Here is a 72,089-nt window from a genome sequence, read left to right as displayed (position 1 = left end):
AAGGCTTCGTTGGATTACATTTACGTAGGCTAGATTTTTTTTTACCAAATTGTCCTACTAATCCGTCGCCCTACTGAATCATACCGATTCTCTATCGAAATATTTCTACCGAATGAATACCACACCATATCGTATCGTACCGAAATATTTTTAGGGTAACGATACTCAATATTATTAAAATGCTATTATCCTACCTATCGAAATACTATTAATAAATAATAATAAATAAATTTTTATTTTAATATGTAATATTTTTTTATAAAAAATGAACATAGTATGTTACCTAACAACTATGAGATAAAATTAATTCTACTTTTTAGGTATGTCCAAAATATTTTGAATTGATTTCATTAATGATGATATAATTGAAGTTAAAGAGTTTTTTATGTTATAATATAATTTTATTTAAGAAATATTTTATGTTAGGTAAATTAAGAACATATATTTAGAACACTTAGAGCAACTCCAACGAAGGAATTAAATGGAGTATCAAATGATAAAACTACCATTTTGATACTTCTCAAAACACAAAAATCTAGTGTTTTCAATTTCATTTGATAATGCTAGTGCGAATACCGCTAGCATAAATTATTGAGAAGGTACTTAGACCGACATTTAATGGTAAGTTTGTGACTGTTATATGTATTTGTCATGTTTAAACTTATTGCTTAAGATGGATTGAAAATGCCTGAACATCAACTTCAACAATTCGAAAAATGATAAAGTATTTATGGAGAAATCCCTCGGTTAAAAAAAATGGTGTTTGTTTCGTAAAACGATTGGGAAACGTCCAAATTTGTTTTTCTCAAAAGGTATCTCAACCCGTTGGAATTCGACTTTTGAATCTTTCACATAAGCTTATGATTACAAAAAAATGTTATGCACTTTTTTTAATGATATTGGCTATTCTTCTTTCACACTTTTACCTAGTCAATGGGATGCTTGCCAAAAGATTTTTAACCTTTAACAAGTTTTTAATACTTCTACCGAAGAATTATCCGGTGTTTATTATCCGACTTCTAGTTTAGTACTTTTGCATTTTGTTAATGTTGCTAGTGCATTTAAGGATTCCTCGGATATTTTTGAATTGCATGGTTCAGTTAAAACTATACAAGAAAAGTGGAGAAATATTATTTCAAGATTCCCAAACTTTATTTAGTTGCCCTTATTTTATATTATAGAAGTAGAATTGAATTTGTTGAAACATTATTGGGTACGTACTATGGAGCATTAAGACCGAAGGATTATGATGTTGAGAACAATGTGACTTTGGTTGTGAATTCCATTCGAAAGGGTAAGCTTTCTTTGGTAAGATTATATAGTGAATACAACTTCAAATACGGAAGTACACTCTCAAATAGATCTACTCCTTCTAGTTATTCGAACTTTTCCTTGGCACAATGTTTATTAAGGAGCGCACAAAGCGCTCAAAGGCTACCGACTCAAGTTCCACTCCGGAACTTGAGATGTATTTCACATCATCTTTTGAGTGTTATATAGATCCCGCTCACTTGGGTTAACTACAATGGTGGTCGACCAAAACGACCAAATTCTCAATATTTGCACTAATCGCCAAGTACGTTCTATCTTCTCCGGTTAGTACCATTGTCGTCCATCAAGCCTTTAGTATGGGTAGCAACGTCTTGGATGAAAGAAGATCATTATTACATGCGGATAATTTGGAAGCTCAAGTACTTTTGGACGATCGGACAAGAGCCGAGTATCGCTTACAAGGAGAAAAGATGTTGGAAGACAATGACGAATTTGTAGATATCGATGCGTCTGATGGCGAAAGATAAGCAAGGTAAGTAAGAACTACGTGACTTTGATTCTTTTTGTTAAAAAAAGGATACGTAGGCCACTTAATTTCTATGTTTTAAAGTTTAACTTCAAACTTTAAAAATTAAGTGCAAGCCCTCTCAATTTCTTTTCTTTTCTTTCTTTTTTTTTTTTTAAAACTACAACTAATTCCTTCAAAAATTTAAAAGTACAAAATATTTTTTGAAGTATTTTTAAAAATTTGACTTCAAGAATAAGTATTTTTAGAGTGTCTACAATATTTTTTTTCAAAAGTTTTTGCAAGTGTTTTTTCAAATAAAAAAAAGTATAAAATATTATTTAGAACCGGTCGAACCGGAACTAGACCAGAACCGACAGTTTCCCAACCATGTAAAACCGCCTATTTAAGGAGGAACTGGAACCGGAACAGACGGTTTGGAATCAGAACCCGAATCGAACTGAATGGTGGCCATGTCTAATTATATGTATTTGTCTATAAAACTTTTTTATTTTTCTTATTCAATCACCATCTGCAAAATTAATTGCAGGAGAGATGGTTGCTATTAATTTAATGAAATAATGACATTTAATTTCAGCTTTAATTTTCGTGATGGGTCTTGAGTATATGCGAAATTTGTCAACTGAACATTTTACTAGTCTCTACTATTTAATCAATATAAAATCTACTAATGGTAACTGCTAACGAAACAATCTTCTCACGTAATAATCTATAAAAAAATGTTAAATATTTTATCATAAGCAAGATTAAATTATTATCTAGAAACTACAAAAGGCTAAGATGGTCATCTCTCATTTATGTGTAAATTATTAGATTACTTCTTTCAATTTACCAAGTTATGAATTCTAGTTTATTAGCCTAGAGTAGGACCGTAATTATTAAACATTCTTTTTTAAGGAATAACTATTAAACATTAAATTTCAAGCTCTAATAATAAACCAAAACGAATATGTATATATGTATACAACCACACAACACCAGTAAAATATATATAGGGCTATCATTGGTAGGGATATCAAAGTTTTTCATCATTACCGTGTACCAACAATAACTTATGCTAATGGAAATTTCATATCATTATTGTACCAAACAAATGCGATAAACTAGTTTTTGGTAGACTGTTGCTTTCTATTCGATGCCATGGTAGATGGTGATGATTTAGATAATATTGATCTCTAAAATATTAAATGATAAAGTCTTCTTTTTAGAAATTGTCTTTGGTGGTTGTTTTGGGGGTTGTGTAATGGCCCACAGGGAAAAAGAACAAATATAACATTGTAGTATTGTAAAGTTACTGATCCTTTAAAAAAAACATCTGATAGGGCCCAGTTTGTCAACCCAACCATTCGTAATGGGCCTAGGAGCGAGAAGAGCAGCCCGCAGAGAAATTGGGCCAGGGGGAACGAACGGCGTGATAACTAAGCCCAATTATCGAGCAAAGCTTAGCTCATAAATTAAGATATGGTTTTCTCTCCAAGGCGCTCAAACAGGGCCCAGTGGAATTGGACTTGGGCTAGAAAACAAGGCCCAAGCGAGTTAATGGGCGATCAAAGCCCTCGTGATTAAGGCCGGGATAATTGCAAGAAGGCGCGATTTCAGCATAAGAATAAGAGGGAGAAGCAATAAGATCTTCTATATAAGGCCCAAAATCAAGACCAAAGAGGAAGGACGGGAGTAATGGGCGTAATCTGCCCCCTTGATTACCGAGAAACAATTAGCTTATAAAACCCTTTGTAACCATCGTCCCAAGGGACAGGCAAGAAAAATATACTCAGAAATAAACAAAGAAAAAGAGAGAAAACAAATATTTTATTAGAATTTCTACCGAGGAATTTATAACTAAAGCCTTGGTGGAAAATTCTTGAGGGTACGAACTTTCGACACCTTCAACATCATCGATGGAATTATAAGTCAAAATGCACATTGTGGCTGTTTCTCGAGAATAAAATATCATCTTGTCATGATACATAATGAAGGTAGAATTTATGAGAAGAATTTGGTTAACTTTAGAAAAATATTTGTTAAATTCAATATAGAATGATGGTAAACAACATTTTTCTCTTCGCTGCCACAAGAACAATACAACAATACCACTGCAACCTCGTCCTACTTGGATGAAATTTTCTTCCATAATGTCGATTCAACCTTCCACTTTAATTTGAACCAAAATTATTCCTTGAATCAATGTATTTTTTCGGTTGAACCTACTACTTTGAGCATAAGTTCTTCCTTAAAAATAATAAATATAAAGAAGAAACATGACTATAGACAATTTGATACGATCCTAGCAAGCTCAAAGATGAAGAATTGGAAGAAGCGCAAGCGTACAAGTTTAAAGAGGCTATTCGAGTTGTAATTGGAGAAGAAAGGCTTGAATCAAATAGTTAAGATGTTCATCGTTTAGAATTGGAAGAAAAGGAAAATGGACGAATTTTGATTAATAAATTGAGATTATTCTCTCTCGTTCTTTAAGAACTTTTCGAACATATCGGAGGATTCCGTGCGCTCACCCTAACTTATCAATCAATCTTTCAAAATTAATTGTGGCGTCTTCACATACCAATGTTCAGTTTGATTCCTTTGTTTTTGGATGTTGCGATCCTGCTTCCGCATAAGGTATTTGGGTCTTGTAACAAGTTCTACAGAGTTCGTATCAGTTATGGTAATCAGAGCCAATATTCGAAACAGGTTTCGCCTATCCTTTATGTTTATCGTTGAGTTTGTCCTGTCCGTGTCTTTGTTGTTTGTTCCTGTTTTTTTTTTCGAATCTTTTAGTCTCTTTGTTTCTTATTTTTCCGTTTTGTTGTTTAGAGTCTAAAAAAAAAAAAAAACTCGAAATTTCCTTTGTTTTTTTTTCCCCTTGAAGCGTCTTAGATTCTAAGTTAGGTTTGGTCTACAGTCCTTCAAAAAAAATTAATTTTTTTAGAGTTCCTTCGAGCCCAAGTTATGGTTTCCTAGCGTAAAAAAAAATAATAAATAAGAAAGAAAAAAATACTTTGATCATGTCCGAGAAAGCCGGTTATAAAGGAAAAAGAGTTGAGCAGCGTAGGATGTCGGCAATGGAGAAATGCTTCCAACCCTTGTTCAAAGAACTTGAGGGACTCCACGATCGAATGAAAGGATATGAAGCCCAATTATATGAACTACACAAAGATCAAAATGTTCGAAGGCCATGCATACGACGTGATGTTCGCCAACGTGTTATACCTCACCGTGATAAAGAGGTTTATGATGATAGAAGTTTTGTTGTGATCTCTTGCACATCATGGAGGGAGAGTATGGGACGAGGGTCTGGATTGGATAGATCGAGGCGAGTATATTTTTGTCAAGAAAGATATGGCTTAGATCAAAATTTCAGCTCAATCAAGTTGACAATACCATCTTTCCAAGGTAAGAGTGATCCTGAGACGTACATTCAATGGTAAAGAAAAGTTGAGCAAACATTCGATTGTGATTACTATTCTGAAAAGAAGAAAGTGAAGCTCGTCGTCGAAGAGTTGATTGACTATGCAATTAGTTGGTGGGTACAATTTATCTTAACTAGGCGTCGTTGTGGCGAACCACCAATTGATGATTGGTGGTCCATGAAAGCAGTTATGAGAATGAGGTTGGTTCCTTCACATCACATTATTATAGGGAATTGAAGTGCAAAGCTTGAGGCAAGTTACGAAGTTAGAAGAAAGGAGTTCATCGAGTTGGAAATAACATAGGAGATCTTCAGAGAGCCAAACGGGAGAAACATTACAAAGTCCCAAAAGAGAGCAATTCAAGAACAAGCTTCAGTTCGAGATGATGAAACGAGACTACAAGGAATTGAAAAGAAAGTGTGATTCTTTATCACCACTTGAAAAGGAAGATACTCGTCAAGATATTGGGAATGAGAACACTCAAACAGATTGGGAAGTTATTGATGATTTAGTAAAGGAAGAAGTAACTGAGAATGTTGTCCGGATTCACATGAGATAGATTTTATTTATACTCCTTTTGATATTTGTCCGGATTCGTGGACGAATCCTTTGGGGAGTATGATACTATCCTAGTAAGCTCAAATATGAAGAATTGGAAGAAGAGCAAGCGTACGAGTTTGAAGAGGCTATTCGAAGAAAAGGAAAATGGACGAATTTTGATTAATAAATTTATATTATTCTTACTAGTTCTTTAAGTACATTTCAAACATATCGGAGGATTTCTTGCGTTCACCACGACTTATCCATCAATCTTTGATAGGATCCCAGCAAGCTCAAAGATGAAGAATTGGAAGAAGCACAAGCGTACGAGTTTGAAGAGGCTATTCGAGTTGTCCTTGGAGAAGAAAGGCTTGAATCAAATGCTTAAGATGTCCATGGTTAGGAATTGAAGTAAAGAAAAATGGACGAATTTTGATTATTAAATTGAGATTATTCTCTCTAGTTCTTTAAGAACTTTTCGAACATATCGGAGGATTCCGTGCGACCCTAACTTATCAAACAATCTTACACAATCGATTGTGGCGTCTTCACATACCAAGGTTCTTATCTCTTTATAGGCAATGGGTCGCAGTTCCATTCGTTTGATTCTTTAGTTTTTGGATGTTTTGATTAGGGGTGTAAACGAGCCGAGCTCGCCTCTTTTGGCTGGCTCGAGCTCGAGCTCGTCGAGCTCCTCTTTTTTTAGCTCGAGCTCGAGCTCGAGCTCGAGCCCATTATCTTTTTTTTTTTTTTTTTTTAATATTTTTTTAATTATTATTTTATTATTAAAAATTATTTAAAAAAATAAAAAATAAAAACTAAATTGTAATTATATATATTTTTAATATTTGTATTTATTTCTATAATATTTTACATTATTATACATTATTTAAATAAAAATAACATATAAAAAATAAAAAAAATTAAAAAATAATAATAAATCCGGCTCGCGAGCTCATGAACAACTGAAAACCGGCTCGAGCTCGGCTCGTCAGAAAACTCGAGCTTTTTACGAGCCGGCTCTTCGAGCTCACGAGTCGGCTCGGCTCGTTTACACCCCTAGTTTTGATCCTGCTTCCACATAAGGTATATGGGCCTCGTAACAGGGTCTACAGGGTTCGTATCAGTAATGATATGATCCAGCCATGCATCGAAGTTAAGAACGAGCCAAACAAAGTGCAATCTCACATTGTATGTGTTGATGAGATGGCGGTGATCGTGAAATTAACTGTTGGCTTGGCTCAACCTAACGATGATAAATATCGCACTTGGAGAGATGGCACATGAGACAAATTTTATTTATACTCCTTATGATATTTTTCTGGATTCGAGGACGAATCCTTATAAAGAGGGGGAGTATGATACGATCCATGCAATCTCAAAGAGGAAGTATTGGAAGAAGCGCAAGCGTACGAGTTAGAAGAGACTATTCGAGTTGTCCTTGGTGAAGAAATGCTTGAATCAGATGCTTAAGACGTCTATGGTTTAGAATTGGAAGAAAATGAAAAGGGAACAATTTTCATTTAAATATTGAGATTATTCTCTCTAGTTTTTTAAGAACTTTTTGAACATATCGGAGTATTCCGTGCATTTACCCTGACTTATCAATCAATCTTTCATAATTGATTGTGGCGTCTTCAGACTCCAAGGTTCTTGTCTCTTTATAGGCAACTGTTGGGCGAAAACCTACACGCAAGTGCACGTATCGTACAAGTAATATAGTGGACAATCAAGTCCGGATATCGAACCCACAGGGAATATTTAATTACCTAATGCTAGACGCTAAATTCTACCAATTATTTTCAAGCCCACCCTACACAGTCGAATTTTGAGAGAATTAACTAAATTAAACTAAATTAAAAAGCAAGCAAAAACAAGAAAGCAATTAAAACACGAAGATAATCAAAGTAGACAAGCCTAGGATTTTATTCTTCCCCCTATGTGATTATTACTCCCCCAATTCCTTCAATTATGCAAGTAATTAACCCGGATTATTAACCTGAGATGCTAAAATAATCATAACCCGCTTCCGTGTGTATTACGATTCTAATACTCTAGATTCAATTACTATATTCCTATGCAATTAATTCAGAACACAGCATTAAGCACAAATCTCAATAATGGCTACCTAAGAGATTAACTATATTCCTATGTTAATACCACAAAGGCTCTTCTACCACAGTTCTAATTATTAACCCGATCTTCCGATTCATGCGATTAACAATAACATAAAAGCACATAAGTTGATCAAGTTCATGCACTTAATAAAACAAGTAGAAGAAATAATCCGGAATTAAAACTTGCATAAAATCATAGAATTGGGTTCATAAATCCCACATAGGGTTCCAAATAAAATCCTAGAAAAAGAAAATTAGCTACTCATGATTAAAGGAAAAACACAAATAAAATAAGTCATAAACGATAAATCTATGCTTAGAGTCTTCGAATTCTTCGTCTTCGTTATTGCTTTGTTGCTCTCCAAATTGCGTAAAAAGATCCCTAATTGTGTGCTTGGATTGGTCTTATATAGGGTGAAGAACTTGGGGAAGAAGGCAGTTTTCTTGTGCAATTAAAATCCCTTTACTGCGCAACTTCGGATTCTCGGACGGGGGTCCCACGATTTGCACTAAAACTGGGACGGGGGTCTCAGCATTAAATCTTCAGAATTTTGATATTTTCACTTTTGACCCATATTTTCGCCAAAATTGCAGTTTTGACCCCATACTTTTCCAATTCTTCAATTTGTACCTAAAATACAATAAATCAACTTTTTAAGCACCAATTATCGTTAAAACACACCAAAAGCTCAAATAAAAAGATACGATAAAGTGTAAAAATATACACTTAACAGCAACGGGTCGCAGTTCCACTCATTTGATTCCTTTGTTTTTTGATGTTTCGATCCTTCTTCCGCATGAGGTATTTGGGACTCGTAACAAGTTCTACGGGGTTCGTATCAGTAATGATATGATCCAGCCATGCATCGAAGTTAAGGACGAGCTAAACAAAGTGCAATCTCACATTGTGCATGTTGATGGGATGACGGTGATCGTGAAATTGAATTTTGTCTTGGCTCAACCAAACTATGATCAAGATCGCACTTGGAGGGATGTCATTGAGTTTGAGACATGTGCCAGTTTGCTGCCAAAGAGAGAGATCGATCATGAGATAGATTTTATTTATACTCCTTTTGATATTTGTCCGGATTCGAAGACGAATCCTTTTAACGATGGGGAGTATGATAGGATCCTAGCAAGTTCAAATACGAAGAATTGGAAGAAGCGCAAGCGTACGGGTTTGAAGAGGCTATTCGAGTTTTCCTTGGAGAAGAAAGGCTTGAATCAAAATCTTAAGATGTCCATGGTTAGGAATTGGAAGAAAAGGACAATGGACGAATTTTTATTAATAAATTGAGATTATTCTTTCTAGTTCTGTAAGAAATTTTCGAACATATCGGAGTATTCCGCGCATTCAACCCGACTTATCAATCAATCTTTCACAATTGATTTTGGCGTCGTCACATACCAAGGTTCTTGTCTCATTTTAGGTAACGTATCGCGGTTCCACTTCTTTGATTCTTTTGTTTTTGGATATTTCAATCCTTCTTCCGCATGAGGTATTTGGGTCTCGTAACAAGTTCTACGGGGTTCGTATCAGTAATGATATGATCCAGCCATGCATCGAGTGCAATCTCATATTGTGCATGTTGATGAGATGACGGTGATCGTGAAATTGACTTTTGTGTTGGCTCAACCAAACGATGATCAAGATCGCACTTGGAGGGATGTCATTGAGTTTGAGACATGTACCAGTTTGCTGCCAAAGAGAGGGATCGATTTTATTTATACTCCTTTTGATATTTGTCCGGATTCAAAGACGAATCCTTTTAACGATGGGGAGTATGATAGGATCCTAGCAAGTTCGAACATGAAGAATTGGAAGAAGCGCAAGCGTACGAGTTTGAAGAGGCTATTCGAGTTGCCCTTGGAGAAGAAATGCTGAATCAAAAGCTTAAGATGTCCATGGTTTGAAATTGGAAGAAAAGGAAAAAGGACGAATTTTCATTAGTAAATTGAGATTATTCTCTCTAGTTCTTTAAGAACTTTTCGAACATATCGGAGTATTCTGTGCGTTCACCCTGACTTATCAATCAATCTTTGACAATTGATTTTGGTGTTGTCACATACCAAGGTTCTTGTCTCATTATAGGCAACGGGTCGCGGATCCAATCCTTTGATTCCTTTGTTTTTGGATGTTTCAATCATTCTTCCGCATGAGGTATTTGGATCTCGTAACAAGTTCTACGGGGTTCGTATCAGTAATGATATGATCCAGCCATGCATCGAAGTTAAGGACGAGCCAAACAAAGTGCAATCTCACATTGTGCATGTTGATGATATGACGGTGATCGTGAAATTGACTTTTGTCTTGGCTTAACCAAACGATGAACAAGATCGCACTTGGAAGGATGTCATTGAGTTTTAGACATGTGCTAGTTTGCTGCCAAAGAGAGAGATCGATCATAAGGTAGATTTTATTTATACTCCTTTTGATATTTGTCCGGATTCGAAGACGAATCCTTTTGACGATGGGGAGTATGATATGATCCTAGCAAGTTCAAAGTTGAAGAATTGGAAGAAGCGCAAGCGTACGATTTTGAAGAAGCTATTCGAGTTGTCCTTGGAGAAGGAAGGCTTGAATCAAATGCGTAAGATGTCCATGGTTAGGAATTGGAAGAAAAGGAAAATGGATGAATTTTGATTAATAAATTGAGATTATTCTCTTTAGTTCTTTAAGAACTTTTCAAACATATCGGAGCATTCTGTGCGTTCACCCCGACTTATCAATCAATCTTTCACAATTGATTGTAGCGTCTTCACATACTAAGGTTCTTGTCTTATTATAGGCAACGGGTCGCGGTTCCAGCCCTTTAATTCCTTTGCTTTTGGATGATTCGATCCTGCTTCCGTATAAGGTATTTGGGTATTGTAACAAGTTCTTCGGGGGTTTGTATCATAATTATAGTCAAATATAGTCAAATTCTACCATAGTAATATTCGACGATAGTCACATTTGACGGTAGTCATACTCGACCTAGTAAACTTATCGAAAACAATTCAAATGTTTTTTTTAAATTAATTTATAAAACATATTTAAAAAAATCGAAAGTAATTAATGCAGTCCAAATAATGTTAATGTTGATTAATTAAGTGAGGGTATTATTGAAATAAAAAAATTTATGAGTATCGCAATTGATGAATTTAGGGGTGGACTTAGTTCCATTTTTAGCGATTTTGAGGTGCTTATTGATGAAAAAAAAATCCTAAATATTACATATAATTTATAATTGAAATGCTAAATCCTGCTATAAAATTACTGAAGGGGAGGGGATGTACTACTCGTACCTAAACGATTTAATCTGATGCGTAGAAAAGATTTAGTAAAAAAATATAGTCGTTGATTTAAAGTACGAACTAGTACGATCCAATACGAACCTATGAATTTATAAATTAAAGTACGAACCCAGTAAAAATAGATCGTACACAGATCGTACTTCATGTAAAATTACTTTATTAAGCTTACATAATTAAATCAGAGAATTAAAAGAAGGATTGAGTGCAGTTTGCCCCTTACTTTAGTCGTTTTTGCGCTTTGCCCCCCAAATAAAAAAAAAATTGCAAGATCATACTTGAACTTATTAATTTGTTGCACCGACAACTAAAAAGTCTATTTTTTACCAAAAAAAAAGAGAAAAACTACCGAAATTGCACATGTGCGACTCACACGTGAGAATGGATGGAAAAATTCGCCAATTCACAAGGTTTTTAGTATAAAAAAAAAACGAGAAAAGAAGAAAAAAGATAATACATAAAAGAAAACAAAATTGGTCTGCATCCTCTCTCTCTCGGCAGCGGAACAGGGGAGGTTAACACCTTTCACAAATCAGAGACCACCCCCACCCTCTGCTCCGCCACTGCACCACCACAACAACCGCACACATGAATTCATTCCGCGCGCCCCTCCCCTCCACATCAATGACTCCATCGTCGATTTTGCGTTTAGAGTTGAAATGGTTGGTGGATGAGTCGAGCTCCTCGTAGGTGGACTCCGGCGGGAGTAAGATGATGGTGGGGTTTTCCTCTGCAGTTCATTAGGGTTTTCCTTCTTGACTGGAAAACAACGAAGGCTATTGAGAGAACAATGACAAATACAGAAACAAAAAAGTTATGGAGAAAATGGCGATCTTGTTTGGGCTGTGCTTTATGATTATTGATTGAGATGGGAAACAAATGAATGGTATTTTAGGGTCAGATGAATTGAACCCGTTTGATTTGTAAGATTTGCAGCTGGAGAAATAAGAGTCTTGGTCTTCATTCTTCTTCTCCGAAAAAGAATGTCGGCGACAGCGGCGGTAGAGGTGGGGTGCACAAGGGCAACAACATTCTGTCTGCTCGAAAGGCCCCACATCAAATTTAAGATGCTCAATCACGCCCCCTTCAAGAACTCGTGCTCTGTCAATTACTTTTGAGTTATGACTCAGGACTCTTTAATTTTCTCCCCCCTCTGTGCGTTGTGTGTGTGGAATGATATATAAGGTTGTGTCTGTGATTTCTATAATTGTGTTTTGCGTAGATTGTCACAAACCTCCCGTCCCCTGTTCGGCTGCCAAGAGGAAGAGAAGACGACGATGAAGAAGAAGATATTTTTTTTCTTTTTTCTAAAAACATTGTGGCGAATTTGCCCCTCCATTCCCACGTGTGGGTCGCACATGTGCTGCTCCGGAAATATTAATGTGTATTTTGTTAACGACAGTAAATAGGGGACCAGAAGTGATAAACGTACAAATTTGGGAGACCAAAACTGTAATTATTCCAATTGAAAAGGAAGAAGAAAAAAATATTTTGAGTGTTCAACAGTAAAAATTAGAGAAGACACAATATTGAAAATTAAGTTGTAAATATCTTAATTATTAATCATCCCTAATTGTTAGTTAGGTTTTAGTTATAGGGGTTTTTATGTAATTCACTTATAAGGCAGGTATGGTATTTTTTTATGAGGTTCATACAAATCATACGTGTCACATTTTTATTGGTTGATCTTCAATCGTTTGGATTCGAGTAGTACAACCCCTCTCGAACCCTAGATAACCCCATACTGAATGCTCACAACTTAGTAATTTTATCTTCCTAAAATTACAATCATTTCCCTTTCCTCATTCTTTTCCACCATTCGCTCATCTTTTACAATATCCCATACTTCAAAATTCTAAAACTTTCGAAATTATTTTTTTACTCAGAATCTTCATAAACTTGAAGGACAATCAGATTGATGTTCTATCTTTTGTTAATTTGTATCATTAATTTCATATATTGGATGAATTGTAATTGACTTGGTGTTTTTTTTTTTTGTAATTTATCGGGAAAAAACTGTGGAAATCGTGAACACCGACTCATGTAGGTGGCAGCCATGGTGACCGCAAGTGAAGGAGTGTGCACGCCCAATGGCCACCAGCTGGTGCTGGCATGCGTCCATGGCGGATGCGAGTGAAAGAAAGAAGACGACCATGCGGTGGACGCAAATGGGATTATCATGTTTGGACACGAGTTTGTAGATTCTTTAATTCAAATATAATAATTGTTTTTTTACATTTAATAAATGTTTAATAATATTTAATAATGTTTAAATTATGTAATTAATATTAATTAATAATTCTTTAAAACATTAATAAATGTTTAATAATTATTTGAAGCTAATTGTTTAATAAATATTAATAGTTGTCAATATATGTTTAATTTTTTTTAATAAATAAAATAGAACAAAAAATAATTTAAGAAAATGTTTGTATCTAAAGTAGGAGGCAGACACAACAAAGACCGAACGCGAATGCAGTTTATTGCGCGACCAACATGGACACGATGTGCGGTTCATTCGCTTCTAGGTTGTCCGCTGTGTACCAATTTCGTTCTCACCATGGCTGCCGTGATATTGAATTTTCGGCAAAAAAATTGAAATCTTACATCCAGTTGAAGAGTATCGTCGTTAGAAGATATTGAATTGATTATGTTATCATTATTACGTAACGAAAAACAAATTTTGACGATTTTTTAGTATTTTGAAACCCTAGATGGAAGTCAGAAAAAATATGGAGTAGAGAGAAAGTTTCATTTATTTATTTTTATTTATGTGCGGGATTTAGTAATTTTCAGGGCGGGATTTAACACCGCCAATATATAAATTCTACAAATTAAGTTACGTACTTTTAATAAAATAAAGGGTAAAATACAGTTTACACTCCTAATGTATACCATCTGTAACACTTATCCCCTAAAGTATCATTTGTAACACTTACCTCTCAAGCTCAATTCAACTTGTATTTTAAATCCTAATACTTTAAAAATTCATTTTTATTTAAAATAATAATTAAAAGAATAATTAAATTATACAACTAAATATATCTGTTGAAAAATGCAATATTTAAAAATTTAAAAATATTATCTTGTACTATTGGGTACATATTTAATAAATAACATCTATTTATTATTGGACCAATTAATTGAACATATTCATATCGATAAACTTTAAGAAATCAATACATAAATAATAGTAATCTTAAGTTTTAAATTTATTTTAGTTCCTTAAATTTTTAAAATATATTTTCATTTATTATTATACAGTATGATGATGCTAAAGATAGATCACCTTAGAGAGTTGAAGTAAGATGAGCTGGAAGAGCAGAGTGGATCACTGGCTCACGAGCTTGATGACCTTGAGATACCTGCGATCATAGAACACATGAACTAAGCCGGGGGTTGATCCGGCGGAAACCCCTCCGACGCTCAAGTTAGACGTGCTGATCATAGAAAATAGTCCAGAGAATACAGCTGTAGTATTGCTCAGTTAATAGGACGTACCTTAAGGAATGAGTTCAAACCTTTATTTATAGCTTAGTTGAGATTGTCGGGTCCAAACCTTACTTGAAGGTGATTTGGCATCGGTGATAATGGTCTTCGATATTGGGCTCGTGGCCCAGTATGTAAGGAAATTGTAGGCCCATCGGGTTGGCCCAATTAGGCATATCATTAAGCCCCCCACTCTCGAGTCGATGTGGGGGCCATGTTGAAATGGGTGACATATCGTGTCGAGAGTAAAAATTGTAGTAGTCGATGGTGTGCGAAAACGCGTTGGAGCGTGTGTTGGAGGGGCGTGAAGGCGTGTTGGCGCGTAGCGCGACCAAGTTGTCGCGATGTAAGTGACTTGAGTCGTCGGCGTTGTCCCACGATGATGTGGTAGCGCAGATCAAGTTATCTCCCCGTGGGAGTTGTCTCGTCGTGGGGTAATAGAGTTGATCGAGTTATCTCCTCGTGGGAGTTGTCTCGCGATAATGTAGTAGCACGGAGCTAGTATTCTCCTCGTGGGAGTTATTATTTATCGATATTGTCAATGTTTTGACGCGTTGCTTGTATGTGTTTACATATAGCCTTGTGCGTGATGTACTTGAGGAGGGGATCAGGCTCTCAAGATTTTTTTTTATGGGGATCGTGCCCCTTGTTAGACCTCGTGGGTTGTAAGTATATTTGGACCGTGGCCACGTTTTAATGAAGGACCCATCGAAAACAAGTAGATAAATTTTGAGTAATCAAGCTGGCCAGGCTATATAGATTCCCATAATATCTCTAAGTGTTTCTCGGGTTGTAATCGTGCTAACTTGAGCTTGCGATTATACAGTGAATTTCGGGCGAGTTGTCTCCTCGTGGGAGTTGTCTTGCAGCGAAGTTGTTGGAGCATTAGATGACGCGCGACTAAGGAGCGTGCGGATTGGGGTTGCTCTGAGCAAGTTGTCTCGCAGCGAGTCTTATTATCGAGCGAGGTGGCTGCACTTGTGAGTCGCATTGCAACGGGTTCGTAGTGCCGAGCGAGTTGTCTCCTCGTGGGAGTTCTCTCGCTGCGGGTTCGTAGAACCGAGGGAGTTGACTCCTCGTGGGATTTGCCTCGCAAGGGGTTGTAGGACTGAGCGAGTTGTCTCCTCGTGGGAGTTGTCTCGCTGCGTGTTGCAGGACCGAGCGAGTTGTCTTCTCTTGGGAGTTGTCTCGCTGCTGGTTGTAGGACCAAGCGAGTTGTCTCCTTGTGGGAATTGTCTCGCAAGGGTTGTTGGACGGAGCGAGTTCTCTCCTCGTGGAAGTTATCTCGATGTGGTTTCGTAGACCTGAGGAAGTTGGCTCCTCGTGGGAGTTGCCTCGCAACGGGTTATATGACCGAGCGAGTTATCTCCTAGTGGGAGTCTTGCAAGCTCTCCCCGCTCTCGATTCGATGTGGGAGCCAAGTCGAAAAAGATACCGAATCGTGTCGAGAGTAGATCGGTACTGTGGTGTACCATTAATTGTTGGCGTGGTGTGGAGAAATAATAATTTTTATTTATCCATTTGGGAGCGTGCGTGATTTGATGAGGCACGTTGGAGAGCTCGCGCAATTTGGTGGAGCGCGTTGAAATTATCGTGCGATTTGGTGAAGCGCGTCAAAATCTACGCGCAATTTGGTGGAGAGTGGTGAAAGTTCCGCGCGATTTGATGGGAGCGCGCGCTCCCACGTGGCCTTGGGAGGCGCGCGCGCGTGCATGGGAAGGCGCGCGCTGGTGCTGCCCCCCCCCCCCCCCCCCCCCCCAGGCGCGTGTGAGCACGCGCTTCCCTTTAATTAATATTTTTTTTGGCTGATGACACGCGCGCGCGTCAGGCACGTGTGCAACACGCGCAAGTGTTGTGCACGCGCGTGTCTTCTCCCCTTTTTTTTTTCTCTCTCTGATGACACGCGCGCGTCTGGCGCGTGTCTTCTCCATTTTTTTTTTATTTTTTATTTTTTTCTGAGCAAGGGCGCGCACGGCTTAGAGGAGGCGGGCGGTCGGCTTGGCTGCCCCCCCTTTTTTTTTTTTCTTTTTTCTTTTCTTTCTTTTCATCTTTTTCTTTTTTCTTCTTCTTCTTTTTCTTGTTTCTTTTTTCTTCATCTTCTTTTTTTTTCTTTTTTTTTTCTTTTTTTTTTCTTCTTCTCCCGTTTTTTTTAGTTTTTTTATTTTTAGGTGCTTGATGTTCACCCCTTTGGGGATGTTCTTTTTTTTTGAGTAGGGAGATTATACTCGTCTCTTGAGATGAGATGTTCACCCACTTGGGGTTGAAAGGTAAGGGTGATGCCCACCTTGGGATGGAGATGTTTTAGTTTTTGAGTAGGGAGATTATACTCGTCTCTTGAGATGGGATGTGCACCCACTTGGGGTTGAAAGGTAAGGGTGATGCCCACCTTGGGATGGGATAACCCCCTACTTTAGAATGAGGCGCTCGAGACCTATGGTCTAAGGTGGATGCGCACGGTTGTGCCATTGCTTCAGTGGCAACACGAGTTGAAACTTTCGCGGTCGTACGCTGAAGGTCCTTATCGTTTACCTGAACCGTTAGAGGAGTAAGTAGAATTTGATCTTGCTGAAGGTTCGGCGATCATACGCTGAAGGTCCTCTTCGGTTATCTGAACCGTTCGATGGGGGCGGAGGTAGGCCCCCATGGGGTCGATAACCCATGGCGAACGAAATTTTTTGGAGGCATTGTAAACCCCCAGGGAGTCGATAACCCTTGGCAAACGAAATATTTTGGGGGCAGATGTAAGCCCCCAGGGAGTCGATAACCCTTGGCGAACGAAATATTTTGTAGGCACTATAAACCCCTAGGGAGTCGATAACCCTTGGCGAGCGAAATATTTTGGGGGCACTGTAAACCCCCAGGGAGTCGATAACCCTTGGCGAGCGAAATGTTTTTGGGGGTACTTTAAACCCCCAGGGAGCCGATAACCCTTGCTAGCGTTGAAGGGCCTCCTCGGTTGTCTGAACCGATCAAGGGGCGGGAAGAAGCGAATCATGTTGAGGATCTAGTGGGACATCCGAGGAAGGTCTCGTGGTGGATCCCGAGCACGAGGAGGATGAAGTGACAAGCTAGAGCCTCCACGAGGTGGGAGGTCGTTAGCAGTGTCACACTCCCCTTGGGCAGATGTCTCAAGGCCATCATGTGCGCTACGTGATTATGTCTACCTTCCCACAGACGGCGCCAAAATGATGATGCTAAAGATAGATCACCTTAGAGAGTTGGAGTAAGATGAGCTGGAAGAGCAGAGTGGATCACTGGCTCACGAGCTTGATGACCTTGAGATACCTGCGATCATAGAACACATGAACTAAGCGGGGGGTTGATCCGGCGGAAACCCCTCCGACGCTCAAGTCAGACGTGCTGATCATAGAAAATAGTCCAGATAATACAATTATAGTATTGCTCAGTTAATAGGACGTACCTTAAGGAATGAGTTCAAACCTTTATTTATAGCTTAGTTGAAATTGTGTGATTAGGCTCGTGGCCCAGTATGTAAGGAAATTGTAGGCCCATTGGGTTGGCCCAATTATGCATATCACAGTATATATTATTTTTCAGTAATCTAATTTTAATTACTTTTTAATTTTTATGATCCAATAATTATTAGATTATTATATTTCTTATATTTTAATTTTAAAATATAAAATATTTAATATTGAGGGAATAAATGTTACAAATGATAAATTGTACGCAGGCTACTTCAGTAAAATAAATGTACGCCTTAATTTTATCCACCTAATTGCATTTTACAAACCCTTTAAATGCCAAATCTATAAACGTCAAATAAAAATAAAAAAATAATAAAAAAAGAAAAAGAAAAAACAATTAACAAAAAACCCCAAAACCCAACCCTAGGAATCACCTGCCGCCTCATCTCTCTCTCTCTTCCATTCTGCGCGTTTTGGTTTCTTCACCAAAACGACGCCGATTTCATAGAAGTTCCGACGCAACCCTAATCCTGCCATCTCCAAACAGTTCCTCTCTTTCTTGCCTAACTACAGGTAATCTTTCGCCGGATTTCGCCTCTGATTCTTCCGTCTTTCCATTTTATTTCTGTTTTTTCGTTGGGTTTTATGATTTCAGAATTTAATTTCAAATTTCTCCGATTTCTTACTTGTAATCATATGCCCAGACGAAGAACTTCTTTTCTTAGGGTTTGCTACTGATATTGATTGAGCTGCTTATGATTGAAATCGACATTATTTTTTTTTTGTCGCATTTGAATTAGTTATTTTGGGGCTGCTACATCGATGTTAATCAGTTTCTTCTTGAGTTGTTAGTTGCGAACTCTAAAGTATTATCATTTTGTTAAATGAATGTTGAGTATTGTTATTTTGATTTTTGTTACGTAATAAGGCGTAAAATTTCCGGAAAATTAGAAATTAGGGTTTCGAACGCCTCTTTTCGTTCACTGGTATTATAGGTACATGTCTTCCTAATACATTCATTTAGTTTTGTTACTTTTGTTTTGTGCCGATTATTTTAATAATTAAATAATTAAACATAAAGGTGTCCTGTTTCTTTCTTGAGAAATCTATATATTTGACTAAATGCATATGATCTTTGGTTAGATAATACTGGATATTAATTAATTTTTGGTGTAGTACAGGGCAAAGATGAGATTGGAGAAGTGCTGGTTCTGTTCTTCTACTGTATATCCGGGACACGGGATTCAGTTTGTTCGTAATGATGCAAAGGTGAGACCTTTTACTATTATCCTTTCTATTTTTTTATGTAATTTTTTCACAAAACTGTTTTTTCTTATTGCAATTTGTATACAGAGCATGTTTAGTTATACAGTTGCTCGTTAGATCAAGAATATCCGATTAGGTTTGGTTTTATGATGTGAAGGAACAAATATGATGTGTGTTTTTCATTTGAGACTGTTACATAAAGTTGAATCTTGCTTTCTAGTGAAGTTTCTTCGTATTTCGAAATGACAGAATTAGATTTTGTCATGCTTTTTGTTCAATCAAATGTTGATGTTTTCTAGTAAGATTTGCGTTTTTTTCGAATTGGTGGTTGTCAGTATAATAGAATACATGGAAACTTGGTGACAAACCCAGTGACAGTTAAACCTTTTCGAATTTTTTTTTTGATGGCTGCGTTTAGTATTTTCATTCATACTTGCATCGGCGTGATTCTTATTTCACAATTTGAATTTGCAGGTATTTAGATTTTGTCGATCAAAATGCCACAAAAACTTCAAGATGAAGAGGAATCCCCGTAAAGTGAAATGGACCAAGGCATACAGAAGGTTGCATGGAAAGGACATGACTCAGGTAAATACTATACAGTCGCCTTATCTCGATGCTTTCTCTCTCTTCTAAGTCGATGCAATCTAATCTTTTCCTCTTGTTTTTGCTTCAAAATGCTGTTTTAATATTTGAAGGATGCAACATTCGAGTTTGAGAGGAAGAGGAATAGGCCTGAGAGATACGACAGGAATGTGACGGAGAACACTCTCAAGGCCATTAAGAAGATCGATAAAGTCAGAGTTGACCGAGAGGCCAGACACCACAAGGAGAGGTGATTTTCTTAATCCTTTCTTTTTGTATATATTCTTTAATTGAATATCTATTTATTTAACATATGTATGTATATTAATGTATTTGTGTGTGTGAAAATGTACGAACAGGATGAAGGGAAAGAAGGAGCAGTTGAGGAAAGAGGGAGTGAGAGAACTGGATCAGAGTATTCACATGATCAAAGCACCTGCTGCTCTTCTAGAAGATCCTTCACTCACAATACCGAAACTCAAGGTCAAGGTTTCCCAAGACAAAGCAGAGGCCACTCGTATGGAAGAGTAATGCTTGCTTGCCCGAGTTTAAAACGATTTGTCGTGTATTCATCCAGTGTTGCCTTTTGTTTTTTTTTTTTTTTTTTTTTTTTGTAACTTGTACGACTCGGTGCCAAAATTTTGGTCAGGTTTTGTTCCTTCGATGAATATTTTAGTCTCGTTACTTATTTCTTTTAGGGCCCTTTTGGTTTCTATGATGGGATTGGACGGTTATATAAACTAAGTTGGATTACAATGTTTCTACTATTTAATAATTTTCAAATTCATGTTTGGTTTATGGAGTTGAAGATGTGGCCAATGAGATGGTGAGATCAATATATTGTTTGGTTTGGTTGATTCGAAGGAATATTGTCGAAATGACACAAATACCCATAGTTATATTAATATGGTTGTTCCGGAGTTGATGTTTTCGTTCAAATTGTGTATGATGCCCATATAACAATGATATTATCAAAAGCTTTCTTGTTTCGTTCGTGTAACCGTAACTATGCTCTTAACTGCCGTTAAGGATCCATATATATTGAACTCAAATGCTGGTTACTGTCGGATTTCTATTTTTTTTTTAAATCAATGGTCGTGATTGTTTGACCTTAGAAGATCAATGATCGAGATTAAGAATCAATTGTCAACCATCAAATTTTGAACGAACAGGCGGGTCGAGCCGTGTAATCATCAGTTTCCCGCTCAAATTTGTAATTAAAAAAAAATGTAATTTTCTTTCTAAATAAAACTAATAATATAAATGTGAACTGTGGAACCAGCAGGCTGGAATTGTTAACCGACATACTAGAACCTGCACAAACAGTGTGTTTAAAGGGTTGGTTAAGAGTTGGGATTATTCCAACCGGGCAACCGACTCGAGCCGAAACATGAACATGTCTAAATCTATGTATATCTGCCTTAAACATAATTTAAAAAGAAACGAATGGATAGTTACTGATGTCTAATTAAGTATTGTAACTCCTGACGTGCCAAAATATTTGTCGCTTTGGGTTGTTGCGCACGTCTTGGAAAAAAAGAAATGCATGAATGTTCACCCCTAATATGTACAATTTTTTTTGAGTTAATTGTGTTTCACATTTCAATGATATTTTTATATTCTGTAACATATAACTTAAATAACATTTAAAATTCAATTATTTTATAATGAGTATAAAGTTTGATGAAAATAATGGGAGATCAAAAACATTGTTTTAAACCATGGAAGATGCTCGGTTATAATTGATTGAATTTGATAGAGTTACACTGTCAAAAATAAGGCTTAATTCCACTTTGCACCCTTGAAATATACCATTTTGGCACTTTGCACCCTCGAAATAAATTAATAGCACTTTGCACCCTCGAAATACAATAAATCATGCATAATGCACCCCAAATAATTTTTTAAAGCTAAAAAATATATATTTAATATTTGTAGTGATATTTTTTTAGGATGCCAAATGTCAAATATTTTTTTTATTCATCAATCATTTTGAAACTATAAAGTTCAAAAATAAAAATACATTCCATCAACATATTTAAAAAATATATTGTTTTATCAAAATAAAATATTTTACGAAAAAAAATCATTCAGCTATTACGTTATCAAGTTATCTGAAAATTATTTTTTCTTCCAAATATTTTCACCTAATATTTTACAAACAGTGACATAAAAGATCCACAGTCGAATAATTTAGTGATAAAAGATTATTTTTATTTATTTTTCTTTTGAAAGATAATGTAGTTTTTTTAAATAATCCGGTGTAATTTTTATTTTTTCGCACTTTGTCCGCTCGAAATTAGGTTTGAGGTTCAAGAAAACAACAATTTTTTTTTTTGTACCCAAAAAAGAAAAACACCAATGAAAAATAAAATTGCCTTTATTATTCAATTGAGGGTGCATTGTGAATGATTTATTGTGCTTTGAGGGTGCAAAGTGCTATTATTATTTTTCGAGGGTGCAAAGTGCCAAAATGGTATATTTCAAGTGTGCAAAGTGGAATTAAGCCCAAAAATAATACAATATTAATAGGGTATGGTACATTATGAATAAGTTCATTATGAGATACTTATTCATAAATGGTTTCAGATTCTTCAGACAAAAAATTATTTTATAAAAAAAATTCATACATTATCCAGAGGTGTAAAAGACTAAAATACCCCCTCATATTTTAATATACTTCAACTTCATCATTTAATTCAATTTAACCTCAAATTTCACAAATTATTCAATTTTGACCCAAAAACCCAATTTTGAGTACAATTTCGCCCGTCGCCACCATTGACTGTCGTTGACTTTTTTTTTTCTCCTGCTTTTTCGCCGGTTTCCAGCGTTGACTTTTTCGATTTTTTTTTCTCTTTTTCTTCTTTCTGCCGCTGCTGACCGGATGTGGTCTCGCGGCGTTGATTATTACTTTTTTTTTGAATTTCTTTTTTCTTCAACATCTTTTTGCCCGTTTAAACGGTAATATTGTTGTGGTTGACAGTCATATTAACTATATTATTGTTTAACACAGTAATATTAACTATATTACCGTTTAACACAGTAATAGTAATTATACTACATTTTTACACAATAATATTGTCATATTACTCTCTAGCATACTAATATTAACACAAAAAAATTCACTATTATTGTGTAATAGAGTAATATTAGTATGTTGACCATTCAACAAAGGCAAATATAATAAAAAGCCAAAATAATTAATATTAATGTGGTTGACAGTAATATTACTTCATCCACAATAATATTACTAACGACAGTAATACTACCGTCAACCACATTATTATTATTATTGTGTTTATAGTAATATTACAATAGTAAACAGTAATATTATTACGTTAATCGTTGACAAATCAAACAAATCAAAAAAGCCAAAAAAAAAAAAAAAACTACATCATTGATGTGGTTGACAGTAATACTATTTTGTTTACAATAATTTTTCCGCCAACGACAGTAATATAATTACGTTGATATGTCAATAAATCAAACAAAATAAAAGAAAAGCCAAAAAAATAATAATATTGGTGTGGTTGAGAGCAATTGTACTGTCAACGACAGTACACTTACGTAAAAGTACTGTCAACGATAGTACAATTACATTAATGTACTGTCAATGACAGTATAATTACTGTCAGCGACGGTATAAGTACTGTTAATGACAGTACAATTACGATCAATATTCAACGACGGACGTAAGAAAAAAGGATAATTTTTTTAGGAAAAAAAAAATTAAAGGTCAACGCCGGCGACCGGCAAAAAAAGAAGACAAAAATAAAAAATAAAAAAATTCAATGGCGGAATCCGGCGGCAAAAAATAAATTCAGGAAAAAAAAAGTTTAAAAAAAGAAAAATTCAAAATTGGATTTTTGTGGTCAAAATTGATTAAATTGAAGTTAGATTAAGGTTACAATTAGGAATTGGGTTTAAAGGTTTGAGGGTAATTTTGTCATATACCTTAATTTTGCCTTATTTATAATACATATTAAAGGGATGAGATTATCGGCTAAACAAATATAACCCCTGAACCTAGAATAACAAAGATGGTTGGTTAGAGACTTATTCATAAAATCCCCATATTAATATTTGATTATCTTCTTTCTCTCTAAAAAAACAAACAAAATAGATGGTGAAAATTGTAAAATAGAGTACTAAGGCCATCTCCAACAATTGTTTATAAATTGGTTGTCTATATCTATAATTTAAGAGATGAACTGATACGATCCGCACAAGCTCCAAGACAAAGAATTGGAAGAAGAGAAAACGAGTGAGATTAATGGAGCCGTTCGTGTTGGGATTGAATAATAAAGGCTTGAATCAGACCTTTGAAGAGTTGATGGTTTGGAATTGGAAGAAAAGAAAGAGAAGAATTCGTTGGACAAGTCAAATTCCATGCATCCGAGATTCTCGCCTATTCTGGCAGAGTTTACCATTCGAGTTATAACTCTCGCATCTGAAGTCCATTTAAGCTGATTCAAAATGATTCGGAAAGATAACTGAAAGATCTACAACTTTCATGTTTTGAGCGAAGAGATATTCGAAGTGGAACAGTGTCGAAATTGAGCTTTACTTGCATGCACGTGCACAACCCAATGTCGCGAGTTAAGAAGGGTGATCAAGAAGCCGACTTGAAGATCAAGTTATCTAATTTATTTATGCACGTTTTTAATTTAGTATTGATTATGTTTTTATTATTTTAGAGTCTTTTATGGTTAGGATTTTCTTATTTACAAGTTATCTTATTATAGTTTAGGTAGGAGTCCTTTTCCTTGTGAAAAATGAGTCTTTTTAGACCTTATAAATAGGTTGCCAATTTGGCTTATTTGATAGGACGAATTTTGATGATTTAATTGAGAATATTCTCTTTGGTTCTTTAAGAACTCTTCGAACATATCGGTGGATTCCGTTTGTTCACCCCGACTTATCAATCGATCTTTCACAATCGATTGTGGCGTCTTCACATACCAAGGTTCTTGCCTCTTTATAGGCAACGGGTCGCGGTCCCACCCCTTTGATTCTTTGTTTTTGGATGTTTTCGATCTTGCTTCCGCATAAGGTATTAGGGTCTCGTAACAAGTTCTACGGGGTTCGTATCATGAACAGTGTCATGTAACACCACGTTTAACATCACACTCTAGTCTCCAACAACATTGTTTATATTTTACACAATTGTCATAACTTATTATTTTACAAGATTTTAGTTTTGAATTAATTTTAACAACTACATTTCAACACACATATTCAAACGAAGATATTTTAGTGACCATTTAAAAAATTATTTAAAATAACAATATTATTAATGAAAAATAATATTTGAATATTTCTTAATAAAAAACTAAATTAGAATATTTCTTGATGTATATCATATAGTACTTCAAGCGTTTTCTCATTTTCTCATTATTTTTCTGTAAATTCTCAAGCAAAAAGATGCAGAAAACCAGAAGCAGACAGGCAAAAAGGACAGGGTTAAGGAAAAAAAAAAAAAGGAAAAAATATAGAGACTCTCATCCACCAGCCATATTCTTCATTATTTGGAGATCGACGGTGAACTTATTGTTCGCAATAGAAGAGTGGTGGTAGAGAACTAGTTTTACCATCTTCCATGATGGGGTTAAATTATATGTAATTTATTTACCTCTTTAAATTCTTATAGATACAGTGTGGGTTTTTTTTTTTTTTTTTTTTAAATTCAGTTGAGGATGATTTTTGATGAAACCAAATACCACAATTGATGGAGTTGATTGATGGTAATTTGTTTACAGTGGTGCGGCGGTTGATAAATTAAATTGGTAGTTGATATTGACAGTTAGAGTTGAATTACTGCATATTTGGGGGTTCAAAGGTATGGATTGTGGAACTTTTATTATTCATTATTTTTACACAATTTGTTAAATTGTAATTTTGGTTTCTCAATTTCGAACACGCAAAGTTAAAATTGATTAAATTTCGCCTTTTTTCATTTCACTGTTTGAGATGTGATTTTGGGTTCAAATTGTGCAAAAAATGTAAATTATAGGTATACATCGTGGCGTTGGAGATGCCCTAACAATGTGAAATCAACTCAATTTTTTAATACAAAAGCATAAAAGTAGGTGAAATGATTATTTAAACCATGGAAGATGCTAGGATATGATTTGGTTGAATTTGATAGGCCTACACCGTCTATAATAATGTAATATTAATAATAGGTAAATTACAACCACCCTTGAGTTATGTCAATTTACAAAAAACTCTCCCTTGTTTGGATAATTACATCTATTCCTTAACTATAATGTTTTCTTACACCTCCACCCTTATGGTGTCAAATTCAACGTAATTATCTTGATTTCGTGGAATGTGCTCTAGTTTGTACTCGTTTTGTGTAAAATTATAGTTTTTGATGCACCACAATCTGATATACAAGCAAAAAAACACATATTATGATCATCTTGCTTCAAAATAGAGTTCGAATGAGATAAAAGGGGTAAAAAATTGATGATATTCTATATAATCTCGAAGATTCCACTAAATTTGAAACCGCAGGGGTGGACGTGTAAGAAGATTTATAGTTAAGGAGGGTGGTTGTAATTACCCAAACAGAAAGGGGTTTTCGTAATTTGACCATACCTCAGGGAGTGGTTATAATTTACCCTATTAATATTTGATTATCTTATGTTTTGATTTATGATTAACAAACCTTATATTAGGAAATTCCTTTCCTAGATTGTGTAAGTATAAATTAAAATTGTACTTATGGATGGTAGTCTCACCCGCCTCGATGGATCCATGCCCCCTACTTTGAAATTATCACGTATTACCCCCTTTGGAAAAATAAAGGGCGAGGATGGAGATTTTTTTTTTTTTTTTTTTATCGGGTATGGCCGTATGGGGATGGGGAAGGGTTTGTAGGTACCCCACCCATAGCCCAGCCTTGTATGATATTATGTATATATATTTATTATTTATTATATTAAAAGTATAAATAATAAAATAATTAAATATTACTGACCCTAAATAATTTATTGAGTTTTGTGATTTGAAGTTAAATTTGCACTTTGTTGGTATGTTATTGAACCAAGTCTTGAAATTATAAGTAAATAGATTGTATTTTTATTTAAAAATTATTCAAAGATTTTACGAGGCGGTTACCCGTGGGATTTTACGGGGCAGATATGGGGATACCAACTCATAAAATTCGGGGATATTTACAGGGATGTAGATTTTCAGAGGGTGGGGATGGATATTGCAAAATCCGCTCTATGACTATAATCGTCCCTTTTGTTTTTAGAACATCGTGTTCATCTAAAAGAAATCGCATAAGAGATAGCTCTGACGGAGCTGAGTATTTTGATTGTATCTCTCTCATTTGAGATCCGATTTCAGAGATTCAAGATGTTACAAATAGACAACAAAAATTCCTACAACTTTTGTGTTTTACACTTTCTCAAAATCAGGACATAATCAGGTCCGAATCGAACTCAAAGTTTGACCTCGTGAATTGTGCAAAAATTCGCCTACAACAAAAATAGAATTGTTAATTTTTCGTTAACTCAAAACAAGAATAAAATATTTAAAATCAACTCCTTGTTCTTCATATAGAACTGAGATGTTATCCTCTTTGGATTATCATTACTCGAAAACTAGAATAGAACAATCATACTGATAACGTGTTGATAAACTAATAAAGAGAGAACAAAACAAAAAAAAATTGAGATGGCAATATAGAAAGACATAAGTATATTATTCTCTTATCGGGCCAAAGGATGTGAGGCCAAAAAATTTCGCCTTTTGGTATAAAAAATACCACTCAAAGGACATGAGTTACAACTCCTTAACAATAGTGAATAATGGTCCTTAATGTTAGGCACAGTATTATAGAATTCATAACAATTTTATTTTTTTCGATAATTATCAAACTTCGTTAATGACATAATGCTTTACACTCTTTCCATAAAATTCATCTTGCACAACAAGACATGTCGTGTTACAGGGTGTAATCCAGATCAAACTTATCTTTCACGTGCAAATTCAATTAATAATTGCAGTTTGTTTCTATCTTAAAACATTATCGTTAAATGCATTTAGCACCCTTAAAGTATAAATGACTCTAACATTTATTCCTTAGAAGTAGCAAATGTAACACTTATTCCACCTGTTAATAAATTTAACAATAAAGTTTTTAATTTTAATGGCATTGTGATGCGATCTCTTGTGTATCATAAGATTTCTTTACTGAACGTAAGAAAACTCTTCTTTATTATTTCTCTTCATAATAAAACCCTAGCACAAGACGACTATTTAAAGATAATAAAACCCTAGAATCCTAATCTAACTAGAAAAGATAATTACCTAGACTAATAAAATACTTAATATATATCCTAAATATTAAACTCACGGCATATATATATATATATATATATATATATCATAAATATACTAATCTAATTAATTAATAATAAAATACTAACTAACTAATATTTAAACCATATATTAAATAATATATCGTATCAAACCACCGCTCTTGAAATGAACCTTGTCCTCAAGGTTCTGCCCAATAATCGTCTCTCTTTTCTGTGTTTCCATCTATGCTTGACGCCATCGAATTGCTTTCCGAGTGAATCCGAAAAACATGACGAACGATCAAGATCTTTACTACATTGTTTATGTTGATCGAACGAACTCTTAAAGGCTTTTGGAAAAATTCTCAATATTTTTCCTGATAAACAAGCCTCTTCAATCACCTTTTCAGATTCCGGTTCATTTACAATCACCAATTCTTGTTCGTATTTTTTGCTTTCAACATCATGGAATTCTTCTAATATCCATAGTGATTCTTCTTTCTCCTTCTTCGTTAGTTTCTCGTCTTCGTCCCAAATTATCTCAGTTGAATCCGATAATTCTTCTTTTGCAGCACTAACGAAAATTTGATCATCGTCGTCTTCATCTCCCTCTAGCGGTAGATTCGGCAGCGGCGGCGGTGGTGGTGGAGATGGCGGTGGTGGAGGTGGCTCTTCAAAAAAATCATCGTCGTCCTCTTCCTCTTCCTCCGGCGATAGGCTCGGCAGCGGTGACGGTGGTGGTGGCAGTGGCGGTGATGGGCGGCGGTCCTTTCGGCTTTTATGTTGGCGTTGACGCCGTCCTTGACTTTGTTCGAGCAATTTTTGGATACCAATCCGTAACTTCTCGACGGATTTTTCCAATCGCTCCAACCGTCTTCTCTCGGACGTCATAATTTCACAAAGTGTTGATGTAATCTCAACTTTGCTCCAGCGTAGCTTTGATATAATCTCTGCCTTGCTAACGAAGCGTTGGTGTTAATCGCAACTTCGCTCTGATACCAATTGATGCGATCTCTTGTGTATCATAAGATTTCTTTACTGAACGTAAGAAAACTCTTCTTTATTATTTCTCTTCATAATAAAACCCTAGCACAAGACGACTATTTAAAGATAATAAAACCCTAGAATCCTAATCTAACTAGAAAAGATAATTACCTAGACTAATAAAATACTTAATATATATCCTAAATATTAAACTCACGGCATATATATATATATATATCATAAATATACTAATCTAATTAATTAATAATAAAATACTAACTAACTAATATTTAAACCATATATTAAATAATATATCGTATCACATTGTATTTTTTATTCTCATGATTATTAAATAAATGGTGAACATGTCATTCATCATTTCAAAATTGTAACTTATGAAGAAAACAAATCTAAATTTTATTTTAATTTCAATTTTATTTTTACTTTCCCTTCATTGTTAGTGTATACTTTTGTCAGAAGAAAAAATGGCATGCCATTAAAGTTAAAATTTTATTATTGAATTTATCAACAAGGGGAGTAAGTCTTGCATTAAATACTTCAAAATGATACTTGAATAACATTATTTTTTGTTCAAATAATTTTTACACATTATCTATTAAAAAAAAAAAAGAAAAAAACCTCAAACCCGAAAAGAACATAGCAGAAAAAAAACAGAGAGAATCTCTCTGTATATCTCGAGACAGCTGCGTATTCTGAAAACACAACACACACATCAAAGACCAAACAATTGACTACCAAACAAAAACATTTTTTTTATTTTCTTTTGCAATAATGGAAATTCATTTAAAACGACCCATTAAATTCAAAACTCAGATCTCCAAAAAACAAAAAAACATCAACGATCACAACTCACAACCGTAGCCATTGTCTAATCAAAGTCAATATGTAAAAGCTTTTTTTTTTTTTTTTTGATAACCCCAAAGCTGAAATCTCTTTCTGTTTTCTGTTTTCTGATTCCACTGTTTCACTTTTATCGTCTTCTTTTTTTTCAAATTTTAGTTATAGTTTTGTTTTCATTTATGGGTTCTTTGAATCTTGGTTTTAAATTTGTACTACGTTAAAGAATTCAAAATTATGCTGTTTATGGTTTTCTTGTAAGAAATAAGTGAAAGGTGATTCCTTATTATTTTTTTGGGGGAAAAAAATGTTGTGTGCTTGTTCCGGAGAGCAGTTCAAAACTGAAGAGGCGGCGGCGCCGCCACATTCTCCGGCGGAATCACTGGCGACGAGGGATTTCTCAGTAAGTGGCCTTTCTTCCACCATTGATTGGGAATCCAAGCTCGAAGATGCTCAAGTTGATGAAGCCGAGTCCACCTTGAAGGAGGCCCTTTCTTTAAACTATGAGGTCTCTCTCTCTCTACTCTCTCTCTACTCTTTCTCTCTCTCTCTCTCTCTCTCTCTCTCTCTCTAGTTTATATAATTTCTAATTTCTAGTCAATATATTTGTTTAGGAAGCAAGAGCATTGTTGGGGAGGCTTGAGTACCAAAAGGGTAATTACGATGCTGCCCTTCAAGTTTTTCAAGGGATTGACATCAAACTGTTGTCTCCGAGAATGTCGAAAGCCATTGCCGAAGGAACTCGCCCCCGTAAATCACGGTCCAGGGGCAGAAATGTAAAACTCTCTGCTTCAATGTCACTTCATTCAGTCAGCCTACTTCTTGAAGCAATTCTGCTTAAATCCAAATCTTTAGCCGCGCTTGGTCGAATTAAAGGTATATTCCCCTCGATTCCATTTTCTTTTTATGAGCATATTAGTGTTTTCGTGCAATGTAGCATCTATTTTAACTTCGCTCTCGTGTTTATTTTTAATTGCTAAACAAATTTGTCTGTTATTTTATTTTAACGTAAACAATGAGCTCCAACGGGTCCGATCACGCGTTACGATTCTTAATTTATGTACGATATTTACTTTCATGCGTTGGAACATAACTCTAGTTATTTAATAAGGTAGATAATGATCCTTCTTATTGGAAGACGATTCTCGAGTTTTTGAATTCGAAATTTATCATTCAATACAACTTACATTTTTTTTTTCGTATCAAATATTGAGATTCCCATGAGATCGTATCGTTATGTTTGCCTTCGACATTCGGTCATGCGGGTTTTACGCTAATAAAAGAAATCAGAGTGTTTCTGTAAGTACCCTTGCATTATACTGAATTGCTGAAAAAATTATGGTGTTAGAAATATTACCAAAATACCCCTATGGTGCATTTTTTTAGCACACAACCCCCTAAACGGTGTTTTTTTTTGGGGGTCGTTTTCTAATAAAATCGAATTCAGGGGGAATTTCGCTAAACGTTGTTTCTGATTATGTATATTCTCTTTCTTGAAATTGCCACAGAATCTGCGAAAGAGTGCAAGCTAATACTGGACACAGTCGAATCAGCTCTGCCAAACGGCACGCACCAAAACATCAACCAAGACACCAAACTGCTCGAAACATTCCACACGGCACTTGAACTTCTCCCCACGCTATGGTTACACGCGGGTTACCTAGACGAATCCATCACAGCCTACCGACGAGCCCTCGTCAAACCTTGGAACTTGCACCCGCAAAGGCTCGCCAAACTTCAAAAGGACTTAGCCTCCACACTCCTCTACTCCGGCATCGGCATCGAAGAATCCATCCTCCTATTATTCGTACTCATGCACAAGATTCTGCATGGCGAAATTCCGTGGGACCCACAAGTTATGGATCATTTGACTTTCGCGCTCTCAATTTCCGGGCAGTTTGAGTACTTGGCGAATCACGTGGAGCAAGTTCGTCCGGGTGTGTATAATCGAGTCGAGAGATGGTACTTTCTTGCGCTTTGTTATAGTGCTGCGGGTGACGATCGGACGGCGCTCAACCTTCTAAAGAAAGTGTCGGGATTTTCGGAAAATAATAAAAAAACCCATTTGCCGTCGTTCTTGCTCGGAGCAAAATTATGCTCTCGAGATCCAAACGAATCTAAAGAAGGGATAAATTTCGCGCGTGGAGTAATTAATGCTTCGTCGGGCAAAAACGAGCACCATACGCTTAGCCAAGCCCATAAGTTTCTTGGATTGTGCTACGGTAACTTGGCGAGAATTTCGGTTTCGGATTTCGAGAGAGTTCGTTTACATAGAGAGTCGATTGACTCGTTGAACCGTACTTGTAAGGACCCGGAGATTATTTTTTGTTTAGGGATGGAAAATGCTGTGCAGAGGAATTTGACTTTGGCGTTTGACCGAGCAATGGCGTACTCGAAAACGAGCGGTGGGAGTTCGGTCAAGGGTTGGAAATTATTGGCTCTCGTTGCTTCGGCGGAGCAGAGATTGAAAGATGCCGAAGCTATAATTGATGTTGCATTGGATGAAACGGGAAATATCGACCAGCTCGAGCTTTTGAGGTTGAAAGCTATCGTTCAAATTGCTCAAGAGCAACCGAAGCGAGCCATCGAAACTTATAGGATTTTGCTGTCACTAGTTCAGGGAAACAGCAATGAGGTGTGTAATAATACTTTTTCGTCAAGTCACTTTTTATTTATTATTTATTTTTTCGTTTCTAATTGTTGAATTTTTTGTTATCTTCGAATCGGCAGGTAATAGTAGGTGAGAGAAGATTGGAGTTAGAAGCATGGTTAGATTTGGCCGGACTTTATTCGGAGCACGAGTTATGGGTCGATTCGGATATTTGCATTAAAAAAGCAAGGTCGATTCAATTTTACTCGCCTCGAAGTTGGCACACAACAGGTTTGATAAAGCCCTTTTTTCCATCCTCGTATTTTTGCAAATAATAATTGAGTTGTACTATGTATAGTAGTGGCGGAGAAAAATTTCCGATTCGTCCGATTCTGATTCGATTTTTTTTTTTTTCGGATTTTTGCTAGTTGTTTTCACCGATTTTTTTTTTTGGGATTGTAATTGGAATTTAATTGAGATTCTGATTTCTAATTTCCGATCCGATTTTAATTTCTAAAAATCCTTCCATAAATTCCGACCTTTTCCATAAACTACTCTTTTATAAGATTATAATTATGTATTTTATATTTTAGGTCAATAAAAAAATTCCGAAATTTTCTATTTTGCAACAAGTTTTTTCATTAATTTCCGAAATTTTGATTTCCGATTTTTGTTGGAACAGAATTGGAAGTAGTTTTTCACTTCGAAATAAAAAAAAAAATTAGGATATTTCTAAAAGTGCTAATTCCGATCTGATCCGTATCATTTGATAATAATATATCGGTTTGCAAAAACTGAATTTGTTGAAATGATTTGCAGGAAGACTATTTGAAGCCCAAGAGCAATATAAAGAAGCAATAGTCGCCTTCTCGGTTTCTTTATCGATAGATTCCGATTACGTGCCGAGTATAATTTCGACCGCGGAGACATTAATGAAGATGGGGAATAAAAAGTCGATTCCAATTGCAAAGAGCTTTTTGATGAACGCGGTTCGTTTGGAGCCGACGAATCACGACGCTTGGTTTAATTTAGGGAAGATTTATAAGATCGAAGGATTGTTAGAGCAAGCGGCGGATTCGTTTCAAGCTGCTCATGAGCTCAAGCTATCTGCTCCTGTTCAAAGCTTTCAATCGAGCTAAGTAAATAAATTAATAAAAAAACGAAGAAAAAAAACCATGTATTGATTCAACAAACTGGTTGTTAACTTTTCTGACATATTGAGAAATTTACCGTGCTCGATTTTTTTGTTAATCGACTTTGTACAGATGACTGTAATTTCTTTTTTGAATGAAAACATGCAAATGAAGGGAAAGGAATTTAGGTTATTGTAACCCTTTCACCTTCCCCTCCCTCCCTATTTTTTTAGTGTATGCAAATATTTATTCTTTTTTTTAAATAAGTAATGTAACCTATGATCATAAGTTAAGTAATTTTTATTCGAATCCTTCCCCTTATCTCCTTCATATACCTCCTGAGGTAATGTCAAATTATGTAAAACCAACTCAGATTTGGATAGTTACAACTACCCCTTAATTATAAATCTTCTTACACGTCCACTCTTATGGTGCCAAATTTAATGAAGGCTGCAGCTATATGCAATACTCATTCCACTTGTGCAAGACCAAATTAAAGAAAGATTTCAAAAGATTCTATTTTATTAAGATGGAATGACAAGTATGCCCATAAATTAAATTGGCTTTTTTTTCTCATGGAAGGCCAAATACAAATAATGAGAAAAAAACAAAAATCGACACCAAGGTGTCGAAAAACTATGCTACAAATCGACACTTAAGCGTCGAATTTCATAAGTAAAAATCGACATTGACATGTCGAATTTGTAGCACAAATTCAAATGTCGAATTTTATACCTCAAAATCGACATCTAAATGTCGAATTTTATACCTCAAATTCGACATCTAAATGTCGATTTTTACCTGTAAAATTCGACCTGTACATGTCGAATTCGTTTCCGCGGGATTTTTTTTGGAAAATCGATATTCTAGCTAAAAAAAACCCATAAATGCATACATTCTTGGGTTCTTCCATCGTAGAATCTTCTATTTTGATGTCTTATGACTCCATACTTGCCATCTTTGTAAGATTTGTTGAGTTTTGATGATTTTGAATTTCTAGGTTTTGTGGGTTAATGGAGGAGGAAGGAGAAAGGTCTTGTGAGTTTTGGAAGATGGAGAAGATGATAGTTGGTCTTGTGGTTTTGTGGTCTTGTGATAGGGTTTTTTGTGTTTTTGAATTTTTGGTCTTTCATATTTGAATTTTTTTATTTTTTTAATAAATAAGGGTATTATAGTATTTATACATTGAAAATTTTAATTTGGTCTTGCACAAGTGGAATTAGTCTTGCATATAGCCACAGCCTTTAATGAAATCTTCTAGATTGTGTGGAATATTTATCAGTTAACCTGTTTTACACCATTCGAGCTCCACATTTGGAAACAAGATAATCATAAAATGTGTCACTTGGCTTGTCATTTGAGAAATTGTAGTGCATAAAGAAACTGCATTTTTGCACAAAACGAGTACAAACTAGAGAACTTTTCACGGAATCTACAAGGTTTTGTTGAATTTGACATTATAAAAGTGGACGTGTAAGAAGATTCATAATTGATGAGTGATTGTAATTACCTAAACATGAATGAGTTTTTTTTAATTTGACCCTATCTCAGAGATGAACTTAATTACCCAAAAAATATGATGACATAAGCAACAAATGCAGCAGTTTTAAGGTCTGAGAAATTTTTTATGAGTTTTTTGGTCTAAGAGAATTTTAATGATTTATTATCGATTTTTTATATATATACTAGTAACTCACCCGTGCGATGCACGGAGATTAATTACAAATGAAATTAAATGAAGATAATTTATCTCTTGATCATGATGTAAAGTTGTAAGATATGAAGCGCAATTAAATATTACATAGATAAATATGCAACCCACAAAACCTAGAACTAATAACATCATTTATATCAAATGACACAAATATTTCCTGTAATGCAATCGACACGTGAATCTTATGTGGAGTACTAACTAACTTTAGTAATGAACTTGATAGCAGATAATTCAAGCAAAATAGCATGTAGGTTTATCATTAACCACGTCGAAACAGTGATGCCACTACTTAAACAAAAATTACAACTCTTGCACAATCGCTAACACTAACACTAATCGTAATCATAATCCTAATGCTAATGTAACCCTAATACTAATACTAATATAACACTAATAGCAACACTAAGTCTAAAACTATAATACTAAGACTAATATTAATACTAATATTAATATTAACATTAATACTAACACTAATACTAATACTAATACTAATACTAATACTGGTACTAATATTAATGATGCTAGTGTTAATGCCAATGTCAATGTCAACGCCAACGCCAAAGCCAACGCCGACGCGAACGCGAACACGAAACGCGGACACTAATGCTAACACTAACACTAATGCTAACACTAACACCAACACTAACACTAACACTAACACTAACACTAACAAACACTAATACTAACACCTATACGAATACTAACATTAATACCAATATCAATACCAATACCAATACCAATACCAATACCAATATCAATACCAATGCCAATACATATACCAATACCAATACTATACTAAAGGATTCCATGCCATATAGTAGTATATCTTCAAATTCATGTTTATAAATGTAAAAAAATATATAATTGTTTTTAAAATTTGGTAAATAGCACTTAACCAACCCCCTGTGGTTTCCCAGTTTTGCATTTCACATCATCTAGTATCAATTTAAGTATTTTACCCCCTTGTGGTTATCAAGGTGTAGCGGCCGTTTAAGAATCGGTTAAAACTAAAAGAGAGTGCATCTCACTCTCCCAAATTGAGTGCATTTCACTCGCCCAATCCCTAAACAGATAATTTTTTAAATTAAGGGACAAAATTGAAAACAATGTTGAAACTAAATGGTTAAATGGAAACTTTTTAAAACTTAATTAAAACCTTTTCTTTCTTTAGAAGATTCGCCGCACGCACACATACCCCCAACCTTTCACCTTATCCCCCGGCGACGCCAACACGTACATACACTCCCTCAATCTTTCTTCTTTCCTTCAGAAAATCCGTCGCACACCAACCTCCGCAAATCTCATTTGAGGGATGAATTTCTCCTTATCCTCTACAATTCAACTCTCCAAAGCCGAATCCCAGTTTGCAGGTTCAAGTTTGGAAAATGGAGAAAGAAAATGGTGATTAACATCCGACGACGTTAGCAATTGAAAGGAGAAGAAGCGAATGGAGGATTGTTGTGGAGATAAGACAGTGGAAGGAAAGAGGTAGTGGAGGATGTGAACGGAGAAGAAGGGAAGTGATTGTGAACGCCTGAACGGAGAAGATGATGATTAGGATTCGGGTTTTCAAGAAAGTCTGAAAATTTGTAGTTTAGCCCTATGGATTCGGGTTATTTATAATTAAATCATAGTGAATTTACATTTTTCCATAAAAGGAAAATATAAGAAGTTAGTCATGCTTTTGACCTACAAATTGTAGAAAAATAAAAGGGTACTTCAGGTATTTAATATTTTCCGTTAGTTAATTGGATGGCTGCTACAAATGGATAACCACAGGGTATTTAATTGCCTAAATTGATACCAGAGGGGGTGAAGTGCACAAAGGTGAAACCACAAAGTAGTTAAGTACTATTTACCATTAACAACACGAATTCAAGTAACACAAAATGGAAGGAAATAAAAAAAACATAAACTTTATCTCTTAATTCAGAGTTGTAACATATAAAATTCAATTAAATATTACAAAGAATAAAACGCGATAGGCACAAAACACGATATAAAGATTATGTGAAATCATTTAAAACATTTGGTATAATTGTATTTCGTGGAATCCAATTTACAACACCATGTCAATCTTCTGCAAAATAACTAACTTAACAACAAACACGGTAGCAGAGAAGTAACACAATAGATATTCAAATAATCTGTAAGTTTATCACCAACAACATTCAATTAGTGATGAACATTACTCAAACAACAGTACAACTTATAAATATTGCAAAAGGGACAAGACGTATGCGCCATTATTGATACCAATGCTGATACCAATACCGATACAAATACGGATACCAATATTGATACCAATATTGATACTAATATCGATACTAATACTGATACTAATTAATATCGATACTCATACTAATAATAATACTAATATTGATACAAATACTAATACTAATTTACTAATGATATACTAATACTAATACTTTTACTAATCGTAATCCTACAAATACTAATGATAATATTAATATTAATATTAATACTAATACTAATACCATGCCAATACTAATGTTAATAATGATACTAATATTAATGCTAATACTAATACTAATAGTATTACTAATTATAATAATATTAATATTGATACTGATATTCATCACTGATACTCGTACTAATAATTATACCGATATTAATACTAATACTAATACGAATACGAATACTAATATTAATGCTAATATTAATACTAATACTAATACTAATACTATAACTAATACTAATACTAAAAATAATATTAATACTTATACAAATAGTAATATGAATACCAATACTAATAGGGATACTAATACTAATAATAATACTGATAGAGATAGTGGTACTTATACTAATACTGATAGTGATACCAATACTCATACTGATATTGAAACTAATATTGATACCGGAACTGATACTGATACTAATAACGATACTCATACTAATACTGATATTGATAATAATACTAATAAAAATACTGATAGTGATACTAATACTGATAGTGATATTGATAGTAATACTGATACTGATACTTATACTGATACTGGTACTGATACTGATGTTAAAACTGATACCAATACCGATAGAGATACTGATACTGATACTGATACTAATACTGATAATAATAATGATAATGATAATGATAATGATAATGATAATGATAATGATAATGACAATGATAATGATAATGATAATGATACTGATAATATTAATATTAATATTAATATTAATATTAATACTAATAGTAATATTAATACTAATACTAATACTAATACTAATACTAATACTAATACTAATATTAATACTAATTATAATACAAATATTAATTCTAATATTAATACTAATATGTTAATATTGTTAGTGTTAATGCTAATTTACATGTACTAATGGTAATATTAATTTTTATGTCAATGCTAATCTGGATATTCTAATGCTAATTATAATTGTAATCGTAATAATATCCAAATCCTTATCCTATTCCTAATCCTATTCATAATATTAAGACATAGAAAAAACAATAATCTTGGATAAATTACAAAAAATCAATCAAAGATGATATGATGGAATCTTGGAATATTAAAGATTCCTTTATATTGGTGATTTGATATTTAATTTGAAATAATAATTAATAAATAGTTTGCATAATCCGTTTTAATATATAATAATATGATCCAAACTATAAAACGGATTATGCAAACTATTTATTAATTATTATTTCAAATTAAATATCAAATCACCAATATAAAGGAATCTTTAATATTCCAAGATTCCATCATATCATCTTTGATTGATTTAAAAATTGTGAATGTGTTATTTAAGAAGAATAAAGATTTCGTGTAAAGTCCCCCGAAAGATAACTATCAAAATAAAATATTAAATATCAAATAAATATTTGCAAACTTTTTTTTGATATTTTTTGGGTGGAGTTGCTCTAAATATGTACCTAATAATATATTTCGGTGTTACAGTGGAATATAGTATATAGTACATACGATCATTATACATTTTAAACATACCAATTGATATTCTTAATCTTTGGTATTAAATAAACCGAACAAACGAATTTAATACCAAAGATTTAGAATAACATTATATTGTTATGTTTTGAAAAATATATAAAATAGGTTTTTTTATTTGTTATCAATTGATTATACTTAACTTTTATTATTCGATTTATTAATATTATCATGGGGAAGTTTTTTTTTTTTTTTTTTTAATTAGTACATAATTAGAACTATCAAATAAATCATAAAAGTTATTGTCACCGGCATCTAATGAATAGAAAAGAAAAGTTCAAAAATTAGCATGAAATTCATTTTCAATATGGTAAAAAAATTTGTAGATTACTATTGTACACATCGCAGGAAAAAAAAAAAACCAGTGTCAATTGCCGCAACATACTAAATTCAAATATGTATATTTTTTTACAAAGATAATACTAATATATAATAATAAATTAGGAAAAAAGAAAAGACATATTCTTTCATCATGGTCTTATAAAATGTATAAAATCAAATGATTTAACCTACAATATTTTTTTAATACAAAAATTTATGTTACAACACAATCATGCAATTACAATAACTGACATTTAAAATTTTAAAATAAATAGGCAAGACGATAAGAAATGTAAATTTAAATTTCACAAATGACAACAGTAATAATGGTAAGTAAATCATGTCATGCCATGCACATAAATTTTTTTACCATATTGAAAAAGATTAGAAAACACCAAATGGGGATTTTAACTAACGCCTGGAATATTGCATGTGTTAAGTAGTGGTCTCGACATCTACACATCTACGTAAATGTGGCTTGCATTTGAAAAACAAAATGGTGAGAAAAGTAGGGCATATTTGTTACTTAAATGTGGTTTTTTTTTTTCTTTTTGAAACAAAATTTGTTTCTAAAATTATATGGATGGCATATTTTAGGTTTTGTAATGGGGAGTTTATTGCTTTGGAATATAAAAATAGATAATATCCATATATATGAACATTAAATTAAAAAGGGGTAATGGCAAATAGGCCCATGACAAGGGCACTTAATTAAAAAAGGGACATCCAACTTTTTTGTTTCTCAAATAAACCCACCCCATTCAAACTTATTTGCAAATAAGGAAAATCCCTTTATATATACCAAAATTACCCTCAATTCATTGAAACCCAATTCAACTCCAATTTCATGATTTACACCCCAATTTTGCCCAATTTCATCAATTAACCAATTTTAACCCTAATTTCAATTTTGACCCCAATTTTAACCCTAATTCTTATCAGTTCCACCCATTATGCTCTAACTTCTTAAATATTACACATTGACCCCGGATTTAAACAAATATATCACATTAACCCCCAAAACTTTTTTTTTTTAGAAAATAAATTTTTTTTCTGAAATATTTTTTTCCGGCCAGATTCCGGCGTTGACCGCCGGAGACCGCCGGTCTCCGGCGTTAACTTTTTTTTTTTTTTTTTTTTTTTTTTTTTTTTTTTGAATTTTCGTTTTCCCGAAATTTTTTCCGGCCGGTCAACGGCCGTTGACCGCCGGGTCTCCGGCGTTGACTTTTTTTTTTTTTTTTTTTTTAATAATTTTGTTTTTTCTTAAAAAAAATATTTTAATTAATTTTACTGTCTTGGCTGCTAAATTACTGTCTCCGGCAGCTATTTAACTGTCGGAGACTGAAATTTAACTGTTAATTGACTGTTTTTTTTTTCTTCAAAAATATTTTTAATTAATATTACTGTATTCGTTGCTAAATTACTGTCTCCAGCAGTTATTTAACTGTCGGAGACACTTATTTAACTGTTAATTGACTTTTTTATTCTTAAAAAAAATATTTTTAATTAATATTACTGTATTCGTTGCTAAATTACTGTCTCCAGCAGTTATTTAACTGTCGGAGACAGTAATTTAACTGTTAATTGACTTTTTTATTCTTAAAAAAAATATTTTTAATTAATATTACTGTATTCGTTGCTAAATTACTGTCTCCAGCAGTTATTTAACTGTCGGAGACAGTAATTTAACTGTTAATTGACTTTTTTATTCTTAAAAAAAATATTTTTAATTAATATTACTGTATTCGTTGCTAAATTACTGTCTCCAACAGTTATTTAACTGTCGGAGACAGTAATTTAACTGTTAATTGACTTTTCTTTTTTTTTTTTTAATTTTTTTCCTTACAAAAAAATTTGTTTTAATTAATATTACTGTCTTGGATGTTAAATTACTGTCTTCAACAGTAATTTAATTGTCTTAGACAATAATATTAATAATATTACTGTTCGAAAAAATAATATTCATAATATTACTGTCCCAAACAGTAATATTACTGTCTGAGACAGTAATTTAGTAGTCAAGACAGTAATATTAATTAAAATATTATTTTTCTAAGAAAAAACAATTCAAAAAAAAAAAAAAAAAAAAAGTCAACGCCGGAGACCGGCGGTCAACGGTGGTTGACCGACCGGAAAAATAATTCAGGAAAAAAAAAATTTCAAAAAAAAAAAAAAAAAAAAAAAAAAAAAAAAAAAGTCAACGCCGGAGACCGGCGGTCTCCGGCGGTCAACGCCGGAATCTGGCCGGAAAAAATATTTCAGAAAAAAAATTATTTTCTGAAAAAAAAAGTTTTGGGGGTAAATGTGATATATTTGTTTAAATCCGGGGTCAATGTGTAATATTAAGGAAGTTAGAGCATAATGGGTGGAATTGTTAAGAATTATATTATTGAGGGTATTTTAGACTAAAGACATGGGGATGGGCTTAATTGAGAGACTGTTTTTTTGTGGACTAAAATGCATTTAAGTCCCATGTGATGGGCCTTTTTGCCATTTGCCCAATTAAAAATTGCATAAATAAATATAAAATCAAAAGCACATCCTTGATTGGTGCAACTTCAAATAAATAGATACTATCCTTAAAATAAAATTAAAAAAATTAATTAGTGAAATAATGGGTAATAAATTAATAAATGATATTGGAAGAATAAAACAATATATATATATATATATATATATATATATATATATATATATATATATATATATATATATATATATATATATATATATATATATATATATATATATATATATATATATACATATATATTAAATTAAAAATTGTGTAATAAAATCAGAAGCACGTCTTTGATTGGTGTAAATAAATAGATAATATCCCTACAGTGAACAAAAATATATATATTTAATTAGTGAAATAATGGGTAATAAATTAATAGATAGATCATAACATGGGAAGAATAAAACAATAATTTTTTTTTTTTGAGAATATAGCATATTCTCCAAAACTTCAAGGCTTAATAGACAGATCATAACATGGAACCAAAAACCAACACCGATTTAATATAAGAACAAATGAACAATTGATATATAGTTCATATGCAAGTAAACATAAATTTAAGGATTACACGTAAACATAAATTTAAAACATCGTTCATAAAAATAAAGTGAGATAAAATAATTTAAAATTAATACAGAATACACTTATCGGAAATTAAATACATGTTAGGAATCAGATGTCAATGAATGTAATCGAAAATTGAAATTGAAAAAAAAATTCAGTAAAACAAATTACGATAATTATTACAAAAAATAAAAATAAAAATAAAAAACATTCAAGCAACAGAACGATGAAACAATATGTGACAAAAAGAAAAGAAGCACTCACTCATACATTTATTTGGAATAAAATAGAATAATGTGATGATTGATGATATTGTACCAGGTTATATAGTCCTATTTGCATGATGAAAAAAGAAACTATAAATTGAATATGGTAATGCTATCAATAACATTAAAAACAATATATATGGACACACTTTTTTAATTTGAAATTATTTGAAAATGACTAAGAATCCGGTGGAAAAAAGAAAAGAGAGAGGAATAAAATGGAACAAAAAATCCGGAAAATATTATAGTAAATAAAAGTCAATAGAGTTTATTAACTATACCAATATATATGGACATGATTGTTTGAAATCTTGGAACGTAATTTAAAATAAATTAAAATAAGAAATGGACATATGACTTCCTTATTCGTAAGATTTGAATGATCATTCTATAATTAATAAGAGCTGGATTAATGGTAATTAATACTACCTAATTTTATGTACATGACGTGGAATGTAAATGAAAGAAATTGATGACATATTTTTTGATATTTATTTCCACCAATCAAATTGACACATGGGATAAAATTGGGGACATGTCACATAATGAAATTGGGGACATGTCAATCAATTAGGTGTGAAATTAAACTTTTATATAATAATATAGATATTGAAAAGAATATTTTGAAATTTAAAATTGTAAGTTCAAAATTTGAAACCCGAAATTTTATAATTTCAAATTTCAAATGTAATTTAACTATTATTTCGGATTTCGAAATTTCAAATTAATAAAATATATTAAAATATAATAATGTATAAATAAAACAAATTATAAATTAATCCGGTATAATTTTTTTAACGTATAATAGAAATGCGCAATTTCAAATTATTATTAACAAAAAATATTGTATATTTATTAAAAGATACAATGTAAAAAAAATTTGTTAATAATTCGGTTTTATTGAATGGATATTCGAATCTTCCAAAATATAGAAAAAAAAAAGAAAAACTGTATTCCTTTATTTTAATATTAAAATAAATTCTTGAAAATTATTAGAATATTGGAAAAAAAAAATTGAGTATCCTTAATTTTTTCAATAAATATATTTTGAAATATTGAAAATATAAATTCAATATTTTTTTCGAATTGATAGAAATTTACATTTAAAAATAATATATATACATGTGGTAAATGTTTAAATGAGTGTACAAATGTTAAATAGGAAATAACTTAAATACATACCAAATTAAAAATGACAACTAATAAATTGAGTAATCCACCTCATCAATTTAATGACAACTAAGCAATTTTGATAAATGACATAGACATTTGCCACATGTTATTCATAGAGGGCATAGATCCTCTTTTTATATTATATATAGATAAATCTATTTTATATATTTAAGATTTCTTTATAAAAATAGATGAAAATTTAACTTCTAAATAAGTTGCTCAAAGTTGAAAACTTAATAATTAATTGAAAGTTGTACTTTTCATGTTTTCATATAAATTCTATTTATTAGGATATATTAAGTACAAAAAATAAACTAAAAACTAAAATTTATTTGCAAAGAGTGAAACTTCTACATTAGCTATTTGAAGTGATTTTCGAGATAATTGCAATCACCACCAACTTTTATAAATAAATAAATATCTAGCATATTTCAACTTTTATAAATAAATAAATATCTAGCATATTTCATCCAGCGTAGCATCTACAGAACCCTACAATCTGTCTCCAACACACTTGACATAAATAAATATGTTTTGAGACAATGAAATATTGCTTTCAGGAATCAGGGGTATTATAGATACTTCATATTTATGCATTTTTTCATCAAATATATATACACAAGTTACACACAGTGTCTCAACACAAAAGACACACACACACACAATTAGCCAAGAGATCAATAAACAAAGAAGAGAAGAAAAAAAAGGACAACTTATTAAGCTTTATCAACTTCTTTACACACAACCTTGTATTAAAGATGCTTATCGACTGGTCCCGCCATAGTTGTTCACGAAATCTGCAAAGATAAAATTTCGTACAGAAATTTATCATAACAACTGCATTTCAAGATACAAATATGAATTCAAAATAATGTTATGCATTCGCATTACACCACCAAGTATCAAGATTTGAAACGAAAATAACGGAAGTTCTATCAATTGTATAAATTAAAAAGAAAAGAAAAACAAATTCGGTGAGATTCAAATCAATGTTCTTTTTTTTGAAAAAACAAATGTATCTTCAATTACTATACTATTGAAACAAGGGTACATTACGGTCAACCCCCCTGAGGTAATGACAAATTACGAAAAAAAACCCTCATATTTTGGTAATTACAACAACCTGCCTCTCTCTGAGGCTCCTTACACGTCGACCCTTATGGTGTCAAATTTAACATAATCTTCTAGATTCCGTGGAATGTTCTCTAGTTTGTACGTGCGAAAATGCAGTTTTTGATCCACCATAATCTAATACTTAGAAGCCAAGAGACACATCTTGTTTCAAAATGTGGAGCTCGAATGAGGTAAAACGAGTACAAACTGGAGAATATTCCACTAAATTTGACACTGCAATGGTGAACGTTTAAGAAGATCCATAGTTGAGGGGTGGTTATAATTAGTTAATCAAGAGAAGTTTTTTCGTAATTTAACCTTACCTCAGGTACCCATTTTTTTTAACGTAAATTTAAGCTGTAAAACATAGAGCATATTATTTTTTTTAAAACATGCCCCAAATCTAAGTTAGAATCCCATCATTATGTGTTCTTTTTTCCATCTTTTTGTGAAAAACAAAATCTATCTTCAATTGCCGTACTATTGAAACAATGAACAAAAATCACAAACACAAGGAAGGTAGCACATATCACTAAAATGAAAAATGAAAATATTCGTACTTACATTGTGCGATCAAAGTCTAGCAAAGAAGAGTCAACCTCATCCCATCTGCCACTGCATTTACGAAAAAAAAAAAAAGAAAAAAAAAAAGAATCAAAATTGATAAATTCGTAGCATCGTTGCAGGGGTATTATTTTTCTATTAAGTGCAAACGAAATTATAGATAATCGAGCAAAAAGGAAATACAACCAAGTTTCAACAAATTGGACCATTGAATTTCACATAAATAAATAAAAGAAATCAATAAAAAATCAAGACGATGAAAAAGAATCATAATCAAGAACCTAATAATAGAAGGAAAATACCTTAAGAGCTGGTTCGCCTTTGTTGGTGTTAGCATTTTGTTTTGTGATAGCTGCTATCTGTGCTTTTGCAGCTCGCCCTGCTGCCGATTTGTCGAATTCCTCTTGTCTGCAATCACGGTTGCAAAAGTACAAATTAGTTTTATATTCAAGAATGACCTTCTTATCCTTCAAAAAAACACTTGAGGTTCGAACAAAAAGATTATTTTTTAGTAATTGATTCCTGGTCAAATATTCGGGTAAGAGTGCTCATATTTCCATTTGAAGCATGCAAGACCAAATGAACGTATTGTCTAATTGCAGTTTCTCTTGTGATAAAGAAGCCCAGAGAAAATAAAATTGGTAAATTAACGCAATAAGGCCACTTTTCCTACATCAAAACTAGCCAATTGGAAACTAGAAATTATATATTAACTTCACCCTTTCTTTCTTTAAGTGATCCGCACAATGCATGAAAGAGGCTATCTTAAAGTTTTTCGTTTCTGTATAATATATAGTGATTTAATTTTTTCCATTTCTTTCAGCAAAAAAAAAAAACGACAGCTCTTGTAAAATCCTTTCCTTTAGAAGATTATCCACACCAATACAAATATAGACATTTATCTTCTAATAAATGACACGGCTTCAGATTTTTTTCAGCTCCACAAAACAAGTTAAATCTTGAAACGCAATTACGAAAACTTTAAAATATTTGGGGCCAAAAGCTCAAACCTTTTATTCATAACTATATCTTCACCATCTTTTCTTTCAAACGAGACAAAAAAAAATGTAGCCTTCGAACTCCATTTAAGGTTCCTAAAGCACTAGTGCAAGAAAAGTTATATACCGATCTGGACTGTAGATTATAACATTTTTTTTCCCAGTTAAATAATTTCATCAATATCCGCATAGTCGAACTTCCAGTCCAGATCCATAAAACTAGAAACATTTACCTCAATCCCCATATAAATTCCTCGATATCTAGTTTCCACGAACCTACCCAACTCGTATTCTATCCTTATGCGTATAACATTGGACTTAAAAACAAACAAGACAAGAAGTTTGTAACATGTTTAAAAGTTGGGTAAATTGCACTTAACACCCCAACACTCATGTGGTTACAATTTTTTGCAGATGACCCCCTTCTGCTTGTAATATCAGCACATAACCTCCTTGTGGTTGATGGGGTAGCTTCCGTTAGTTTTTTCATCAAACTTAACCGCATGTGTCAAACGTCAAAACAATTCTTTTGCAGATGACCCCCTTGTGCATACATTTTCCCCTTCATTGTTGCAGATGACCCCCTTGAAGTTTGACAGTTAAGTTTTGACGGAAAAACTAAGGGAAGCTACCCTGTAAACCACAAGGGGTTATGTGCTGATATTACGAGCACAAAGAACTTATCTGCAAAAGCTTGTAACCACAGGGGTTTTAAGTGCTATTTACCCATAAAAGTTTGTGCTGGTTGAAAATTACAAGGAACGCATAAATTACTTTAGCTGTAAATGATATTTTTCGGAACAAGCACAAGCAGAAGGGCTAAAGCACAAAGGGGAAAACAAATCAAATATGAGCTCACATCATTTTGCTCTACCACTTTTATACTGAACTAACAATTATAACACCCAATCGTGAAGGAGAAACATACAAGTAAGGGTAAAGTACGGCCACCCCCTGAGGGTAAGGTCAAATTACGAAAAACCCCCCTCCTGTTTGGGTAATTACAACCACCCCTCGCAACTATGAATCTTCTTACACGTCCACCCTTGCGAAGTCAAATTTAGTGGAATCTTCTAGATTATGTGAAATAGTCTCCAGTTTCTACCCGTTTTATCCCATTTGAGCTCCACATATTGAAAATAAGATAACCATCTCTTATCTTATAAATATCAGATTGTGGTGCATCAGATCAGATTGTGGTGGATCATAAACAGTATTTTTCCACGAAACGAGTACAAGCTAAATAACATTCCACGGAATTTAGAAGATTATGTTGAATTTGACACCATAAGTGTGGACGTGTAAGAAGATTCATAGCTAGGGTGGTTGTAATTACTCAAATAAGAGGATTTTTTTCGTAATTTGACCTTACCTCGGGTAAATATGCCTCCCAAACAACAACACTGTTAAAGTGAACTAAATCACGCATACACAAACGAATCGTATTCAAATCAATCCATTCAGAATCAAAGCTGGGAAAACTGCAATTGACCCACTACGATTAATGAAAAAAATCCAATCTTGTTTTTTTGCCCAACAGGTAATAGAAATCGAAGATGAATGTATAAATAACTAGGAAATAAAAAAGGGGACCTTTTCTGGGCAGCTTCGGCGGCTCTAGCGCGGGCTTCTTCAGAGGACAAACGCTCCTCTTCACGGCGGCGCTGCTTACTTCCTCCATCGAAGCAAGCAAAGCAACCCATCTCACTAATTCTCCTCTCTTTGTTTGAGATTAATTTTATTTGGGGTTTCTCTTGTAGGGATTTGTTTGAGATTTATGAAGATGGGTAGAAATTGAATATTTAGAGGAACGATCAATTGAGTCTTCGTGTAAATAAATATGAACTATATTCTTTTCCTTTTTTCCAATTCAACCTCCAAACCGGTAAATGCCCATAAAGTTTGCTTTTTATGCAAAGTAGGTATATGCCACGTTTGGAAGCATTTTCGTACTTTTTTTAAATTTTATTTTGGGAAAACAAATTTAGGGTGCATTTTGCTATTAATTTTTTTTTTTAAATCTCACAATAAATTAATGTAGAGTGCAATGTTGATGTGATTTATACAATTTTAGGGTGAATTTTGCCGATTTTGAAATGCTAGGGGTGCAAATTGGCTAACATAGTCAATTCTGGGTGGGAAACGCAATTATTTTTAGAAAAGCTTAAAGAAGATCAACTAGTAAGGAGAAGGGCCCAAAAGATCTCGAAAGAAGTCAATTTGCGGAATGAAGGGAATTTAGCTTTTGATGGAAGTTCAAGAAGCACGAGAATAGTTATAAGTAACATAAAGAGGAGGTTTTAAGTGCTTTTAATCCTATTATTTCATTTCTAAACAGAGTATAGTAAAACTCGTCTGTCTTTTATTTTGAAATTTATTAACTATCGCAATGTTCGACTATCTTGTTACAAGTCACAATAACCATATTAATAAATTAATTTATATTATTAAAAAAAAAATTGTTAAATATATATGAAATGTTGTTCACTTGTTTGTAATAAACACTTTTCCATCCAAAGTACATTTTTAACCATGAAAAAGTAAAAAAATAATTACCTTCGCTATCTAAAAATCTTCTCCAAGCATTTCAATGGACACATATTTTCTCTCACATTTCGAGTTTGATGATGTAAAATTTATGTCAAAATGTTCGTTTTAACTTGTAGATTAAAATATGAAAATAATTGAAAAAACATCATATAAACGGTTTTAGATTGAAAAAAAAAAAAGCGTTGTGGTCGTTCCACTCATTGTAAGGCGTTGTAGAAGCATCTTTGGGGGCTTCACTACCTAAAATGAGGACCTTGCTCCGTGCTTCATAGCCCCATGCAAACAATGGGAAGTGAAGCCCAGAGTAAGTTCTTCGCTCTGGGTAGTGAAGCACGTAACAATATAACAATCTATTTTTTTGAATTTTAATGTGCCCCCAACGTGCTTTGTAGCTCAGAGTAAATATACTTACTTTGTGTTGCGCTTCAGTACTGGGTAGTGAAGCACGAAGTAGGTAAGTAAGTATGTTAACTCCGCGCTATGAAGCCTAAAGTCGGATAGCGGGGGGATGCAGTTTATGAATAAGACTTCGTACATGATACAGTCTGGCTTGGCGTATCGACGGGCGGGTGATTACGACCTCCAATAGTAGAACAGAGATGTATATACAGATCGATAGATGGATCTGTCACTTATAGAGATTGAGTTGTTACTTCTAGAGATGGAGCCGGTACATTCAAATTGTGTCATTTGCCCCTCAGCTATCCAACCACGATGTTGACTTTGTGCATCCTAATGTAGATGAATTATGATTCGCATCTTGTATAGTAAGACGCTATCATCCATCACGACCTTCTATACCCCATAACGCAAAAGATTACATGCAGTTCATTGAACCAGACTTTCGACTTGTTACGATATCGATATTCTTTCCTCATCCTTTATAGGCCATTCACGTTAAATATTGTCAGTCTTGTGGAAAGACTAATGTCTAATCTCATGACCAAGACTAACGGCCGAGTTCATCACCCACTCAACCAGTGTATCTTTACTATATATCAAATGCAGTTGAAATTCTGAAAAATTGAATGTAATCATGTAACTCGAATGTTTCATTATATTCATCAACGTTTATGTATACTTCCAGTTTTCAGATTAATATAGTTAGCAAAATATTACAACTAATGAATAAAAAATCATGCATGTGTCCGTGTGAATTTACGCGAACACATGCCATGTGTTTGCGTAAATACATACGACCTTAAAAAACAAAAAAAACAAAAAATTGCTTGTGTGAATTTACGTGACACGTGGCATGTGTTCGTGTGAAAATACACGAACACTTTGCATGTGTTTGTGTAAACACACACGAATGCACAAAAAAAAAAAATGTGTTTGTGTTAATTTAGGCGAACACACGGCATGTGTTCGCCTAAATTCACACAAACACATGAAGATTCGAGAAAAATCGAAAATGTTACCCCCGGGTTTATATTATTTGGATCCATTTAAGAAATTGTTGACTATCCATTTATTTTTTGAGTAAAATAAAAGGTCTATTCTATACTACACCAGGTGAAATATAGCGGGTCGATCTTTATTATTCTTGTACACACAAATGCACACATCCATATTGGTGTATGTAGATCTACGGTAAAAAAATCACCCAGTATAATCTTCTCCGAATGTAGCATAAAAATAACTGTACCATCATATGGTAAAATTTTAAGGGGTTTTTGTGAATAAGTCCCCAACCAATCATGTTTATTATTCTAGGTTGAGGGGCTATATCTCTTTCACCAATAAGCTCATACATTTAATATTTATTATAAATAAGGAAAACATTCATGTATATGTCAATATTACCCTCAACCATTTATACTCAATTTTTAATTGTAACCCCAATTTAATCAATTTTGTCCACAAAAATCCAATTTTGACCACAAAATTTCAATTTTGACTTTTTTTTAGCATACTTTAATATGCTCCAATTTCATCATTAACTTAATTTAATTTCAATTTGACCCCAAATTTCACAAATTATTCAATTTTGACCCAAAACGTTTTTTTTCAAAAAAAAAATTTTTGCCGCCGGATTCCGGCGTCAACACCAGTCTCCGGCTTTGACTTTTCAATTTTATTTTTCTTTCGGATTTTTTCCCCGGTTTCCGTCGTTGACTTTTTCTTTTTGCTTTTTTCTTTTTTCTTTTCTTTTCTTCCAGATTTTTTCGCCGGTTTCCGGCGGTCTCCGGCGTTGACTTTTTTTTAGTGTTTTTTAATTTTTTTTTTTTTTTTTTTTTTTACGTCTGCCGCTAAACGTTGACCGTAATTGTGCTGTCACTGACAGTAAATTAACGTAATTATATTGTCAATGACATTTAATTAACGTAATTGTACTGCCGTTGACAATACATTTATGTAATTGTGCTGCCGTTGACAGTAAATTAATGTAATATTATTATTTTTTATTTTTTGTTGTTTCTTTTATTTTGTTTGATTTGTTGACAAGTCAACGTAATTTTATTACTGTCGTTGACAGTAAAATAACTGTAAACACAATAATATTACTGTCAACAACATCAATATTATTATTTTTTTGGGTTTTTTGTTTTGTTTGAGTTATTCACGGAGTAACGTAATAATATTACTGTCAATTATTGTAATATTACTGTAAACACAATAATAATACTGTGGTTGACGCTAATATTACTGTTGTTATAGTTATATTGCTGTCAACCACATCAATATTATTATTTTGTTTGGATTTTTTGTTTTGGTTGAGTTATTCACGGAGTAACGTAATAATATTACTGTCTATTATTGTAATATTACTGTGGTTGACGGTAATATTATTGTTGTTATAGTGATATTACTGTCACTTATAGTAATATTAATTCTTTTGGTTTTTTTTATTATGTTTACATTTGTTGAACGGTCAACATAGTAATATTACTCTATTACACAATAATAATGAGTTTTGTTGTGTTAATATTACTGTGCTAGAGATTAATATAGCAATATTAATGTGTTAAACTGTAGTTTAGTTAATTTTACTGTGTTTAACAGTTAATATTACTGTCAATCACAGCAATATTGTTGTTTAAACGAAAAAAAAAGTTACAGAAAGAAATTTTTTTTTTTTTGAAAAGTCAACGCTGGAATCCGGCGGGAAAAAAAATTTGAATTTTTTTTTGTTGAAAAAAAAAAAGTTTTGGGTCATAATTAAATAATTTGTGAAATTTGGGGTCAAATTGAGGTTAAATAAAGTTAAGGATGAAATTGGAGCATATTGAAATATGATGGGTTATTTTAGTCATTTACAAAAATTGGACCATGTGTGGACTTATTGGTAATTGGTAAATGAGTTTTTTATCTGAATCTATTTATGAATAAGTATCGGCTTATTTGTAAAGACCCCAAATTTTAATTTTCGAGTGAATATTTTAATTACCATGACATAAGCCACAGTTGGTAGAATAATACAATTTTCACAATGAATATATTTTCGTTGTTAACGTGTAAATTACGCTACGTGGATAATATTCAGCCGCCAGAATATTAATTAGTTCATTCAATCACAGAATAAATCATTTTGGTAGGGACTCAATTTTTCAAAATTGGTATATATATATAATATATTCAAACATTGATGTCTAGCAATACAAATACATATATCACTGGATATTATCAAACATATAAGATATGCGTCAATTTGACCGTTGGGTATTATAATATATTCGTAGTACTAACTAACCCCAGTATATCACAAATCTTGAAAATAAAATAAAAATTAAAATTCAATCGTCAACTAATAATTAGCCACACATAGTGAAAATGTTGTTTAACACAAAAAAAGCAAAGCTAATTTCCGATCCACACAACCTTGGTTTGGTGACGGATTAATGGATATGTACATTAGTTATTACACACTTAATTTCATATTTAATGCCACACTAATCCACCATACAACTTGTCGATTATGGATTCATTATTTCAAATCCCATCCCCTAATTAACACGTTTCTTCACAAATTACAAAACAAAAAAAAAAAAAAAAAGAATATCTACATCGACACCGGGTTATAATCGAACACAAATTCACCGATTCAATAGTACTAAAATAAAAAAAATAAAAAAATAAAAAAGGATAAAAAAAAAATCAAAACTCAAGAACAACATCTTGATCAATCTTCACCACCTTCTATATACAAACGTGTTCTGTCGTCGTTGTTGTTGTTGTCGTCGTTGTTGTTGAATAATTTTTTATTTTATTTTATGGTCCATTTATGACACTTTTCGGAGAAGTCGGCTCCTCGCGGTGCACAACGATCTTCTTGTCACTTTGCCGCCTCACGTACTCCTTCTTCCTCTTCGGTTTCCTCTCACTAACCGGAAAAGACGAAAAACCCCCTCCGACAATACTCGGCAACATGTACCACCCGATCGACGTGCAAAGAATCGCGAAAGACCGTCCGTAAACCGCCAGAAACAACAAAATCAAAACCAAAATCACCGGAAAATAGAAAAACGGGTGCCTCATATTTTCCAACTTAAAACTCGCAGCACTGCATGATCGAAGACACCTCTTCTTCTTCGGCGGGGGAATATTCTCTTTCGATTCTTTCGATTCCTCCTTCGTAACCTCAGCTGATGAAATTGTTGCTGCCGACTTTGTAATATTATTATTATTACTATTTACCGGCTGCGGCTGTTGTTTGGGCAAACTTTTGGTGCTGCTAAATTTTTTGTCCTCGTGATTATTTTTCTCCTTGATTTTTACGACGATCGGCTTGACTTGATCGGAGTCGTTGGCGTAGACGAATCGGACGAAGGAGATTTCTTCGGAGCCCTTTTGAGTGTAGATCTTCTGCTTCTTGGTGTCGAGATCGGCTAAGAGCGCGTAGAATTTGTCGAGGCCTCTATCTGCATATGGATTCTTGTTTGTGTTGTCTTTGCATATGATCTTGCAGAAGCTCGTGCTTCTTTTCGATCTCTTCGGCGTGGGGCAAGGGCTGCCGTTGGATTCGTTTTCTTGATGATCTTCGTCTTGATTGCCGAAGCTTCCACTCCCACATATGAACATTTGATTAATATTGGAAAACAAATTTATATTTAAGTAATAATAACTAAATGAATTTTTTTTTGTGTGTGTGTGTGTTTTTGTTGTGTAGATAGATTGAATCTAAGAAAATTAGAGGCACATAGTGTAAGTCTATATATATATAGAGAGAGAGGGAGGAGAGAGAAAGAGGGGAGCACATTTGGGAGACTTGATCAAGAGAGAGAGAGAGATTGGTCAAGAAATGCATAAAGTCTTGGCTTAGTCTATAATTCCATGGAAGCTTCTACTAATTCGTACATAATATATAAATTATAGTAATACTAATAATAAGGGTAAATTTCACTTTCCCCATGAACTTTTGTTTGGTATCACTTCACCCCGTTCTACAATCGATTGCATTGATTTGCCCCCTGCACTTGAAAAATTGTCTATATGTGACACTCGCTATTAATTATTTGACATTTGACCTTAACACCGTTTGACTAGAGCTCTGAAATTACAAAAATGCTACATCTCCCAGTTTAAGTAATTATTAACAAAACAAAAAAAATAAAAATACAATAATAAAAAATTCAAGACAACGAAAAAACATAGTTCACGACGCCAGCCACAATTTTTTTTTTTTTTTTTTATAAAAATTATTTAAACTGAGAGGGATGGCTTTTTTGTAATTTTAACACTTAGGTCAAACGGTGTTAAGGTCAAATGTCCGAAAACTAACAGCTAGGGCCACATTGAGACGATTTTTTAAGTACAAGGGGGCAAATTGATGCAATCGAGAGTACATGGGGGTAAAGTGATACTGAGCCAAAGTACAAGGGGCGAAAAGTGAAATTTACCCTAATAATAATATTATATATTTTGGATTGTGGGGTTTGACTTCTTTGTGATTGAATAGTACTAGCGCCATTTTTGAAGTTTAAAGGGCATTTTGGTAAATTCACTTGGGATTTTTTTTTTATTTGATTTGAAATAGTCTCAAATCTAAAATATAGGAGGAGTAGGATTCAAGTATTCATAAGTATCCTATAAATAGATATATTTAAAAGTAATTAATCTAAGCACGATGTTACTACATGTCGAATCGATACGCCAGCTGCAGAGTGTGATTTTATTGAAAAGAAAAAAAAGGGGAATTCTCAACACGGTTTTTGTGTGGTAGACAAGTTAGCATGTTGAATTCTTTCTTCTTTTTTTTTTTTTTTTTGATTTATAATTTAATATCTTGAAATTTGACTGTAACCACCTTAATTATAAAATGAATTAGTTTTCTAATTATCTAATAATCAAAAGGTTACTCCATGTGCTTCAAATTAATTGTCACTCGTTTTTTTTTTTTTTGTTGAACCGTATTTGTCAATTTAGAATTTTAATGATGCATTAACTATTCTTTCTGAATTATGTCCAAAATTAGTGACAAACGTATTTTAGACGAACTTTATAAGTTTGGTTTCATAAAATTCATGCATATTTTTAGTTTTCTTAGTAATTGTGTACCAACCTAAAAAAAAGTTATTACGGAAAATGGATAGAGTATTTGTTTCCCCTTGTATTTACATTTTTTTTTCTCTTTTATCTATTTCAACTAGTTTCCACTAATTTTGTATCCATTTTTTTAGTACATTCTACTTGTTATTAGTGATGGATCCACACAACTTTTGTAAGGGGCCGATTTTTACAAAAATAATACATCTAATAATCGGTTATTATACTTTTTTTTTTGGGTTGCACCCAAATACTTTTCAGAGTTACTCACTATATATTGCTAAAATAAAATAAGTAGGGGTGGCGTGTGCACATGTGATAAACATGCGAGTTTTAACAAAATTCACTGTTGTCCCGTCAAACAACGATTCTTGATTTTACATAATCAAATTTATGGGTTTTTTAAGGGTTTAGGATAGACAGATCCATGGTGGGTTTATAATATAACTCAACTCGAAACCCGCTATAATATACGCAAAACTATTTAGAAATTAAAATAAATTAAATGACCAAGCATAAAATTTTAAATTGAAACCAACGTGAATAATATCAATGATAAATGTCAAGAGTAAATCAAAATTAATAGGTTATAACCATAAAGTCATTGAAAAATAACTAAATTCAATGCTTTATAAGACAAGATTTAAAATAAAAATAGACAACTATATAGAAAACGAGACGATGTCATCGTTATAGACATACGTTTTGACATGTAAGAGATACTTTAATTTATTCATGTATTATATTATCAATTTATTATACTACACAATTCAAACAAAAGGACTTCGTTTTGTATGGTGGGGTGGAACGGGTTTCGTAGGTACAAAAAATTTTTGAACCCGTCCTAGATCCAAACCTGCGGATATTCTTCTCCATTTCAAGACTCAATCCTATCGATGGACCTATTGGTCTGGTCCCAACAGAACGATTTTTACTGGGTTTGACAGATTCAATGTGTTGATGTTGATCCGACTTACTCACCCCTAAAATAAGTATATATTATAATTTTGAAATAAAAAATATGCATTATAGTAGTACTATTTTAAAATTGTCATAACAAATGGAAAAGAAAATCCAGAATTTCATAAAAGAATAAAAAAGAAAAAAAAAAACTGCAGTGCACTGTGGTGATATTAAAGATATTAATATTAAATAATATATTTCACTAACAGCTTAACATTTTAATTGAGATGATTATACAAACAGCACTTTCTGTATGTGAATATCTTGTAAGGTAATCTTAAAATTGAAAGTTAGTAAAATTTTCAATTCTATACAAACATATTTAGTTTGACATTATTATAGACAAAAACACTTCTTAAATTAATCTAGAAGAAGAATGACTTATAAACTATAGTAGATCTGTCGAAAACAAAATTTTATCCATTGAAATTAAAGATCCCATTTATTGTATTGTATTGGATCAAGTTGTGCCACCTATCAATTAATATTTTGTATTAGGGAGTAAGTACAATAAAGTAGTTGATTTTGATCTTGTTATAATTTTCTAACACGATTTTTCTGGATAAGGTTTTGTCTGTATATTTAGAACGACGTGTACCCCAAACTACTGAATCTTGATCCTCTGCATTAAAACTATTAATCTATTATTTACCTCGTCTAAAACAAGAAAAAAAAAATCAATAAAATAACTTGTGAAATTAGGGAGCTGGTGCCACGTTTAAGTTGCAAAATAAAATGATATGTATCACAAATTTGAAAATAATAACTAGTCAATTGAGATAGGGTGACTGAGTAGATGTGAGATATAATTCACAACCAATTTTCTAACATGCTAAAATATGTGGACAACTCCCTATTAAATCTCAAAATATAAAAAATAAAAAACAAAAATAAAAAGGATGGAATTAAGAAAACACTTGATAATACCTAACAATTAACGTTATATTTATCTCTACTTACTCGTTCGATTTATTTATTTACTAGAATATGTCGTATTTAACTAAGAGGGTGTTTGACTGTTTGGTAATTTTTTTTTTAAAGTATCTTAAAAATTCAACAAATAAAATATTGAAGAGCAAATAAATTTTTTTTCTTCTAAAATACTTCTATCTCACTTTTTTTATTTATTTAAGATCTTATAATTACTAAAAATAGATTATATAATCGTGTTCCAAATACTTTGAAAATTAATTCTAAAAATAAGATGTGACATCTTATCAACTTTTAAAACTGCATATCAAATGTAAGAGTTTATCAATTATTTAAAATAAATTTAGCCAAACAAATCATAAATCCACATTAGGCGTAGGATTTTCTTTATTTTTTTTCCGCATACTCGTACAATAGCTAAAGATCATCGCCCCCCTCGGCCTCTTAGTGTAGCGATAGAGGGTTGGAGCGCTAGTGTGCTTTAGGAGGGGAGGGGAGAACTCTACATGGATAATTGCAGTTTATTGTAATAGTAACATGTGCTATATCGAATTGTTAAAAGAATATTCATTGTTATTTTATTGACTAAAATTTCTTACAGTTCAATTTCCTTTAGCAATTAGAAATTTAGAATCCCTATTTACGGGTTGTGTGCTAAAAAAATTGAAGCATTAGGAAGATTTTTGTCAACAAAATAATATGAGTAGTTTTTTCAGCAATTCAATATAATATACGGTACTAATTGCAATAAACCTGGACAATTGACATTAGCACCACCTGCCCCGTTTTTGTTGTTTTGACCGTTGAACATGATGATAAACCGTATAACACAGTAATATTGAATTTTTTTCTTTTTTTGTTTACTGTATTGACCGATCAACATAGTTCTTTTAATTAAAAAAAAGGAAAAAGAAATGAGGGGGCGACGGGAATTGGGTCCAATTGGGGGCCAATATATAATATTTGATAAAATTGGAGTCTATATGAAATATTGGTTACATTAGATTCTGGTGCATGAAATTGGCGTAAATAAGATTTAAGGGGTATTTTAAACTTTAATGGGTTTGATTTTATTTTTAGTAAAAAAAAGGAAAAGGTTTTGAGTGGAAGAATTCGCAAATAAATAAGCTCCCATGTATTAGTAGTGAGTAAGTCAGATCAATCAACCCGTTGAACCCATCAAATTCGGTAAAAAATCATTCTGCTAGAATTGGAAGGATAGATCCATCAATAGGAGTGGGTCCTGAAATAGAGAAGATCCGCGGGTTTGGGTGTGAGACGAGTTCACATTTTTTTAATACCCATGAAACCCGCCCCGCCATACAAAAACGACGTCGTTTTGTTTTTATTATGTACTATAATAAATTAATCTTATATATAAAAGAAAGAAGCGCTGGACAACCCTAAAAAACCCTAATGGTATTTCTGTAATTAAATATTTTTAATATTTTTTTCCTCTCTACTAATTTCTAACTATAATTTTTAACAATTATTAAAATTGAAAACTAAATCCTGAAGAATCCTATCTAATGGTACTTTTGTAATTATTTATTTTTAATATTTTTTGTCTACTAATTTTTTAACTATGATTTTCAACAATTATCAATCTCCTATTTTTCATCAATATATCTCAAATCTTAAGAGATAAAAATAGAAATTCAATTCGTTAAATCTTAATCTATATAATGTTCTATAAAATATGAAAAAAACTACATCATTAAATTTTACTATGTTAGTATACTATATTTTCTTATTATGTATTAAATTGATTATTTTTTTCACATTTGAAATAATATCCCGTGCATCGCACGGGAAAAAAATGCTAGTAATATATAATACATGAATAAAGTATTTCTTACATGTCAACACTTGTATCTATAATGACGACGGTTTGTTTATATTATGTAGTATGATAAATTAATAATATATAATACATGAATAAAATATTTCTTACACGTCAAAATTAAATCTATAATGACGACATCGTCTCGTTTTTTCTATAATTATCTATTTTATTTTAAATCTTGTCTTATAAAGCTTTGAATTTAGTTACTTATATTAATGGATTTATGGTTAAAAGGTACGTATTAATTTCAATTTACTATTTACGTTGGCTTCAATTTAAGATTTTATGCTTAGTCATTCATTTTAATTTCTAAATAGTTTATTGTAAAACTTATAAATATTTATAAAAACTAATATGTTTAATTATGATGGATTTCAACCCGTGTAGATTGGGTCCTACTATAAACCCGTCATCGACCCGTCTATCCTAAACCCATCGAAAACCCACAAGTTTGGTTCCTTAAAATCAAGAACCGTTGATTGACGGGACGAGGGCGAGTTTTGCTAGAACCTGCGAGTTTATGACGGGCGTAACGGTGGGACCAAAAGTGTTTAAAATTGAACATTAGAAGTGAACTTTGTTCACTATAGAACAACAAAGACCAAAAGTGAAATCGGGCCAAATATAAGGGACCAAAAGTGTAATTCTCCCTACTATACTAGTATACTTATCACAAAATTAATTTTAATTTGGGAAGGAAGTGGTTACAGCTTACTCACAACAAGTGGTCCGTGGTTTACTAAATCCATTATGTAAAAGTCGGCTGGTGAATGCTACATTCTTGAATTTCCCTATGCTATCCACTCCTACTATATTTGCGCAAATATTAAGTGAAAAGTAATTTTCATATTAAAGATCTTTTCGAAAATAAAATAAAATAAGACCATTGTTTTTAGGGCTAAACACAAATTGCACCGCTCTACTATTAACATATACCCATGTAGATACGGCCACGGGTCGGGTTGGATCCGCCGGGTCTGGGTCCGACTTTTAGGGGATCCAAAATCGACCTGTGAGGAGGCGGGTCTGGGTTTGGGTCCAAACCGCTTTTTTAATTTTATTTTTTTTAATTATTTTAAAGAATTACAAGAAAGAAAAAAAATTGAATTTAAACATTAAACAATTTTAGAAAAATTGAAACGATTAAAACCTTGAGAAATTTGGTTAGTACTCTACTAAACCACTCGGGCGACCCAAGTTCAAGTTCCCAAACAATGTATTTTTTGTGATATTTCACATAAAAATTCAGTTGGACGGGTCATCGGGTTGGGTCTCCGGGTCCGGATCCTCGGGTCGACCCGCCGGATAGACATGTTGGGTCTCGGGTCCACAAAAACAAAACCCGAAACTGAGCCATAAAACTCGGGTTCAAGTCCGGGTTCACGGTGGTCGGGGCGGGTCCGGGTCCAACACGGCCCCTGGCCGGGACTATACCCATGTGCTAGTTACATTTTTTTTCCTTACATTTATATGATATGATATTATATATAGGCATTATTTGACTTTGTTACTTGGCCAAATTTTTGTACTTTATTGCATAGCACTCCGGTTGCATCGATAAGCAGTTCTAGAAAGATATAACGTAGTGGTTGGACGTAAAAAATGAAATGCACAAATTTTCAAAATTAGAACTACGGGAAGCATTTTGAATCGAGAATTTTTGGACTGAAAATAAAATTATAAGATTTCAGAAATTTAAAAATATTGTCAAGAATAAAAAAAAAAAAAAAAAAAGTTGGGTGAAATTTTTACCCTGGAACAAGTGCAAAATCTCATAAACTTAAAAGGAAATTACAAATAATTTTATATAAATATTTTTTTCAGAAAATTTAAATTTTTTAGGTTGTATAAAATTAGGGACGAAACATAAAAAAAAAATAATAGTAAATTGAGTTCAAAAGAGAAAGAAAGAGTATTCATTTACATTTTATACAGACCAAGAGGGTATTTTCGTTCCAAAATTGTTCAACATCTAGCGTAATGGTCTGTCAACTTTGAAAATGGACAAATTCTTTAATATGACTTGACGACACGGGCCAATTTATCACATTTTTATAGTACATGGGATGTATGCGAAACTAGTTATAATACATAAGGGGTGCAATTTTTATATGTCAATAATTACTAGTTTGCTCAATTCAAAAATTCTTGATCCATCAACAGTTGTACGTGAAATTTATTTTTCACCTCATTCGGCTTCTCGTTCAATTCTTTTCACTTCGTCGGACTTTTTGGGATGGGTGGTGTTCCAAGAACTTTTTATCTTCTTGCACATGACCGTGTCCTTTTAGTAGCGGTCTCTTCATGGCAATTATTCTGAGTTTACTTTGTTTTTTTTCTTTTGAAAATTGATGTTTTCCTTTTCTTTTATTTTTTTGCCATTATTTTTTGGTGGGAAATTAGCATTACTTGAGTTTCATAATAGTGTTTAATTTCAATAAATTTCGATCCTAGTATGTTAGTAGCCTGTCGCCCTGTAGCTTTATTATTTGAGTGTGATAAGAATTCGCATACATTTATATATGTTAATCATCCATCGTTTTGCAAATATATATATATATATATATATATATATATATATATATATATATATATATATATATATATATATATATATATATATTAATTGAGGTCATCTTTGGTAGTATGATAGAATTATTTATTTATTGTCGGTCTGTAGTATAATCGACCATTTTGTTTGATAGTGAATCAAGTCAAAATATAACATCTCAATATATCAATTAAATATTCATATGATCTTGGTATCACATTTATAATACATGCTACTTATATTGGATGTATAAGTATCAATATGAAATCCGTGACATCTGCTTTGATACAATTTTGTAGAATCTCATGAGCTACCAACCAGTTGTCCTAAAATCAATCGATGTTAGGAAAAATATGAGCCCTAGCCAAAAAGTGCATTCAACACACATATACCTACGATGTTCGATTGCGATCCATCCATTATTAGTCTCTATCAAATGGACAATTGTTGCCAAACTTAGGCTAATAGTATCAAATGAAAAAATAACATTGGTTTGTAATATATTAAAAGCCTTGATTGATTTGAGTGATTCGCCATAATTAATTAAATAAATATACATTGTTTGCTATTTGATACACCCAATAACTTCTCTGAGTTGATCCGAAAAATTATGTAATTCTCATGGTTTATTTTACCTTTTAAGATTTTTTTTTTAAAACTTCCATGGTTTAATTGGATATTTACCTTGACAACCAAATCAGATTTAAGCTTAATTAGGTCTAGAGTCTATCACACTAAGTTGAGTAGTACACATTCAATACAATCATATTTTGTTTAAGGGTGCAAATTTAGACTGGATGACCTGTTTTAATAGAAATATCGAATGCCATAGGATGATTGACACGTGGATAGTTTAAATAAAAATATAATTAGGATTCTAATAATTGGAAAAAAAAAAAGAAAAAAAAAAGAAAAACGAAAACCCCAGCATAACCCGTAACCCCTCTAACCCTAATTATAATCAGCGTGATTTATTAAGAGTTAAGACTTAAGAGTGCCACATGTGAAAAGATTAGTGGAATCCGATTTATATTAAATATTGGCTGATCCGCTCAGAATTTAATCTCTTTGTTTACTCACATCATCCTAGCTATTCCCTCCTTCCTATTTATTTGTTACTTTGACTAATTTCTTTTATTTTCAAATTATATGTCATTTTACAATTCCAATGAATCATTAATTATATTTTTTTTAATTATGACATTTGTCACTTTAATTAATTGAAAACAATTCGTTGAAAGTAAATTAATGATGAGTATTTTAGCAATTTTGTATATCTTTTCGTTTCAACATATACATATTTATTAATTTTTTGATATGTGCACAACTAATAAAAGTGACAAATAATATATAGGAAGATGGGAGTATTAAACAAAACCTAAAGTGTATGTACCTATATCAGATAAGTTTAGATTAGATGAGGTTTAATTAATTCTCGTATGACTAATTAATTTTTAGTTAGTATGATGCTCGGTATGTAAGATTAGATCTTGTACTAAATCTATTAAATTCTGGTATTATATGCAATTTGTCTATAAAACCTTTTGTTTAATAAAATTAACATGTAGTTTGAAGGATAAAATAATATTTTACTTATTTAGTCACCCCTATTAAATTAATCTTAAGGGGGAGGAGTGCTACTAATCTAATGAAATAATAACATTTAATAGCGGGACTTCAATTTTAGTAGCAAATGTGAAAAAATATAAATCTTGCCAACCGACCGTGTTAGTAGCCCCTACTATTTAGATAGTAGAACGCTATAACAAAACCGGGCCCCTAATATATTATATTCTCTATTTAAGTCTCTAGTTGTTACTTTAAATATTCAACTTCATAAGTTCTTCTCGAACCATTTAATTATATTAATTTGTGTGTATAAAATTCTTGTAATTTTGTGGGGGGTTGTATGTAACTTAAATTTGATCCATGAACTTGAGAATAAAACAATATCATAGGGGTATATCTGGTAATTGTGAATCCATGTGTACCTAGAAAAGTCAAGCCTCATGTGAACTAGAAAATAGTTTCTGATGTTCTGATTTTTCCAAGTCAAATATATGAATCACATGTGAATATATATATTTAAGTGGAATTATTTTATCATAGAAATAAATATGAATTAATAAATATATACTTATAACTCCTCAATCAATTGTATCTATCTAGAAGGTTCACTCTGGTTTGCTTTTTTTTCGTACAACTGCTGAGTTGTTATCTATGTCGTGCAATCAAATAATCTTTTTATTAATTCCTTGGAGACTTATTGTTCTAGAAGGAAAAATTATGTCGAGGACAAGACAATTTCTTCCTTGTGGAAAGAAACTTTTGGAAAAAGAAAAAAGAAAATGAAATTAACATCTTGAATTGTGAACGTATTAATTAGATATTTAGATCTATTTTATTGGGTAAATTAGGAAAATCCCTCTGAACTTAAGCTAAATAACGGAAAACACCCCACATATCCGTATTAATCAAAATTCTCCTCTGATTAACTGTTGATCAAGTTTTTCAACAGTAAATGTGTACAATCTATTAAATGTGTACAGTCTATTATATCTTGTTTTAAATAGGTGAGAAATAAAAGAAAATATCTGAAATTGTGTAAAGTCTATTCCTGGAACAAAAAAAAAAAATCCGTGAAAAGTCACACTGTAAAAGGGGTTGGTGTAAGACGGAAACAACCCTCAGAGGAGTTTTGATAATTACGAATAGGTGGAGGTGTTTTTCGTTATTTAGTCTAAGTTCAGGGATTTTCGTAATTACCCTTTTTTATTTAACTATATTAATTTATTGAATATTACACTATCATCTATATTTTTATTACATGAGATAAATAAATGTTATTAAATGATTAACTGATATAGTTCATTAAACCATTAAATAATCAGTTCAGTAAATATATCTACATTGTTATATTACATGATTTATTTATTGAAAATTTAAATAAATTGAAAGTTGAAGGGTTGAAGGGAAAGGATAGCTAAAATGTAGATGATTATTCAAATCTGAAGGGGCAAAGCTCAAATTAATTAGCTAACATGTAAAATTTAGTAGGGCTGGGCATTTGGGATCGGGATTCGGTATCTCGTCTCGTCCCGATCGGAATTTTACTATTTGAGACTAAAACTTCGGGAATTCAGGATTACGGGATTCGGGATTGGGATTATGAACAAATACGGGATCGGGATTCGGGAGTTGGTTCAATCCCGATCGGGATATTTTAATCCCGAATTTAAAAAAGAAAAAGAAAAAGAAACTAATAAACACACACACACACACACACACACACACATATATATATATATATATATATATATATATATATATATATATATATATATATATATATATATATATATATATATATATATATATGTTGGTTTAGTGTATAAATAATAGTAATGGAAAAAAATGCAATATTTCTTACTTTTTAGGCAAAAATATGGGATTTTCCGATCCCAATCCCGAATTCCCGAAATATTTAGGAATACCGATATACCGGGATTTAATAATATGGGACGGGATTGGGATTTAAAATTTCTATCCCGAATCCCGAAATCCGAATCCCGTCCCGAGCTCACCCCTAAAATTTAGCTCCCTTAGCTGGAGCTGTTGTTCTACAACTCAATAGCTATAGCTATAATTCTGATACATAGCTTAAATTTTGGACTAAATTTGATGAGAGAAGTAAGAAAAAGAAAGAAAAAAAAAAATAATAATAATAATAAGACCAAAATATTCAAAACTCATAAGAAATCTAAACTAGAAAAAAAAGGGGCATTCCGAGAATCGAACTCGGGACCTCTCGCACCCAAAGCGAGAATCATACCACTAGACCAAATGCCCGTGTTCTTTCGAAATGTTGCGTATTTTTTAATGGACTGTAATATCTGAAAATCTTGTATAAAGGATATATTGAAATGCAATTGACTTTGGTAATGCAATTGAGTCTCAATACGGCACGTTATGTAATAAAAATAAATATGCAGTATTTTCCATTTCAATTTAGTGATGCACTCCCTTACAATTTGTTGTCAGAATATTCATTTGTTTATATAAACAATTATTTACGAAAGTTTAAGACACCGCTGTAAAGAAAATTTATCGACAAACAAGTCTTTTAATTCATCTGGAAAAGAAAAGTGCTATTGACGAGACAAATATACCTCAAGTCAATTTGTTCGAAAAAGATTTTCATTCAGAATAAATTGAAGTTTACGGGGGTGTATTTTAGGTTGGGATCATCGTGGAACTGAGTAGGGAAGATACCTATAAGAAAAGAAAGAATCGAACTTATGCCGGAGCCCGGTGATAGCACTCTGATTACAAAGTCAAAGGATAAGTGTTTATCTATTAATTGAGCGAGTAGGATAATTTTATATGTAGTTCTCGAAACGTTAAGTGTTCTTTCAATTAAGCTTTATATATCTTATCACTTGCTAAGTATCCCTAACATGGTGGGTGATCCGGACCAGAATCTTTCCCAAAAGGCCCAAGTCAGAAGGCCCATTAAAGAGAACCCATTTACGACCAATTGGAATACAAGGCTCATGGAGGAAGGCGAAGGGAGAGGCCCACCTGCTCGGAACCTAAGGGCCATAGCGGGAAAGGATGTTGTAAGGTTGCCGGAGCATGTGAGCACACTTATGGCACTTGGGAGAAGACCCGGGAGTCCCATCGTGAGCGTTGGAGGTCGGAGCGCATATGGGAGGGCTGTTAAATTACAACATTCAGCTCAAGCTTTTGACTAAGTCTAGAATTTGTTAGTCTTTACCTAGTTATAAGGCACGTTGGTTTCCTTTTACCAAGTCTATAATCTGTTAGTTTAATGATTGATTTTACCAAATCATTAGCAAGTCAGTTATATCACTTATTTTCTAGATCATTAGTTTGTTAATGGAATTCTATGTTTGTATGACTAAATATATGGCAACATATTAGCATATACTAAAATATTCAATTCGTGGTCAATTTCCAGTTGAAGTATTTTTGTCTTTCTTCTCTTTATTACGTATTTTGCACTTCTCTGCCAAGTTCTAGTTCAACAATCTGGTAACAGAGCCAGGCGGACAGGCCGGCATTTGATTTTGTAACAAAGTATCAATTGTGAGAATGGGCGATCTCCAAGTTGTTGGCGGAATCAAAAAACTTAACAATCAAAACTAAAATTCTTGGTCTACTTGCATGATGTCTTACATGCAAGGCCAAGACTTGTGGGAGGTTGTTAACGGAAGTGAAGTTACGCAACCTGAGGTAGAATATGCAAATGGTGTATTGCGAAAATGGAAGATAAAGGCAGGCAAAGCAATGTTCTCTTTGAAGACTACGATTGAAGATGATGTGCTGGAGCACATTCGAGATATCAAAACCCTGAAAGAAGCTTGGAATACGTTCGTCAAGCTCTTTTCAAAGAAGAATGGCACGAGGCTTCAACTTCTCGAGAGCGAGTTATTGTCCGTAACACAACGTAATATGATGGTCGCTCAATATTTTCATAAAGTGAAGTCACTATGTCGGGAAATTTCTGAGTAAGATCCAAAAGCGCCGACCAGAGAAACCAGAATAAAGAGAATAATTATTCATGGTTTGAGGCCTGAGTATAGAGGCTTTGTTGCTACAATACAGGGTTGGCTAAATTAGCCATCACCCGAGAATTTGCTCGCGGTCAAGAATCTCTAGCGAAGCAAATAGGAGGAATTTCACTTAAAGGTGAAGGGAAAGCTCTTTATGCCAACAAAAGCAAATGGAATACCAAGCAACGCGATGCTGGTGGATTTAGGAGAAATGAGGATAAAAGAAAAACTCATTATCAAGGGCAATAGAGCACTCGTGTAGGGGGAGCTTCGAAGAATTATGGCAACTACAAAAAGTTTGAAGGGAAGTGTGATAATTGTTGGAAGAAGGGCCACATGGAAAGCGTTTGTTGGGCGAGAAAAAAGGTGCCCGTCGAAAGTAATGCTGCTACTTCCAAATGTGAAGAGGAATGGGATGCCGAGGCATTTGTTGCGATGGACGAAGACGAGCTAGCTCTAGCAACAACAATGTCATCTCAAATTGATTATGAGAATGATTGGATAGTTGACTCGGGCAGCTCAACCCATACGACAGGTGACAAGTGACAGGAATAAGCTGGAAAATATTTGTGAGTATAAGGAAACTCGAGTGGTCGTGACGACCAACAACTCAAAATTACCAATAGCTCACGTTGGTAGTACATTGATCTCTCCTCAATATAATGCAAATGAAGAACCGCTGCAAAATGTCTATCACGTTCCAAGAATGAAGAAAAACCTTTTATCTGTAGCACAAATTACAAAATCGGACAAATATGTATTGTCTGGCCCGGAGGATGTAAGGATATACCATGACCTTGAGATTGTGGAAGAGCCGATGATGAAGGCAAAGAAGCTAGAGTCCATCTATGTGATGAGTGCCGAGACAGCATACGTTGACGAGATGAGGAAAAATGAAACCGCAGATCTATGGCATATGCGACTAAGCCACGTTAGCTATTCTAAGCTCAATGTGATGATGGAAAGGACAATGTTAAAGGGTCTTCCCAACATTGAAGTAAGAACTGACACAATTTGTATAGGATGCCAATACGGGAAATCGCATCAGTTGCTATATGAAGAATCAAAGTTCAAAGCAAATGAACCATTAGAGTTAATTCACTCTGACATGTTTGGACCAATCAAGCTAGCTTTGATCGGCGGAATGAGGTATATGGTAACTTTTATTGATGATTTATCCAGGTTCGTATGGGTCTATTTCCTCAATGAAAAATCCGAAACTTTCTCAAAATTCAAAGAGTTTAAAAAGATTGTAGAATCATAAATTAGTAGAAAGGTTCGGTGTTTGCGGTCGGACAACAGGGGAGAATATACGTCACAGGATTTCTATGATTTTTTTCGGGAGTTTAAAATACACCATCACTTCACGTGCGCCAATACTCCGTAGCAAAACGGTGTAGCCGAAAGAAATAATCGACACTTGGCGGAATTTCTAGAAGCAAGCTTCACGCGAAAAACGTTCCTGGTCAATTTTGGGCAGAAGCAATGGCGACGGCTGCAATTGTACTTAATCAGCTGCCCCAATAAAGGTTATATTTTCTTTCACCCTTTGAAAAACTGTGGAATATGAAACCTACATTAAGTTACTTTCGAGTTTTTTGTTGCGTGTGTTATGTATTTGTTCATAATCATTTACGTAACAAGATGGACAAGAAAACAGTCAGGTGTATTTTTGTAGGTTATGATTGATACGCTTAAAACCTACGTATGAAAAACCGCAAGTGTACAGTATCGCGTTTTGTAGAATAGTGAATTCCAGATATCGATCCACAGGGAATTAAGTTCCTAAATCTACCAAGTACCGTAATTATACTATCCTAAACTATATCTAGACAATCAAAAGGATTCGGGGATGAAATGAAGCTAAAAACAAACAAACAATAATAAAAACAACGGTCCGCCAGTATAAGCGAAGAATTTCGACGTGTGATAGCTTCTAGGGTAAAATCCACCAGTGTACTATCGATAAAGATCTACAAATCCGAATCTATTGTCAATTATATGTTCGCTAACCAAGACACTAAAATACCCTAACCCCCGTCTCCAGTGTAGTTAGAGTCTACCCACAGGTCCGACGTCTCCGTTCAGAACCTGATATTAAGAGAGCATTTAGGTCAAGTCCTTAAGGGCTACCCGAGGTGCATCACGTCTCCGTTTCCACAACCCGAGCTATGTTTTCCTAAAATCAAACGAGAAATCCTCCTCGAGTTCATTCCCATTTAGAATCAATTCAACTGTTGGCCAAACAATCAAAAGCATTTAATACAGGAAAACATAAACAGAATCAAATAACGACAAATAGATCACATATCTGGAAATCAAAATCAATATATACAAGGTTTCATTTCCCTAAAAGAAAATGCTCAGTTCATTACAAACATAGCATCAAAATGAAGAACACGAGAAATCATAAACAAAACGTAAAGAAAAGCTTATGAAAAACCCGTGTCGAAACCCTCGTCGAAGCTTCCCGCGAAGAACTGGCGAAAACCGAAGAAAAACCGAAGAAGAAGTCGAGAGATTGTCGAGATATTATCGAGGTCTTTAAAAATGAAAAGGAGACCTTCTATTTATAGTGAGATATCAAAGAAAAATATCTAGTCTCGATTTCTGTGCCCAGATCGCGATCTGGGCTTCTTGGATCGCGATCTGGCAACCTCGAAAACTGCCCACCGCCTTCCCAAATCGCGATCCAGGAAGTGCGGATCGCGATCTGCCCCAATTTTTCGCTGCTACTGGAATTTGCCACCAGATCGTGATACGGTGATGCTGGATCGCGATGTGGCCTTTGCATCAACTTAAAACACTGTTTTGACCCTTTTTCAGCCCGAATACGACAATTGTGCATTTCACAAAAGTTGTATCCCTTGAAGTTAGCTTTCTAAATCCACTTGCATCAGCCCAATCGGAGGTCGTATGCAAAAGTTATGCTTGAAATACCAAACACTGCCACAATCCGCGAGAATGCACTTTTGCACGTGTTTGGTTTGGTTCTCGGCTTCGCTTCCAAAATCTTTACCTAAAATATAAATAAAACAAAAACAACATAATATATACAAATAAAGCCGAAAACTCGGACGAATGAAGACCAAAACTCGAAGAATTGATAAGCAAAAATCGTGCAAAACGAACACTTATCACACCCTCAAACTTAGATCTTTACTAGTCCCGAGTAAATCAAAACAAAACAAACTACAACCCAAAAACAAAAACGACGAAAGCAAAAAAAACTAAACCTAGGCCACTAACGTAGGGAATCACGATTGCATAGCGTATGCAACAAGCCGTTGAACCCCTGGGTACCCCCAAAGGACGAGTTGTGTCTCGTGAGGGTTTTCAGACAACACACCCACAAAGTTGCCGGATTGGTCAAAGCATTGCAATTAATTCCAAAGATAAAACGAGCTAGATAACCTAAAATCTCATAATGGCATACGGCTTAAGATATTCGACTTTCTTACCGACGCAATTAGTTGTTTCTACACCAAAATGAAAGATAGACTCAAGAATCCGTAATTAAACAATAAACACAATTATCGAGGGTTTTGAGTAGAAATGTGGGTGAAAAGTAAGTTTTGATTCAGAAATTCAAAAACTCGAGTTGGGCATAAGTAGGTCTATTTATTCAAATAAAAGAAATGACAACTACAATATTTTTGGTGATTTTCATCACAATTTTTTCCTTTTTTTCATTTTTTTTTTGAAACGGGCATAATCGTGACTCGTGCAAGGCTCGACACCACTGTGTTATCTCTCTGACCCATGTATCGAACTTTAGTCCAAGAAACCCCCAAGCCTGACAACTCGAGAGACTTAGGCAACGAGGTGCACCCAACGGGTTAAGCTCGAGTCAGAAAGGCGGGGAAATCAGAGCGTGAATCACAACAACACCACATATTATTATTTTTCTCTTTATCTTTTTTTTTTAATAGACAAAATAACATAAAATAAAAACGTAAAGACCATTGATAGAACTTTTAGCCAACAACTCGAATTGTGAACACATAATTCAATTCTAACTCGCCCCCAAACCTCAGACTATTATACCCCTCAGAAAAGTGCGCTCAAGCTTAATCGGAAAGGATTCGAAAGGCTATCCACACAAGTTGCAAAAACGCAGTCGGAAGGTACATCTATAACTAGCCGGTTATCCATAA

The 72,089-nt window shown here is 33.3% G+C and overlaps 4 protein-coding genes and 1 non-coding gene across 6 annotated transcripts; 2 read left to right on the top strand and 3 right to left on the bottom strand.

Moving 5' to 3' along the window:
- The first annotated feature begins 18,386 nt into the window (after positions 1–18,386).
- On the top strand, positions 18,387–20,722 carry LOC105971432 (Ribosomal protein L24e family protein). Its single transcript, XM_012996286.2, has 5 exons — positions 18,387–18,646; positions 19,255–19,342; positions 19,814–19,927; positions 20,038–20,174; positions 20,284–20,722. Exons 2-5 carry the CDS (start codon positions 19,262–19,264, stop codon positions 20,453–20,455), a joined length of 504 nt encoding a protein of 167 aa, XP_012851740.1. The 5' UTR covers positions 18,387–18,646; positions 19,255–19,261; the 3' UTR covers positions 20,456–20,722.
- Positions 20,723–29,885: 9,163 nt separating this feature from the next.
- Positions 29,886–34,005, top strand: NPGR1 (no pollen germination related 1). Of its 2 annotated transcripts, none has more exons than XM_012996270.2 (5): positions 29,886–30,592; positions 30,699–30,960; positions 31,593–32,719; positions 32,815–32,965; positions 33,494–34,005. In XM_012996270.2, exons 1-5 carry the CDS (start codon positions 30,392–30,394, stop codon positions 33,811–33,813), a joined length of 2,061 nt encoding a protein of 686 aa, XP_012851724.2. In that variant the 5' UTR covers positions 29,886–30,391; the 3' UTR covers positions 33,814–34,005. The 2 variants fall into 2 exon arrangements, 1 of the variants encoding a protein (XP_012851724.2); XR_016030303.1 differs by having other exon boundaries at positions 29,905–30,592; positions 32,815–33,165; positions 33,227–34,005.
- A 10,850-nt stretch (positions 34,006–44,855) lies between these two features.
- On the bottom strand, positions 44,856–48,940 carry LOC105971454 (uncharacterized). Its single transcript, XM_012996309.2, has 4 exons — positions 48,624–48,940; positions 46,335–46,440; positions 46,033–46,083; positions 44,856–45,152 (listed from the first exon to the last, which is right to left on the bottom strand). Exons 1-3 carry the CDS (start codon positions 48,731–48,733, stop codon positions 46,069–46,071), a joined length of 231 nt encoding a protein of 76 aa, XP_012851763.2. The 5' UTR covers positions 48,734–48,940; the 3' UTR covers positions 44,856–45,152; positions 46,033–46,068.
- A 4,406-nt stretch (positions 48,941–53,346) lies between these two features.
- Positions 53,347–54,766, bottom strand: LOC105971311 (uncharacterized). Its single transcript, XM_012996159.2, has one exon. The coding sequence runs from the start codon at positions 54,600–54,602 to the stop codon at positions 53,793–53,795; it is 810 nt and encodes a 269-aa protein (XP_012851613.2). The 5' UTR covers positions 54,603–54,766; the 3' UTR covers positions 53,347–53,792.
- An 11,367-nt stretch (positions 54,767–66,133) lies between these two features.
- TRNAP-UGG (transfer RNA proline (anticodon UGG)) lies at positions 66,134–66,205 on the bottom strand. Its single transcript has one exon. It is a non-coding gene; the product is annotated as a tRNA-Pro (tRNA).
- Positions 66,206–72,089: the final 5,884 nt, after the last annotated feature.

Source organism: Erythranthe guttata, chromosome 3, assembly GCF_056151865.1.
Source record: "Erythranthe guttata isolate IM_541 chromosome 3, IM_541, whole genome shotgun sequence".
Classification (NCBI taxonomy): Eukaryota; Viridiplantae; Streptophyta; class Magnoliopsida; order Lamiales; family Phrymaceae; genus Erythranthe; species Erythranthe guttata.
This window is presented reverse-complemented; position numbering and strand designations above follow the sequence as displayed.

Excerpts from the sequence above, each read along its gene's own strand:
- LOC105971432 (XM_012996286.2), top strand. The coding sequence starts at position 19,262 with ATGAGATTGGAGAAGTGCTGGTTCTGTTCTTCTACTGTATATCCGGGA. Across the intron at positions 19,343-19,813 it reads TTGTTCGTAATGATGCAAAG|GTATTTAGATTTTGTCGATC; the intron begins GTGAGACCTTTT and ends TTGAATTTGCAG. Across the intron at positions 20,175-20,283 it reads GCCAGACACCACAAGGAGAG|GATGAAGGGAAAGAAGGAGC; the intron begins GTGATTTTCTTA and ends ATGTACGAACAG.
- NPGR1 (XM_012996270.2), top strand. The coding sequence starts at position 30,392 with ATGTTGTGTGCTTGTTCCGGAGAGCAGTTCAAAACTGAAGAGGCGGCG. Across the intron at positions 30,961-31,592 it reads CGCGCTTGGTCGAATTAAAG|AATCTGCGAAAGAGTGCAAG; the intron begins GTATATTCCCCT and ends AAATTGCCACAG. Across the intron at positions 32,720-32,814 it reads TTCAGGGAAACAGCAATGAG|GTAATAGTAGGTGAGAGAAG; the intron begins GTGTGTAATAAT and ends TCGAATCGGCAG.
- LOC105971454 (XM_012996309.2), bottom strand. The coding sequence starts at position 48,733 with ATGGGTTGCTTTGCTTGCTTCGATGGAGGAAGTAAGCAGCGCCGCCGT. Across the intron at positions 46,441-48,623 it reads GCCGAAGCTGCCCAGAAAAG|ACAAGAGGAATTCGACAAAT; the intron begins GTCCCCTTTTTT and ends CCGTGATTGCAG.
- LOC105971311 (XM_012996159.2), bottom strand. The coding sequence starts at position 54,602 with ATGTTCATATGTGGGAGTGGAAGCTTCGGCAATCAAGACGAAGATCAT.